General features: G+C 36.1%; 1 protein-coding gene across 1 annotated transcript; it reads left to right on the top strand.

Annotated features, from left to right (window-relative positions):
- Positions 1-2514: 2514 nt before the first annotated feature.
- LOC134535851 (uncharacterized) lies at positions 2515-20889 on the top strand. Its single transcript, XM_063375187.1, has 7 exons — positions 2515-2686; positions 6115-6286; positions 11630-11673; positions 11776-11811; positions 13257-13374; positions 18968-19038; positions 20061-20889. The coding sequence occupies exons 1-7, from the start codon at positions 2627-2629 to the stop codon at positions 20091-20093; spliced, it is 534 nt and encodes a 177-aa protein (XP_063231257.1). The 5' UTR covers positions 2515-2626; the 3' UTR covers positions 20094-20889.
- Positions 20890-72089: the final 51200 nt, after the last annotated feature.

Here is a 72089-nt window from a genome sequence, read left to right on the forward strand (position 1 = left end):
TAAATATTTATTTAATTATTTGTTATGAATGAGCTCTAAATGAAAAATAGAATAGACTAGTTTAGATTAGATTATTCTAGCATGGTCGATTCAACTTCTAATGTACCCACACTTATAAAAAATACTTTATTGCTGTCATTAAGTACGTTAAAGGGTAAAAAACTCCAAATGTGTAAACTGTAATAGCCAGTGTATGGCCGCAGTGTCTAAGTGACCAGAGCACTCGTACACTGCGGTGGTCTGTGTGTTTCATACAGCCTTTAATTCAATTTTCAGTAACTGTGACGGTGTGTTCACTCTATTCTCGACTGTTTTCTTCCTATTGAATAAATGTTTTTACTTTATACCTACGGAACGTGTAAAAAAATGAAAAAAATGTTAATTATTTAGCACAAAAATTATATACTAATATTGTTATTCAAAGTATACTTCATAACCAACGACATTAAACTAACAAATGAATACGGACAACTGGTTTGAGAGGTTATAATCCAAAATTTTCTTAAGTTTCTTTGCAATGGATGGATGAAATTGATGCCACGGGGATCCGGCAGTATGAAGAAAAGCACGAAACCAAAAAATAATAGATCGAAAGTCGTTTAGCCGAAAGGCTCTTCAGCGAAGGCACTAGATCAAAAGGCCTCAGACCGAAAACTCAATATTTATCTCACTGAGAATATGTCTAATATCTGGCGACATGCAGTTTTAAGAAATGAATTAAATCGAAAGGCAATAATCATAAAGGCACTAGACCGAAAGGCACTAGAACGAAAGGCATTAATTAGACCGAAAGGCACTAAAATGAAAGGTACTAGAACGAAAGGCATTAGACCGAAAAGTCAAGGTAATCCAATATGATCGCTGTGACGTCACAATCCAAGATGGTGGTGACTATCCTCACAATCCTCTCTTTAAACCATGGGCTCGGAGCCACTTTCATATACTAATGCCAAACCAAAACTTTAAACAATATTCCGTGAACGTATGAAAGCTTAAAATAGATTTTCGGCAAAATGTGCAATTTGAAAATGGGCTTGAACCACCCCCATATAAAACACAGACCGAATGTGAAACGTACTTAAAAACATTAAATATTTTACTTCATACTATACACAAATATTAATAAAGTTACGACCTGTAATGAGGGGAGAACTGGTTCGTAAGGGATAGCCCAATTTGGTTTAATTACAGTTTATTATAGTTTTACGCTGGTGGTCTCTAGGAACAAACAGCAGAAACAAAGTCAACGGTATCCAAGATGGCGGCCTCCAGCGAAACAGAAAAAAAATCAATATGGCGGCCGTGACGAAAATTTCATCATGAGTGTGTGGGGCGCTCGATTTAAAGATGGTGTATCCAATATGGTCGCCGGGGTCAGGGTCAAAGGTAAGGTGAAAGGTCAAGGTCATCCAAGATGGCCGCCGTGACGTCAGAGAGGTCGGTCACTGACCCGGCTCACGGCTCCAGCGCCTGGCGCCTGTCCCAGGAGCCCCCAAACTATACTACTGATTTAATCTTTTAAATCTTATACTTTAGCGGATGATATTGAATCATGGTTGATATACTTAAAATCATTTATTTATTTATAATTCTTATGATAGAAAATATGTTTATATATTTTTTAAGGGTCTTTTGAAGTATATATATATATATTTATATATATGAGGTAATGTTCTCGTATGTATAACGATGTCAGGCTGCTTGCAAGCTTACATTGACGTTGGCAGGGAGTATCTGTGGTAATTTTAGTAGTCGTCTGGCTGTTTATATGGTATTATGTTGTGAGTTTATGTTGTTGTATGCAATATTTATTCGCATGATAAATTTTAAATTTTAAATTATGGAATAAAATTAAAAATATTAGTAAATTAGAATAAAGTTTAAGCAAATTTATTGTTTTTACTGTAAAATAAAATTTAAATCAATTAAAAATAAATAAACAAATAATTTATTTGTAAACGTGTTTATATTATTAAATATTGAGTAGTTATTTAATTTTACAGTTCATTGCATTCAACTTTACTAACATATTTTTAATATGTCTAATTTCCCTTTATTATTCTATTTCTATTATTATTTGAATTAAAATTGAAGTAAGTTTTGTATTAAGCGAAGTAGGTATAACTTCTAATGCGCGCACGTAATTAGACGCATCCATAATTTCCCCTGTAAAACAACACCGGGCAATATATCTGCATTTTATAGCCCTCCAATGTATGAACCTCGGACAGGATGTTACTGCAGTCGCTAGGTCAGGTATATGACTTGTGCGTGACCACTGTCCACTGATATCAAGCGGAGATCATGCACAATGGCAGCAGATGCGAGTTGGACAACTGCGGGAGAAATAACACTGCGTTTCACACAGTCACGTAGGCGGATATGGCATTGAAGCCACGTACATTGCCTTTGTATTTTAATAACACACGTTTTCCTTTTGGGAACTCCATTATTTTTAGTTTTATATTTAAAGTTATATGAACTGAGTGTTTAAATATCCATGGTTCAGTTGCGTGTGCTACATTATAGGCTGCAAACCTTGCTTATGTTGTGTATGAAATAACTGTATAATAAATCAATAATTTTGATCAAAGTTTTATTGTGAAGCACGCATTGTGGCTTAAAAATGATTTTAGATAAGACATTTATCACCATACTTATAGTCTTTTTTTCAGTGTTTGAAGTGGTGAGTATTGTAATAGTTTTTTTTAGTAAAGTGTGAAATATATTGTTACGATTTACCGGGTTCGTAAAAGGATAGCCAAATTAATAGATTTTATTACAACACAGTTTTATTTATGGCCACTACTTATGTCACTTACAATTAATCTTCTAAAATGGCAAATAATTAATTACACTTAAAGAAATGTCTCTTCCCCAGTCACTCGTTTTCACGCACCACACACCTCGCTGGGCCGCACCTCTGGCGCAACTCTCGCCGCAGCACCCCTCGTGGATCTCCGCCTCAGGACTCCGTCGCCGCACTCCGCCACCGCCGACGCACTTGCCTTCGCCGAGGATCCGCCCGACGCCTCCCTCGGAACTTCACTCGGAACTTCGCCGCGCCCGCGAAACTATCGCCCGGATCTGAACTCTCTGCCCTGGAACCTTCGTCCAGAAACTTCGCTGCTTTATCGCCCGGAAAATCCGCCGCGGGAAAACTCCCGACTCCAATGAGCTCACTCGCTCCCTGCCCTGGAACCTTCGTCCTAGGACTTCACCACTCTGCCGCACCCGCGGCACTATCACCCCGGAAACTCCGCCGCGGGAAAGCTCCCGCCTGAACTCTCATTGACTCAGAGGCCGGCGTCCTCGTCTTATATATCAGCCCAGGCGCTTTACAGAAATCACGAGTGCGGCTGGGGCCAGTCGCGTCATTCCGCGCCGACCCGACGGCAAAAATCTCTCGAAAAACGTGTCGGCGGCTCGCGTAACTCAGCAGCTGTCAAATTAACAGTGCCGCGCGGGGAGCTCAGGATTGTAGGGAGGGGAAGCGGCGATCCAGGTGCGTGCGGAACGTCTCATGTTGCGCGGCCGCATGATGTCAGCTAGCTGTGCACCTGCACATGTCGCGGCCTTGCTCACGTTCGTTACAATATATATTTAATAATCATAGCATATTTTGTTAATTGTATTATGTGATAAAATTTTATTGTGTGTTTTGCTCAAAAATATAGTTTTTATTTTAAATCCGCTTATGGCGTGATAGGCCTAAGTAATTCGTAATGATCCCAGGGAAATTATACGATAATATACGACTAAAATGTTTCAAATTGATATTGCTAACGTTCAGGGAGATAAATTGTAAGGCAAAAGTTTACTGAAATTTCCATTCCATTCATTGTTTGAATTAAAGAAAGAAATAGCTTTCAGGCCCCAAAATGTAGTATTGTTTTGTACTGTATTCTTTTTCTTCTTTCAAATGTGTTTATTTATTTAAACTGTTCGCTCCGTGTTTGTATTTCCTTCGCGTGCAACTTTTTTCTGTGCTTATTCAGTCCCCTCCGGTTCGGTTCGTGTTAAAATGCGTATTTACTGTGGCTAAATAAGTTTTTTTCGTTATACTTCTTATACTATTTTCTCGAGTTAAACGTTTGGTTACTATGTAACGCTACGTGGAAAGGGAGTTTAGAAAGAGAGGAAGATAGCCAGTGAGAGATTTCTCGATATCGCGATACATGAATATTCCTCGATGGTGGAAGAGGGGGGAGGGAGTAACTGATGACAGCAACAGCCTATGATTTCATATACTTCCAAACTATTTTTATAATTCTTTTTATAATTCTCTTCTCATAGTTGTTTTAATATTTTTGCCCCAATTCGCAAACTCTAAACTCTCAACTCTGAGGTTTCATGCGATGTTAGCATTGATATTTCTTACAATACTCGTATGTTTGGAGATTACAATAAGGGCTATTAATCATGTTCCTCGCTATCATAAACCTATTGATTCATTTTTAATATTACATTGCAAACATGAACAGATACTTGTTAATGTTTACTTTCAACTTATTACAACGAGTTTTTCGAATATTAGAGAGCCCCAAAGTTTCATATTCCTCTAATGTGTGAAGTTACTCTTCAAACGCACGTAGCGGATCCCGCACCAATGTGGTTTATAGAAATTGAAACGAAGACAATTCTCACAAATTATTTTTTTGTAAACTTACATAAAATAAGTGTAGCCTATTTTAAGGGTGTCTAGACATGGAAGACTCTAAGTGCGTCTCAGGCCGAAGTCTACACGGGCTAATCACGCAGTGTTTTAGACGTACAGGGAAGAAGCATGCATTTTGTGCTAGGAGGACGTTGGCCAGCAATGGCAGCGATTGGAGCCATGGCTAACTCCACTCACTCTTAACTCTAGACTACTTTCAGCTAAAAAATGTACGCAGGTAAAATCTGCACAGACACAGGTAAAACCTTCGGCTCTTTCATGCTGGGTGTAAAAGTCATGCGTTTATGCAGGAAAGTCGGTTGCAGAAAAAAGGAGGATGGTTCAGGAAGAAGAGTTGGTAGGGGTAGGAATAACTACCAAGAAAGGGCGAGAACATGGACATTTCTGTCCGCATTGATTCCGAGCGCGTCTGAACTGGTCGACCAGCGGCGCATGCGACCCTGGCGGCGGGCGACAGTACTCGCCTTCATCAGGCTACCAGTCAGCACATATACTTAAAACTAAGAAAGAATTTGGTGTTGAAAGCGTGTGAGAAAAATCTTTAATTGAATTGATTACGTTGATTAATCACGATCTGTTGCCTCGGGTCTCTCTCCAGAAGGAACAGAATGGCAGGTCGCCTGTCGTCAGTGAAAGTCTGTCGGCACTTAGCGAAATTAGCCAATCTGTCATGGCGAAACTCTATCCCCAGCATCAACGCTACAGAAGCTACGAGTTAATTAATTTTATAATTCCTTTACCTCGAGTTGGTGCATCGGGACACACTCAGGACACAAATTATCATGTTGCTATGATATATTTCAAAGTACTTCAAAACTTGCTTGATACACACATAAGGGGGAACTGTAAATAATAATCGGGAGGACAACACATAACTTTGACATTGCGCCTACTAAGTCCAGATAGTCAGCGTGAAGTTACACGCCGGGTTTAACTGGCAATGATTCAAATGATTGAATTAAAATTTTCTAGATCGTATGAAATATTAAGTGCCATAAAATGGAATTTTATAACTATATGTAGTCTATGTTGATATCCCGGCCGAAAAACTCTCTGATATGAAAAAAAAATCATGTAAATCCGTTGCTCCGTTACCGTGTGAAAAAAAAAGATAAACAGCCAAACTCACGTGCGTATTTATAATACCTATTTGTAAGGACTATATTATACATATAACCACCGCACGTTCCAATTCGTTTTACCGGATTTAATGTCATTTGTATTTGGGAAAGATTTTAAGTACAAGATACTGAACAATATTAATGCTAGATAAATACAATATAAAAACAATATAGCCTATATATATTTGACGTTCGAAATATTCACAAGGACATTGTGGTCTTGTTTTTTTTTTTTTTTTTTAATGAAACTTGGCAGCACGGGAGCGATTTCCCGGTTTCTTGTGGCGGCTGCACGAGTCTGCGGACCTCTTGCAGGAGTGCCAGGGGTCGGGCCGCGACAGGAAGGAGTTCAAGAGCACGCTGAAGCAGTGCTCCAAGGAGTCCCGGCGGTCCGGCCAGAGCGAGGAGGGAGGCCGGCGACAGGACGGCGACAGGAGACGGCCCGGGCGAGACGACCGACAGATCGCCGACGACCGCAGAAGCAGAGGTCAGTTCGTCCTCCAGATGATTCGTGCAAACGGGGAATTTTTTTATTCCATACGATTTCTTGGACGTACGCCAATGCAGTTTTTTCACTGTTTTGTCAAGAATTAAAATTAAGAAATAAAAAAAAAAAGTAAACATGAACGCACAGAGAATCAGCCTAAATCAGCTGGTGTCAAACACATGAACCTAATGGCGAACCTAAATATTAATTATGGACAGCACAATGACGACAGCACAGGCAAAAAAGAAACGCAGTCAATCAGGGCAGCCCTGACCTGCCATTGGCTGCACTAGGGGGAGGAAGTCGAACATATAATATGAGAACAGTGCAAAACGACAACGGCGCACGTCCAAGAAATTGTGATGGATCAGGGGGTTAGCTGTCCCCGTCGTGGCAAAAGGTTTGGCTTCTGTCCTCCGTATGAAGCGTTCCGCGTTCAGTGAAGACGGAGTTGAACCATCCCTGTGTCTAATTCCCTCCGCCTGTGGTACTTGGAATGTTGGGGCTCTCCCGGTTGCTCCTGGTGGGAGCTGATTGGCTGGTCTCGTCGTCCACCCAGTGCCTGCCCTGCGCTTCTCCACCGATCCGTACTCATATATTTCTGGGGCTACTGTGCTTGCTTCAGTCCAGCTCGCTCCGTATGGACACGTTCCTCCGCGGTCAAAGAGGGTGTACGAGGATTGTTATTCCTAGAGACCTGCAAAATTCGCGGATTCATTGACCTCTAGGATAGACTCCACAGTCCTTTAAATACTGGCAGAAATGACACCTGTTCATTGGCTACTGACGCGTGAGACGTCTCAACTAGGCTGTCCGTAATTCGGCACTTTCTTGGTTCAGTGTTTCCCATTCGCTCACAGTTCCCCGGATAAAATGTGGGTCAATCGCAGAAGCGGCACGAAGGTACAGTTGTTTTGATGCTAGCCTATCGCGAAATGAACCCGCGAATTTGGCATGTCTCTAGTTATTCCCATGTCTTGCTTCCCGAGTATCTACAAGCCGTTTACAGACCCTGCGTGACGAACACAGGGGCGCCAAACGAAACGCACGTAATTCTTAAAATTCCTGGCGGGAACCAGTTTGCACCCGTCGGATGACACCTGCCGTGGCAGAGTTGATCTCTGTCAAACGCGACCACTCCCGCTCGGCTCGGCGGACGGCACTGCGCAGTCACGTCTCTGAGAAACGTCACGCGCGGAACTAAGTTAACCTCCAGTGGAGTCACGCGTGACGCGACAAGGGCGCCACCTGGGCTCGCGACACATGCGTGATCGAGTTAACGGCTTCTGTCCTCCACACGACGATATTAAATAAATTCACACGGGTAGTACCCCTGCAAAGATATTTGTAACAATATTGTTACATGTTGTTTTCAGAAGCGACACCTTAATAACTAAAATGAATAACGTTTCGTGCACAGTGTAAAAAAAAAAAAATGTGAGCCAGTCTTTCGTTACTCCCCAGATATGTGTAACATGCAACTAGGTAACAGAACAGTTAACGCGTTTTAATGTGGCAAATATACTATAATACGAAACTCGGGAATCGGGCTTGAAATTGAACGCAGAATTATTTTAAATAATGCCGAGCGTACAAATATACGCCAATTGTGTTTTTAGCTACATTTGTAGGCGTGAATCGTTCATAGTTTCCCCACTCGCTACTAGAATTCGCTGTTGGTGCAGCTACGTCTACTATCGAATCATTTCGTTTGCATATCGAAATTTAAAAAAAGAACTATATAATGAACGGCTCTAGCTAAAGAGAAAAGACTTGACAAAATTCTATACTCCAGCTTTGGATCTGATTTTTTTTTCAAGAAATGTTATTAAAATAGTGCTCATCTTATTAAAATTCAAAACCATTTAATACTATTAAGTTTTCCTTTGACTTTGTGAACTCTGATTCGTGCCATCCGTGATATAAGCACCGTGGTTACACATTTCTGTTTCATTCATGTAATTACTCCTGTCAAAAGCGATATGCTGAAAGCTACGATTTTAAACATCATAAAACCTCTTTCGAGCCCCTGGTTCCAGGTATGTGATATTCATTTTCTTTTATGGGATCCTGAAACGGTCTACGTGGCCTTGGAAACTCAGCTATTTCTTCCATTTCTTTGCAACGCCACTTTTTGAAATCTTTCAATAATAAATGTCCTGTTATTTAAACATGATAATACTAAACCTATTCTACATGGAAATCCTTTACATTATTTTATGTTATACTTTCTGATTGTTTATATTTAGTTTTTTATGTTTGTATAATATCTCGCTCTGTTTTACGAAATATCTTAAATATATTTTCGTTTACTATATTAATATTTCCTATGATACGTACAGGCTGAAGAACAATGTTTATCCAGTATTTTTTAAAAATTCTGTTATAGACATTTAAAAAGTCACTTTTTACGTACTTTTTTTGCTTAAAATTTACATGTTTTGTAGTGTAAAAAAATAATTTATACGATTGATACGTTAGAAGTGATAAAACTGCCATAAATAAATAAAATAAAATTAATATCCTCATACAAATTAGTTTACAGTTCCAGTAAAGTTACGAAAGCTGTTATTGTTTTAACACACGAGCATATAAAATATTGATAAATATTTATTTAGGAAGTACGTCTAAACATTTTTCTGAAAATTCTTTTGAAAATGGTAACCGTCCTTTAGATTTTAACCGTTCCCTTCCTGAGTTTGAGATGGCATATGATTTTCATCACATTTATCACAACTGGCATGTGCAGAATGCGATAGAAAATATGCCACAAATGTTTCACCAGAGGAATTAAAAAGAATTTTTGATCTATTTGCGTGTTTAAAAATATTTTTTTATCGCAGTGCACAAAAAAATATGCAATAAAAAATTATAGCATTTTTATTTGACGTTAAATTTACCATTTACATACTATGGGAATTCATCCATAACTATTCATTACAGCAGATAATATAATAAATTTTTAAAATGTTTTTGTGCCATAACTTTACTATTAAAGTAATCATAAATACCTACATACATAACATTAGAAAAAAAAAACACTTATATTTCGCATGATTTCATTGTATGTAGTGAGGTGAACTAAACAATAATATTTTATAAGATGAAAAGTTTGTTTTTGGAATTCGCATGTTCTGTGAAGTATCTTTTTAAGTATGCAACCTAAACACATATACGAGAATAATATACTCTAACAAGACATCTAGGAACTTCCAATTATATTTCAACCATACTTTATTCTTTTGAACATCGTCTAAATACAACAGCCTAGTTATTGATTGAAGATTTTAAAACAATATATGGCAAAGCCTAGACATCAATTAAAATTGTAATTGTATTTTTTACTGCCTTACCTGATAACCATAGATTTTTGAATGAACTTAGAATGGTTCTGGTATATGTTATATATGTATACAGAAATATTTATTATAATAAGCCTTTTTTGTCTAAAATATTGTTAAGATAATTTGTAAATATATATTTTAATGTCAAAACTAAAAAAATATATATAAAATTTTAAACACATGTTATTTTAAATAAAACTGTGCTAAAAAAAGGTGAAGACAAATATTTATGTCGTACGGTGTTTCACAAATATTTAGGTGGAAAAAACCATGAATAATTTAACTGGTTCTGATTTTATTATATCTCAACTTGTTCTGAACGTAAAAATTTAGAGTAGTAGTTAAGAAAAAAACTAAGTTAATTTAAATTTAAACCAACACGATTTAAAATGTCGCATTTTCAAAATATACAAATATCCTTACAATAAAAATTTATATATATTGAAAATCTTAGTGACCATGATAATTTATACGTTTTTATCATGTGGCGTAAGAAAGAAGTGTTAATGGTCTTGAGGAATGAGAGGGTAAACTGTGAGGCATGTAATTATCTAATTATAAGACACCCATGCCTATGATCCCAAGGCTTCAAGTGATATTCTGTCAATCACTGTGGTAGGGTTTAATATTTAAATTCAGTTCTCTGACCACTAGACGTAAGCATGGTTCCGCAGTACATATAAATTAATGAATACAGTTATTTACCATGTTTGAAAATACTCGATTGAGGATACAGTACCAGTCGTGTAACACGGGATTGGATTGTTCACAGCTAGAATTTAGCACAGTGTTCATGTGAAGGTATATTTTTTTTTGTTAGAAGGAGTGAATTTTAATTTAATGATTAAAGCTATCATGTCACACAGGTATTATGTCCCGTCATTTACTTACACCAAACAAATCAGCTCTATAATGTATGTAACATTTTACATTTTTCTTATGCTGCAAGATTTGCTATCGCACATAACTTCAACGGGGGAGCTGAATTGTTGCCCCTTGGATGGGCAGCCCTTCAGGATTTTTCTGGCAATGGTTTGTTTGTACAACGACTGAAAGGCAGCCCATCCAATTTCTGAAAACATGTTTCTTTAAGTGTTTAAATAATCCTGAAAACTTGCCCCTTGGAAGGGCAGCCCATCAGGATTTTTCAGACAGTGGTGTTTTTGAAAGGTTGTCTGAATTGTTGCACCTTGGATGGGCAGCCCTTCAGGATTTTTCTGAAAGTGGTTAGGTTAGGTTAGGTTAGGTTAGGTTAGGTTAGGTTAGGTAAGGTTAGGTTAGGTCACTTTACAAACTAACCACTGTCAGAAAAATCCTGAAGGGCTGCCCATCCAAGGGGCAACAATTCAGACAAGCTTTCAAAAACACCACTGTCAGAAAAATCCTGATGGGCTGCCCTTCCAAGGGGCAACAATTCAGAAAAACTTTCAAAAACACCACTGTAAGAAAAATCCTGATGGGCTGCCCTTCCAAGGGGCAACAATTCAGACAACCTTTCAAAAACACTACTGTTAGAAAAATCCTGATGAGCTGCCCATCCAAGGGGCAAGTTTTCAGGATTATTTAAACTCTTAAAGGAGCGTGTTTTCAGAAATTGGATGGGCTGCCCTTCCAGTCTCTGTACAAATAAACCACTGTCAGAAAAATCCTGAATGGCTGCCCTTCCAATGGGTAACAATTCAGTCGCCCCACTTCAACTATAACTTGTTTACGTTAAATCAGCCAATCACAAACAAGCACAGAAGATTAGTCGTTCTGAAGTACTTACAAAACCTCTTTAGTTTCATTGGGTTATTATTTGGAATATATTCAGAAATAATGTAACCAGTTGTTCAAGTAAATTAAATCTAATGAAGTGCTGTGTTAACAGTGGCCTTGAAAGCTGTAATGATTTTTATCGCTCTGTAAAACCAACAGTTTTTGTGTATGTATACGAGTGCAGGCATGTTGATACCGTCCAAATAAATTTCTAAATTGTAATTTATTTTGTATTTTACAGGAAGTAAATCGAAGAAATTCTGCACACAAAGCGAGGAGGGGCAGGTAACTTACTATAAACACTTATTGGAAAGTACATGTATAAATTTTTTAAGTTATGTCTTTATAATGTGACATGTATTAATTATTGAAAATTTTTCTTTGCAGTGCGTAACGCAGTGTGTGTTTATGGCATATAACGTGGTAAGTAATATTTCTCTATAAATACTTGAAATTGCAATTGGCTACCCGAATTCATGTTACATATTAGGTTTATATAGTTTGCTTAAAATATCCACTCATGCAATGATATTTAAAGCGAAAAAATAAATAAAATCATATAAAACTTTAACTCAAAATATTTCACTTTTTATTGGTTATTTTAAAGTAAATAAATATTTTGCTGTAATTTTGTTTTTGTTTTGCTGAAAAATTAATGGAAATAAATTCAACGTTTCATGAATTTTTCTATTATATTACGATAAACAGCATTTAATATTATTATTGTATGAACTACAAACAACACCAATTCAAATGTAACAATTATAAAACTATTTCGATTATATCTTAATTGTATTAAATGTTAAAAATGTTTGAACTTACTAAACCATTAATATTTAATGTTAATATTTTATATCGGAGAAATTTTCTTCTACGCAAATCCGTTATTTGCTACATTGTTTATTTGTTTCATGAAAATTTAAAAAGGTATATTGTAGATTATATTTTTCAAAACATTTCTTCAAAAAAATTACAAACCCATATTGAATAGTATCATTAACAGCCATATGGCATCTTCCTATTAGTAAAATTTTTATTTAATAGCTTTTTAGTAACAATTCTTATTCATCTTAAATATATATTTCAGCTTAGTATTTTTTAATTTTTATAATATATAAGCCATATTAATAAAATGGGACATTCTTGTTTTAACATAAGTTAATTTAAAATAAAAGATAATATATAAACCAAGCAAAAAATAAACTATATAATATTTTAACTAATTAAATTAATTGAATGATGTTAGAAAATTTTCGACAAAAATCAAAGAAATAATCATACCTAACATTCAGGCGAAATCCACTTCTTTTAAGTTAGGCATTTTGTTACTTATGTGACTTTTGTATATCTAAAAGATACATAGCACATCAGGGATACAAAATGTGTATAGTTTAAGTTAACTGTCACTATACTCATTCCAATACAGAGTAAAATGTTTTAATAAATCTCTGAGTTTCACATTAAATTGTATGGGTACATGGTAGAAATTAAGGTCTTTTGAGATTCTAATAAAGTGCTAGAGTTAGTTTTTTCTCCTTAATCATTTGATATTAAAATGTACCCAAGCCATAAACTAAATGTTAGTTGACAAACATACACTGAGAATATAAGAAGTAAAACTACTACAAACTAATCTGTAAAATGATTTCCCAGGGAATCGGTAACCGATACAATGTGACAGCAACAGCAACTTAAAAATGTTATGTTATTTATAAAATTTAAGTGTGTTGAATAAACAGATTCCTGGTGTTTTTTGATTCAGCTTGAAATAACTGTGGGTAAACAATTTTCTTTCCCTCAAACCAATTATACGTTAGTGTAAGAAGACAATGTACTGTCACTTTTGTAAGCTCGAACGATTCCTCCAGATGAACAGAGACGGAACACTCAACCTGCAAGGGGTATCCCGTCTCACGGCCAAACTGGCGAGGGATGAAGCCGAGAAGACCCGTTGGGACCAGGCGGTGCTGGCTTGCGGTCAGACAAGTGAGTACTCTCCGTTAAGGAATGCCTGTGAGCTTTCAGAAAGCTATAACTGCACTTTAACAATAGTCATAAAGATAGATTTTGCTGCATAATTCATAAACAAATCCTTTTGAACAAAAAAAATTAAAATTGATTCATTTTACGTAAAAGTAAAAACAAAAAAAATGCTCAAAGTAATTTATTTTGAAAAATTAAATTGTGGTGCTTAAATCGTTATAGGCTGACGTGGCCAAATCTCTGGCCAAAATACTGTTTTGCCATTGAAACTTTTTTATATATAAAGAATAATTATAAAATAAGCTTGATTACTTATTTTTCCAATATTTTTTTAAATATTTAAACCCTTTATTAAATTGTTAGTTTAGTTTTTAGTTAAAAGATATTTATCTTAGCTTTTTAATAATTTCTTGTTGCTTTTTTATTGTATCGCTGGGGAGTTGCGCGGAAGTGCAGAATCAGTTTCTTCGTGTAGTTTACGTGTCAGACAGATTGACAGACTGTCTACGGATTTTTCCCCTTTTGTTTGGTAATCCAGGTCTCTTAGTCTAAGCCCTACCGGCCTGGGCCGCCACGGGCGTGGATACGGATACGCCGTATACGTGAAACAGGAGAGGTGTAAGAGATCCAGCTATGTCCAGAGGCTGAGGCTACCCTTCTCAGATTAGGCACCACCTTCACCTCCCGTATCACTCAGCTAACCAGACAAGTGTCTGCGTCCTAAGCTCTTAGACGTTATCAGCACTGCTGGCGCCTACCCCGTTCTTCCACATCACACTGCGACCCCTCAATCACCCAGTGAGCCCGTGGTCCGGTGGAGGTTCTATACAAACCTCTCCTAGCTGTCCAGGCTAGTACCGGAGCTGTGTCGTCGCTCACCACGTCGACTCCGCATCGGGCTAGAAAATAGAGAACCCTTGGGGTCTGCTCCAGGCGATCGGAGCACCACTAACAAGTGCGAGTCTTACCCAATCAGAATCCTGGGCCTAGAGGAAACCTTAGCGGGACACCATTCACACTTTAATGTATTCTTCCCGTACTACTACCAACTTGGCGTATATAAAGAATGAGACCGTTCACCAACAGGCTGGCCGACCGCCACTCTTCAGAATCACTCCACTGGATGTCCTCGTCTCCTCGGACTACCCTCCGACCTGCCGTACCTCGGCCCGACTGGACTCATCCAGCGGCGACCGCAGGAAGCCCTGGCTAGACATGACACTACAGTCGTGCGTGGGGTTGCCTCGGTACCTCCCCCGACCACTGGACTAGGGGAACGTATCACACCTAGTCGAGCAGTTTACAGCTCTTTGTTAAGCCCGGGTGTCCCCTAACACGCCGGCGCCATTCTCGGTCCTTACCATTATCATAGGCCTGATACATTCACTATGGGACCAAGACACCGAGGCTCAGCAGTCGAACCCCCCAGAATGGTTTCAAACGCATCTGCAGTTGCCCGCAGATTCAGCCCATTCACCATTTCTGGTCCCATACATGCCATTGAGGATGCAACAGAGGCAGGTACAGTTGGCAATAGGAAGTATCTGTTGGCTGCCCTGTAATAAGACGTTGGCCGTAGTGTGTCGTGAACTAACGAGACAGTCTGAGTCAGCTGCTAGCCAAGGTGAGACCTCGTTGTAGCGCCTCGCGTGCGGGGAGTAAAATGGGCCCGCGACTGTTGGAGTCAGGCCATGTCCGGGCGCGGTGCAGAACTTTTCACGAGACTTTGAATTTGACACGTTGAGCCTCGGACACGTTTTTTCAGCTTTCGGGGACAGGCCAGGACATATTTATTTAAAGGCACGAATAAATTTTTAATGCCTTGTTTTGAGATAAGCTACGAGTGTATTTTGCTGCAGCAACGAGAGAAATTGTGAGTACAGCTGATCTGATTGTAAATGGTTTTGGTTTGGATAAAAATGAATTTATGCTTCCTTTACCTTGTGGTGGGGCAGGATCTCCGTCATCTATTTGCGTGCACGTGAGTGGGCGAACATAAACTTGGTTTGGAGGAAACTTTTAATTAAAAATGAAATAATTGTGCACTCCCCCAGATTTTTGTATAGGAATTGTTAGATGGATTTTTATAGTAAATTTAAATTGGTGTATTTTTATATAGTAATTTCTATTGATAATACCATTGAATATAAATGCAGTCATATTTTTAATATCTTCTAGCAACTGCCAGCAGTTTACGAATAATAATTTTATAAGATGTTTTTACTAATATTATTACGTAATTAACCCAATTAGTATTGATTCAGTAAAAGGCAGCTCGTCTTAACTTCACCATATAAAATAAGTCTATAAACATTTAAAAAAAATAATACCTTCCCATGAAACCTGACGTAATTATTCGTTCAAAGTATAAAACAGTTTTTTTTAACCATCCTACACTAACCAACAGTTCCATGTAATATAAATACTAAATATGGCAATGATGTATCTACAGAAAATTCACACTTATTTATTAAAAATGAAAAACAAAACTATTTTAATAAAAATTTCCACATAATTTGTTATTATAGACTACTACCGGTGTGAATTTATGGAGCTTGTATTCAGCCTTGATAAGTGAGCACTAATTCATTTAATTTATTTTTTAAAACCAAAAGGTAAATCATTAAGGTGGTAATATTTCAAACACAGCTTTGAAAGTTATGTTACACATTCACGTGAAAAATGCAGCTGGATACGATTTGTTTGAAATTTCAGTGTGCCAAACTTCAGTAATTTTCATTAATTACTTGTACAATTAACCTCAACATTAATCCATGTTGCATTTCAGTAGCAACGTAAATATTATAGACGATACGCATGTCAGATTTGTTTGACATGGCACATGCACAAAACTTACAGCTTGAATCGTTGAGAACGTCATGTTTTTTTATAATACATATAATATTATATACCTATAACAAAATATATAGCTCACAACGTTATTTTCTTTGTTAACAAGATATTGAAGTTTATGGCCTTGACTCACAAACTAACAAAAATTGGTCCGATGTTAAAAGAAGCGTGAAAAAATGTCACGAAAATTCGCTGGTTATTTATATTATAGCGTTTTGTGGTTGACAGACGTATTTTAAGCAAATATTCGTCACTATATCGTTTTATGGTTGCCGCAATGCAAAGTCTTGTGAAGTTTTTTTGCTGTGGGGTTTAAAAATAAACATTTCAGCATTTTGGAATGTTTTCAGCGTTTCCGGGCAAAAATTCGCCTGCTGTTGAAATTTAAAGTATATAGCCTATCTGAAATAGGTTAGAATTCGTAAAGATAAGTCAGTCAGCGAGTCGCACATCAGACTCTATATATATTTAGGCACGCTTTTGATCATTAGGAGCTTCGTCCCCAAACCCCGGCATGGGGTGGTATGTATCAAAGTTTGAAGACTGTAGCTGTATATTTATTAGAGAAATACACATTTTCTATTAAGATTTTTTTGGACATACGCCATTGATGGTTACACGTTTGATCTTAAGAAACCGCAATAACGGACAAAGAAGATGAACACACACAAAAAAAATTAATATACAAAAACACAGTAAACAAGCCATAATCAGCATATGTTTAAAAAAATTAAAAAATATAGCACAGAAATATTCCGTAGAAGAAATTAGTCAAAACATTATTACGACACAGACGTACGCAGTGCGCTAACAACGACGAGACAGTAGCAATAAGAACAGTAAATAAAGACAGTAAAACAGCGTGACAAAACTTACAACACAACTTTAATATTTAACGGATATTGTCTTCGACACGACAACATAGAAACGTACAGACGAACCCAGCGATGTGACAAAACAGATATTCTGGGCACTAAAACGACGACAGCGCAGAGGGACACAGCAAGCTCTCTAATACAACAGTTGTGATGTTACCTGAGTTCGAGAACAGGTGTCATTTCCAGAAACGTAGATACTCTACTTTTTAGTTTATTCTCCCTGTTTTTTCAAATTGAGAAAATTCCACATCAGCTTAGCTTTATGGACCATGAAACTCGCGATACAGCCATGAATTAACTGCCCGTACTAGTGAAAATAATTCCGGTGTTTTTAAAGTTAATCTTTAAATAAATAAATTTATTTCAAGAGTGTAGAACAACAGATTCCGTAATAAAAAAACAAATTGAGATGGAAATTAGATGGGTATGTTAATAATATAAATGTTGATATTACCAAAATAACATCATGTGAAAATAAGATACTTCGCAAGGATTAAATAAACAAAGAGTTTCGTAGGTGTGTCTTCTTAATTTTTCTATACTTGACTGCTGGGTTGTGTTTTAAGATGTAAGTAATATTCCATCTCTGAAGCTAATCGAGTGTTAAGTAACATGATGGTATAAATAAATTAACAAGCACTACTGTAATGTGAAAGTATAGAGATTAATAACTGAAGTATGCATTTCTTATTACCAATATTTTGATGAATTTAATATATAGAATTCACACCATTAGAATATAAGACTTACGGCACTACACATGATGGAGGTAAGGGAGTTGGTATATAATACAATGTTTGCCACTTTAAAACTTGAAATCAAGATTAGGAACACCCCACCACCTCTTTTCTATCTGCATAGATAATAATTTTTTTTGTTAAAGGATAATTAAGATTAGCGCTCATTTCTCGTCGATGTGTTGGTTTTATGTTCGTTTGAAAAAAAAAATTACTGCATGATTGTATCTTTGCGATTCTTTCTAGTGAGTTTTTTCAAGCTATTAAACATATTTTGATCAAATTAGCCTTTAGCAAGCTACGATTTGTTTGGCTATCCAATTGCTAACCAGTTGACTTCAACTTCAGAGTAGACACCAGCTCCTTAAAAAAAATACCTCCATATGTTTCATCCTCAAAAAATCTATGGTTTCCTTCCGGATTTACATTAAAATCCATTTACAAAGATAACTATGGGTGACAGGTCGGAATAGGCGATAGAAGTATTGCCTTTGTTTAAAATGTTGATAGAAATTTTGTTTCAATTATTTTTTGTTAACATTTAATGATAAAACAAAAACAAGTCATGTATATAATTTCGGATTACCCCTTTAAGATGATCTTACGGGGTATCAGATGTTTTCATTGCGTCCGCTATCGTGTCTGGCTGCTGGGCCAAGGACCAAGGGCCAAGGGTTAGATTCCCGAGCGGGGAGGGGATTTTCCAGACCTTCTCCTCGGGCTCACGACTGGGTGTTTATAGTGTTCCTTTCACCTCCGTCCAAGTGAGGCAACTGCAAACCATCGCGGAATCATCCTGCCTCAGCAGGCACAGAGACGTCACGGCTTGTCACCACCGCACCGTCTGCTCGCGACACCCGGTAACGGGGTTTAATGTCACATAAACATAGACATACTTATCTCATTGCATCAGAACGCTTTGTGACCAAAATAAAATCCAGTTTTGTCCAGGACAGGTATCACAGCTTGAAGAAAATATAAAATTCATCAAATTTATAAAAAAAAATTAAATGTAAGTCCAAGAAGCAGTTAAGTGTGTAGTGTAATGTTTTAATTCTATTTAAATTAATTTTTTTTTTGTATTTGAAAGTATATTACTCGCTACATATAATATGGTTTTTGTTTCAGCTGTAAGTCCGCTTTACAGTGGGGTCAATAACTGCGCTGCGGCCGGCTCCCTTTGTACTTGTGTCATGCGGGTAAGATATAAGTTGTCATCTATAAATATATGTAGGGAGTAGAATTTTAATATGATGATTTTTTATGTAATCTTGTAAATCGACTTATAACGTTTAGTATATTTTTTTATAACACTTGTAATAGTTTTGGCTGTTTCGTATAGTATGATTCAAATCTCGTGTATGAAGAGACAGAGTTTTGTCTTTTGCGCAGTCTTCTAAAAAAATCTACGAAAAAAATCCAACTAAAGCAATTGTATTATTATTTCTATGGTATTTATGTGTTATCATCCCTAATTATGTTTCTACTAATATTTCGGGTGTTTGCACATGATTTTAAAGAAATTAATGTCTTAAGCACTGTTAGGAGTGGGGAAACAGGTATTAGAATGATAGCGCAATGTATTAAATTATGTTTTATTCCTTTTTTAGTAATCACACTTTTAAGTATTGATAGTAAAATTGTCCATCCACAAATTTATCGCTCTTTCATAAGATCCATAATTTACTCCCCCACTGGAGCTCTGCTCGACAGTGTTTCACTCTGCTGATCGTCTCACACCACTCACCTCGGTCTCAACCACTGCCTCTCACTACTCACTTGTCCGCCGCGCACAACACAGTCCCGGGTGCTTCGTTCCCCGATACCAGTCGTCGCGCTCGAAGCCCGTCGCTCGTCGCCCACCATCGCTCACCAAGGGGTCACTGCCCTCTTCACTTCTCTGCCTCGGAGGCCGGCGTCAGCATTGATATACCCCTTAGCGCCCCCTCCCCTTCCCGGAATGGTCTCGCACCTCTCGCCCTATTTACATGCTATTTATTTTGAATTGCAATAAGTAGTGAGATTTACAGGATTACATAACGAAAATTAAAAAATATTAATATTACTTATAATTGGTTTTAACAGTGTGTCTAATAAAGTTCCAACTTTCTTAATCTTACATTAACATGTTAGTTAAGATTAGTTTTACATTCATGTTCAAGACATTTTAAAATTATTCTGAAAGTTGATTATTGCTCCTTTTTTTTTTTTTTTTTTTCAGAATATTCGGCAGGCAAATCTGTCTTTTCCTTGACCAAGTGGTTTTTCAAGAAACATTTCTGGATATAAGATGGTGTGGTTTTAAGATTTATACAGCTATACAAAGTCATAAGAACCCATGAAAATATTTAATTTTTAATATTATACTTTAAATAAATATTTACGTAACAGCAATTTTTACGAAATTTTTACTTTAGCGAACAAATATTTCATTTATTTAATACCAGATATTTTTAATTTATTTGTTTTAAATATACGATAAGTTTTTACTGAAATATATGAAACCTTGCAAACCTCTGTAGTGCTGTTACATACACCCTAAATTTCAATGCGAGAGACCTTGGGTTCGAGTTCTAAGTAAAGAATATTTGTCAGTAGATTCTTATTAGTCAGAACTCGGTCACAATTTCTTCCATTTTTTTAATTAAATTAATAAAATTAAGTTGACAATAATTAGTAAGTAAAGGTTAGTAACGAAAAAAAAATTCACCAAAAAGCATAACATTTAAAAATAAATGAATAAAGTAAATTTGGTCAGGATTGGTGTTTCGTTAACGTGTCGAGGGTCGCTAGCTCAAATCCAAATCCTCACTTCATTCAGTTCATGATCTTTAAGTAAATAATTAGGCGGCATGGCTCTCCACTTTGCCTTGTTACTTATTCTCTGTGCCTAGCCTCAAAAGGTAATACATTACACTCACCATTAAAAACCAACTGAAACGTATGGCCTGCCGCCAGTATATAAAATTTACCAAATACTTTAAATACTCAGACTATAAGTTTACTTTTGATATGTAAGTAAAGTAAAAAAATAAAAAATAATAAAGATTTATGTGTGACACGTTATTTAAAAATTCAGAATTCTTACATATATTTAAATAAATTATATTATTAATTTGCTGCCACATATTTTTTTAAAATTCAATTCCTGCATAAATTATGTTATTTTTTTATTACTTTCAAATTTATATATTTGTTTAGTTTTTACCAACTAATACTAATAATCATATCTTTTTGCAAGGGTTATTCGCAAAGGGTCAAAAGGCTTAAACAAAAGTATTCTTGTTTGACTTGGCTTACATACAAAAATTTTCTGACAAGTCTCAGAACAAGGTATTATACACCGAGTTTTAAAAACCTATAAAACGAACTTTGGCTTAACTTCACCACCTCACTTCCATTCATTTCAAAGTTTACCGTGTGTATTGAAGAACAATTAATTGATACTGAAAATGTCAAAATTTAGGTTAGTAACTGCGGAAAGATTAAAATATTATGTTTTGGTGCACAGTTAACAAAAAATTAAATAAATATTAGAAGCCGGCCAATATTTAGAGACTATGTCAGAAAAGTTTAAAGAATTTTACAATCATTAAAATTCGTACAGTAAAACTGTTTATCAAACTTTTATTTTTATACAATCTATATAGTTAATATAAAATTGTGTTATAAATATTGTGTTCAATATTCTGCCAGTACTGTTTGGCCATAATATTTACTGAATGCAATGAGAAATGTAATTTTACACGATTTAATTTTGGTTTGGTTGTATATTGGTAGGCAGAGTTTATACGTAAGAGTTTTATTGGCGATTAATTTGAGCATTATTATTTAACAAGTCAAAGGCTTTCAGCAACAAAATTCATTGCTGCAATAATATAATATATTTCTTATGTAATTGCAAAGTAAATATATACTTTTATTTGAATGAGGTATCAAAAAACTAAATTGTAAAACAAAATGAAAACTTATTTTAACTGTGAATAAAAATCACAAAGAGATAGAGTGTTTATTTGAAACATTCAGTGGGTATTTAAGCCCAAAATTCATATAAAATTTTTTTTTTTCAGAACAAACACTTTCGATAAAGCTTTAGCTATATTTTCTCTTAACCCAAATTTTCTACACATTAAAATACATAAATTGGACTAATGTATAATATTAAAAAAATAATCCTTAAATCGTAATTTTGCCTGCGTCTTTACATAAGGAAAATAACAAACTAAATGGCATTGATGCAGTGGTGAAAATTGTCATTGAGCCAGGTGGTCTAAAGTTAAGATACTGGACTCACATTTCACGGGACACGGGATTGAATGCCAGTCCAACCATTTTAATTTATGTTTTCCATAATTATTCCAGACCAAAGCTTTATTGGTTCCTGGCTTTATTGCATGGCTTATTCTTTCTCCGATAAGTAGTATATGAATGGGGCGCCGAGGACAGGCCTCACGCGGTGGATTGAAGATTGTCGACCGCCATCTTGGATTGTGACGTCACGGCTGCCATCTTGGATGGTTGTGACCTTGACCTTTGACCTTGACCTTGAATTTGATCCTCAAAATCCGCCAAAATTGGGCAAAATTTGCCCAAAATTCCTCAAAAATCGCCAAAATTACCATTTCTGTGGAAAAAAGTTCCGCCAAAAAATCTCAAAAAATTCCACAAATTAAAAATTTCTCATTTCGAGGGAAAAATTTCCCGTTTCGAGGGAAAAATTCCCGTTTTTAGTCCTTAAAAATCCCAGCGGCTGAAAATTCCTAAAACTGGCTTAAGCATCCTTAACTCAAGCCTCAGTTAAGCCATTTCTAGGAATAAGGATACCATGACCGCCATCTTGGATTATGTCGTCACCGTTGCAATTTTCGTTACGGTCGCCATCTTTAACTTTTTTATTATCCGATTTTAATAAAAAAAATTAAAATTTATTAAAAAAATTCAAATAATAAAATTTTTAATAAAATATTTAAAAAACAAACATTTACGACACGGAGCTCGGAGTCCTCGGTTCAAACCCGACGAGTGCAAAAAAAATAAAAATGGCGACCGATCCTTCCCTCGTGGTGGCTGCAGGCATACTGACTACCTCCACTTTTTTTTCAAAGCATATATATATCGTCAGGTAGTATGACGGCATGTCCGCCATCTTGTCTTCGATGCTGGAAGCCATCATCATTGTATCGTCGGCTAGAGTGCGCTGACGTCATGTTAGTTTAATTATTATCCGCTAGAGTGCAGTAATCATTTATTATTGCTGTGACACCCGACATCTTGTCATTTGGCCGCCATCTTGAAAATCCATATTTATTTAGCTAGAAATTCGGGAAAAATTCCAAAATTCATTAAATAAATTGACAATAAATGTACGGATCGATTAGATCGACTAAGATCCTTGGTACGATCTAGGACGATGCAAAAAAATTAACTATAACATCAATTTAACATAATAGTAACAGGTTCGAGGAATTAAACGCCACAAGTTCTTTTACAAACATAATATTTATTACATAATTTCTATTCTACTACAGGATTATTTGCGAAAGCCAGCAATCTTATAATCATTTAGTTCCGCAGCGGTGTGAAATGACTAATTCTTAGCTCCAATCGGTTTATACTAGACAGAGTCCAGCCAGAACCTTTACAGACATAGTCCACCTCTTCTTGACAGAGTTTCTGGATACCGTTTTTAACAGGTTGCTTCACATCGTTAGAACTGTAAATTACTGCAGCCGATGTCTTAAATGCACACTTCTTCACTTTGTCATCGAACGGATATGGCTTTCCATATATACAGTCCAGCCACAAGTTATATTTCAAAGGTCCGTTTGTTGCTACATCATCAGTAAGCTGATTGATTATGTCCTCTCTGATATCATCAAGAAAATTACAAATGTCTTTCGACTCACCTAACGTATTTAAATAATAGTAGTCCTTCAATGTTCCACGAAATGCAGACTGCGCCAAGTAGAAGCCATTATCGTTCACTTGTAATGCGCCGAACACAGTCTTAGGTTTATTTTCCTGTTCAGACGTCATACCAATCGGTTGCTGCACATCGGTTTTCTTGCTTGTACGCTCAAGAGCCTTCAACCTAAACCGAGGAGTCGAAATTTCTGCAGGTAGTTCAGCAGTAGGGACACGGACTTCACCTTTACAGTTTTTCGCATGTCGTCGCAAATTATTAATTCTAGTAAACCATTCATGACACTCATCACATCGAAACTTCATGCGAGAGGGATTCTTCGTGCATTTGCTCCGCTCATGTCTTCATGCATCAAAAGCAAATGCGAACGACGTATCACAGTAGCTGCAAGGATACCGTGGTGATGAAGACGAACCTTTCAGACCCGATCCAGATACTGACATTGCCGCAGTTGCACCATCTCCAGGCATACTCTTATGAACATCAATGCATCGTTGTTGCGCCGAAACCTTTACTTTCTGCCGAACAGCAGGACCTTTGCATGCCTTCATGTGCGTTTTCATATTATCTTTTCTGGCAAAACTGCTTATGACATTTCTCACAAACAAACATTTTACGATATAGGTTCTTGGCACATTCTCTATTCTCATGTCGTCGAGCATTGCTGTTGTTTGAGAAAATCTTGTCGCAGTAACAGCACCGATGTTCGTTAGTTGTTGACGATTCGCCATCCATTGAAGTCTCCATTGATGGCGAACCAGCGTTCGCCGAGTTTCCCTGTGCAGCCAGCACTAGCGGCATTAAAGTCTCTTCTGCTGGCGGTACCACGTCTGTTGAAGTCTCCTCCAGTGTTGACATCGACGTTGCCAACGGGATCTGCTCCACCATCGTCGACGCTGACGTCAAGGTTCCCGCAGTCGATGGTACAACCTCCATCGAGTTCGTCGTTAAAGTCGGTAAAGATGCCATCGAGTTCGCAAGAACAGGTAATTACGCGACTTATGCACCAGAAGAAACAAACTAGGCGATCCTTACAACACCGACGTCAGTAACAAACCGAGCGTCCTGCTGTCTAGGACTCGCTTATATACATGCACCGTATGGAATAATACGATAGTCAAATCAAGATCAATTTACTAAAATACAAGAGTCAAAACAACATTAAAAAATAGAAGCACCATCAACAAAAAAAGGAAGCACATTTGGAAGCACCTTCAAAAAAGGAAAAACAAAAGGAAGCACCGACAACAAAAAGGAAGCACCATCAACGAAAAGGAAGCACATTTGGAAGCACCGACAAAGAAACGGCAGCACCGCCAACGAAAAGGAAGCACATTTGGAAGCACCGACAAAGAAAAGGCAGCACCGGCATCGAAAAGGAAGCACATTTGGAAGCACCGACAAAGAAAAGGCAGCACCACCAACGAAAAGGAAGCACATTTAGAAGCACAGACAACGAAAAGGCAGCACCGGCATCGAAAAGGAAGCACATTTGGAAGCACCGACAACGAAAGGCAGCACATTTGGAAGCACCGACAAAGAAAAGGCAGCACCGCCAACGAAAAGGCAGCACATTTGGAAGCACCGACAACGAAAAGGCCGCACCGCCAACGAAAAGGAAGCACATTTGGAAGCACCGACAACGAAAAGGTCGCACCGCCAACGAAAAGGAAGCACATTTGGAAGCACCGACAACGAAAAGGAAGCACCATCAACGAAAAGGCCGCACCGCCAACGAAAAGGAAGCACATTTGGAAGCACCGACAACGAAAAGGCAGCACCGCCAACGAAAAGGAAGCACATTTGGAAGCACCGACAAAGAAAAGGCAGCACCGCCAACGAAAAGGAAGCACATTTGGAAGCACCGACAACGAAAAGGCAGCACCATCGACGAAAAGGAAGCACATTAATTTGTCATTGACTCCAATATTCATTGGCTCCAATATTCATTAGCTCCAATATTCATTGGCTCCAATATTCATTGACTCCAATATCCATGAGCTCCAATATCAATTGGCTCGAATTGCTCCATAAGGTTCCATCAGCCTTTTGGCTCCAACAGTTTTTTGGCTCCGATAGTCATTGGCTCCAATAGTCTTTGGCTACAATATTCATTGGCTCCAATAATCATTGACTGCAATATTCATTGGTTCCAATATTCATTGGCTCCAATATTCATTGGCTCCAATATTCAATGGCTCCAATATTCATTGACTCCAATATTCATTGGCTCCATCAGTCATTGACAACTACAGTCTTTTGGTCCCAAAAGTCTTTTGGCTCCAAATATATTAGGCTAGAATTCTTCGAGTCTAAGAGACTATGAGACCACATGGTTACCGAACTACGTGACTACGAATCTTCAAGTTTACGAGACTGCGAGGCTACAGAGCTACGAAGCCTCTAGTACACAGGTTTACGTGACTGCGAGGATACAGGACTACCAGTCTGCATGAGTACTTGACTACGAAGCTACTCGTCTACAAGGCTACAATTACAGCATCTGTTTTCGTCAGAATTTTCTCTTTTGCTCCAACTGCACCACCAGCATTATGTTATAAGATTACAAGGCCGCCTGCTTACGTAGCTTCAAGTCTACGAGGATACTTGGATACGTAGCTTCAATTCTACGAGGTCCTAAGACTTCATGACTACGCGACTTCGAGCCATGAGGTTACGAGATTACGTGACTACGAATCTTCATGTTTACGAGACTGCGAGGCTACAGAGCTACGAAGCCTCTAGAAAACAAGTTTACGTGACTGCGTGGATACAGGAATACAAGTCTGCATGAGTTCTTGACTACGAAGCTACTCGTCTGCAAGGCTCCAATTGACACATCTGTCTTCGATGGAATTTTCTCTTTTGCTACATCTACACCATCAGCATTATGATATAAGATTACAAAGCTACTTGCTTACGTAGCTTCAAGTCTACGAGGCTCCAATACATCATGACTACGAGACTACGAACAATGGGGTTACGAGACTATGCGATTGCAAGTCTTCAAGGTTACGTCATCGCGAGGCTATAGGACTACGAAGCTTCCAGAACGCATGGTTACGAGAATGCATGACTAATTGACCGCATGGCTACGAAACTTTATGTCTCTAACTGACTACAATAGCACTATTCAGTGGTGAGAGTTAAATTATTTCATGCAAAGGTACTTGCTGCAAGCAGTTCCGCTTTTCAACATCAGATGACATCATGTTTTGCTTGCAGGTAAAATAATATTTATTTATTTTATGCGGGATGCGGGTTGTTCACTATCGGTCGCATAAGAAGAATGGCATCGATAGTCTTCAAGGAGAAGGAAGTTCGTCCTTCCTGCTAGTGCTTCTCAGATTTCTCACGGTCCGCCATCTTGGATTGCGACGTCACGGCTGCCATCTTGGATGGGTGTGACTTTGACCTTTGACCGAAACCGCAGGAATGATCGCAAGCACACGGATTAACCATCATAATATTGATAAGAATAATCAGGAGCACACGGAGAAAACCATCATAATATTGGCAAGAATAATCAGGAGCACACGGAGAAAAACGACACATGTTTTCTTTGATATCATAAAATTACAGGAAAAAAATATTTAAAAATAAAAATAAATTAAAAAAAAGATTTAAAATAAAAACAAAAATACATAAACTGATTCTGCTTGCTTGTAAACTTATCATTGTTGAGCAAAGATAGAGTTCTAGTACAAGCCAGAATTTTATGTATTTTTTGTTTTTATTTTAAATTTTTTTATTAATTTATTTTTATTTTTAAATATTTTTTTCCTGTAATTTTATGATATCAAAGAAAACATGTGTCGTTTTTCTCCGTGTGCTCCTGATTATTCTTGCCAATATTATGATGGTTTTCTCCGTGTGCTCCTGATTATTCTTATCAATATTATGATGGTTAATCCGTGTGCTTGCGATCATTCCTGCGGTTTCGGTCAAAGGTCAAAGTCACACCCATCCAAGATGGCAGCCGTGACGTCGCAATCCAAGATGGCGGACCGTGAGAAATCTGAGAAGCACTAGCAGGAAGGACGAACTTCCTTCTCCTTGAAGACTATCGATGCCATTCTTCTTATGCGACCGATAGTGAACAACCCGCATCCCGCATAAAATAAATAAATATTATTTTACCTGCAAGCAAAACATGATGTCATCTGATGTTGAAAAGCGGAACTGCTTGCAGCAAGTACCTTTGCATGAAATAATTTAACTCTCACCACTGAATAGTGCTATTGTAGTCAGTTAGAGACATAAAGTTTCGTAGCCATGCGGTCAATTAGTCATGCATTCTCGTAACCATGCGTTCTGGAAGCTTCGTAGTCCTATAGCCTCGCGATGACGTAACCTTGAAGACTTGCAATCGCATAGTCTCGTAACCTCATTGTTCGTAGTCTCGTAGTCATGATGTATTGGAGCCTCGTAGACTTGAAGCTACGTAAGCAAGTAGCTTTGTAATCTTATATCATAATGCTGATGGTGTAGATGTAGCAAAAGAGAAAATTCCATCGAAGACAGATGTGTCAATTGGAGCCTTGCAGACGAGTAGCTTCGTAGTCAAGAACTCATGCAGACTTGTATTCCTGTATCCACGCAGTCACGTAAACTCGTTTTCTAGAGGCTTCGTAGCTCTGTAGCCTCGCAGTCTCGTAAACATGAAGATTCGTAGTCACGTAATCTCGTAACCTCATGGCTCGAAGTCGCGTAGTCATGAAGTCTTAGGACCTCGTAGAATTGAAGCTACGTATCCAAGTATCCTCGTAGACTTGAAGCTACGTAAGCAGGCGGCCTTGTAATCTTATAACATAATGCTGGTGGTGCAGTTGGAGCAAAAGAGAAAATTCTGACGAAAACAGATGCTGTAATTGTAGCCTTGTAGACGAGTAGCTTCGTAGTCAAGTACTCATGCAGACTGGTAGTCCTGTATCCTCGCAGTCACGTAAACCTGTGTACTAGAGGCTTCGTAGCTCTGTAGCCTCGCAGTCTCGTAAACTTGAAGATTCGTAGTCACGTAGTTCGGTAACCATGTGGTCTCATAGTCTCTTAGACTCGAAGAATTCTAGCCTAATATATTTGGAGCCAAAAGACTTTTGGGACCAAAAGACTGTAGTTGTCAATGACTGATGGAGCCAATGAATATTGGAGTCAATGAATATTGGAGCCATTGAATATTGGAGCCAATGAATATTGGAGCCAATGAATATTGGAACCAATGAATATTGCAGTCAATGATTATTGGAGCCAATGAATATTGTAGCCAAAGACTATTGGAGCCAATGACTATCGGAGCCAAAAAACTGTTGGAGCCAAAAGGCTGATGGAACCTTATGGAGCAATTCGAGCCAATTGATATTGGAGCTCATGGATATTGGAGTCAATGAATATTGGAGCCAATGAATATTGGAGCCAATGAATATTGGAGCTAATGAATATTGGAGCCAATGAATATTGGAGTCAATGACAAATTAATGTGCTTCCTTTTCGTCGATGGTGCTGCCTTTTCGTTGTCGGTGCTTCCAAATGTGCTTCCTTTTCGTTGGCGGTGCTGCCTTTTCTTTGTCGGTGCTTCCAAATGTGCTTCCTTTTCGTTGGCGGTGCTGCCTTTTCGTTGTCGGTGCTTCCAAATGTGCTTCCTTTTCGTTGGCGGTGCGGCCTTTTCGTTGATGGTGCTTCCTTTTCGTTGTCGGTGCTTCCAAATGTGCTTCCTTTTCGTTTACGGTGCGACCTTTTCGTTGTCGGTGCTTCCAAATGTGCTTCCTTTTCGTTGGCGGTGCGGCCTTTTCGTTGATGGTGCTTCCTTTTCGTTGTCGGTGCTTCCAAATGTGCTTCCTTTGCGTTGGCGGTGCGACCTTTTCGTTGTCGGTGCTTCCAAATGTGCTTCCTTTTCGTTGGCGGTGCGGCCTTTTCGTTGTCGGTGCTTCCAAATGTGCTGCCTTTTCGTTGTCGGTGCTGCCTTTTCTTTGTCGGTGCTTCCAAATGTGCTGCCTTTTCGTTGTCGGTGCTGCCTTTTTGTTGTCGGTGCTTCCAAATGTGCTGCCTTTTCATTGTCGGTGCTGCCTTTTCGTTGTCGGTGCTTCCAAATGTGCTGCCTTTTCGTTGTCGGTGCTGCCTTTTCGTTGTCGGTGCTTCCAAATGTGCTGCCTTTTCGTTGTCGGTGCTGCCTTTTCGTTGTCGGTGCTGCCTTTTCGTTGTCGGTGCTTCCAAATGTTTTGCCTTTACGTTGTCGGTGCTTCCAAATGTGCTGTCTTTTCGTTGTCGGTGCTTCCAAATGTGCTGCCTTTTCGTTGTCGGTGCTTCCAAATGTGCTTCCTTTTCGTTGTCGTTGCTGCCTTTTCGTTGTCGGTGCTGCCTTTTCGTTGTCGGTGCTTCCAAATGTGCTTCCTTTTCGATGCCGGTGCTGCCTTTTCGTTGTCGGTGCTTCCAAATGTGCTGCCTTTTCGTTGTCGGTGCTTCCAAATGTGTTGCCTTTCGTTGTCGGTGCTTCCAAATGTGCTTCCTTTTCGATGCCGGTGCTGCCTTTTCGTTGTCGGTGCTTCCAAATGTGCTTCCTTTTTGTTGGTGGTGCTGCCTTTTCTTTGTCGGTGCTTCCGAATGTGCTTCCTTTTCGTTGGCGGTGCTGCCTTTTCTTTGTCGGTGCTTCCAAATGTGCTGCCTTTCGTTGTCGGTGCTTCCAAATGTGCTTCCTTTTCGATGCCGGTGCTGCCTTTTCGTTGTCTGTGCTTCTAAATGTGCTTCCTTTTCGTTGGTGGTGCTGCCTTTTCTTTGTCGGTGCTTCCAAATGTGCTTCCTTTTCGATGCCGGTGCTGCCTTTTCTTTGTCGGTGCTTCCAAATGTGCTTCCTTTTCGTTGGCGGTGCTGCCGTTTCTTTGTCGGTGCTTCCAAATGTGCTTCCTTTTCGTTGATGGTGCTTCCTTTTTGTTGTCGGTGCTTCCTTTTGTTTTTCCTTTTTTGAAGGTGCTTCCAAATGTGCTTCCTTTTTTTGTTGATGGTGCTTCTATTTTTTAATGTTGTTTTGACTCTAGTATTTTAGTAAATTGATCTTGATTTGACTATCGTATTATTCCATACGGTGCATGTATATAAGCGAGTCCTAGACAGCAGGACGCTCGGTTTGTTACTGACGTCGGTGTTGTAAGGATCGCCTAGTTTGTTTCTTCTGGTGCATAAGTCGCGTAATTACCTGTTCTTGCGAACTCGATGGCATCTTTACCGACTTTAACGACGAACTCGATGGAGGTTGTACCATCGACTGCGGGAACCTTGACGTCAGCGTCGACGATGGTGGAGCAGATCCCGTTGGCAACGTCGATGTCAACACTGGAGGAGACTTCAACAGACGTGGTACCGCCAGCAGAAGAGACTTTAATGCCGCTAGTGCTGGCTGCACAGGGAAACTCGGCGAACGCTGGTTCGCCATCAATGGAGACTTCAATGGATGGCGAATCGTCAACAACTAACGAACATCGGTGCGGTTACTGCGACAAGATTTTCTCAAACAACAGCAATGCTCGACGACATGAGAATAGAGAATGTGCCAAGAACCTATATCGTAAAATGTTTGTTTGTGAGAAATGTCATAAGCAGTTTTGCCAGAAAAGATAATATGAAAACGCACATGAAGGCATGCAAAGGTCCTGCTGTTCGGCAGAAAGTAAAGGTTTCGGCGCAACAACGATGCATTGATGTTCATAAGAGTATGCCTGGAGATGGTGCAACTGCGGCAATGTCAGTATCTGGATCGGGTCTGAAAGGTTCGTCTTCATCACCACGGTATCCTTGCAGCTACTGTGATACGTCGTTCGCATTTGCTCATGATGCATGAAGACATGAGCGGAGCAAATGCACGAAGAATCCCTCTCGCATGAAGTTTCGATGTGATGAGTGTCATGAATGGTTTACTAGAATTAATAATTTGCGACGACATGCGAAAAACTGTAAAGGTGAAGTCCGTGTCCCTACTGCTGAACTACCTGCAGAAATTTCGACTCCTCGGTTTAGGTTGAAGGCTCTTGAGCGTACAAGCAAGAAAACCGATGTGCAGCAACCGATTGGTATGACGTCTGAACAGGAAAATAAACCTAAGACTGTGTTCGGCGCATTACAAGTGAACGATAATGGCTTCTACTTGGCGCAGTCTGCATTTCGTGGAACATTGAAGGACTACTATTATTTAAATACGTTAGGTGAGTCGAAAGACATTTGTAATTTTCTTGATGATATCAGAGAGGACATAATCAATCAGCTTACTGATGATGTAGCAACAAACGGACCTTTGAAATATAACTTGTGGCTGGACTGTATATATGGAAAGCCATATCCGTTCGATGACAAAGTGAAGAAGTGTGCATTTAAGACATCGGCTGCAGTAATTTACAGTTCTAACGATGTGAAGCAACCTGTTAAAAACGGTATCCAGAAACTCTGTCAAGAAGAGGTGGACTATGTCTGTAAAGGTTCTGGCTGGACTCTGTCTAGTATAAACCGATTGGAGCTAAGAATTAGTCATTTCACACCGCTGCGGAACTAAATGATTATAAGATTGCTGGCTTTCGCAAATAATCCTGTAGTAGAATAGAAATTATGTAATAAATATTATGTTTGTAAAAGAACTTGTGGCGTTTAATTCCTCGAACCTGTTACTATTATGTTAAATTGATGTTATATTTAATTTTTTTGCATCGCCCTAGATCGTACCAAGGATCTTAGTCGATCTAATCGATCCGTACATTTATTGTCAATTTATTTAATGAATTTTGGAATTTTTCCCGAATTTCTAGCTAAATAAATATGGATTTTCAAGATGGCGGCCAAATGACAAGATGTCGGGTGTCACAGCAATAATAAATGATTACTGCACTCTAGCGGATAATAATTAAACTAACATGACGTCAGCGCACTCTAGCCGACGATACAATGATGATGGCTTCCAGCATCGAAGACAAGATGGCGGACATGCCGTCATACTACCTGACGATATATATATGCTTTGAAAAAAAAGTGGAGGGAGTCAGTATGCCTGCAGCCACCACGAGGGAAGGATCGGTCGCCATTTTTATTTTTTTTGCACTCGTCGGGTTTGAACCGAGGACTTCGAGCTCCGTGTCGTAAATGTTTGTTTTTTAAATATTTTATTAAAAATTTTATTATTTGAATTTTTTTAATAAATTTTAATTTTTTTTATTAAAATCGGATAATAAAAAAGTTAAAGATGGCGACCGTAACGAAAATTGCAACGGTGACGACATAATCCAAGATGGCGGTCATGGTATCCTTATTCCTAGAAATGGCTTAACTGAGGCTTGAGTTAAGGATGCTTAAGCCAGTTTTAGGAATTTTCAGCCGCTGGGATTTTTAAGGACTAAAAACGGGAATTTTTCCCTCGAAACGGGAAATTTTTCCCTCGAAATGAGAAATTTTTAATTTGTGGAATTTTTTGAGATTTTTTGGCGGAACTTTTTTCCACAGAAATGGTAATTTTGGCGATTTTTGAGGAATTTTGGGCAAATTTTGCCCAATTTTGGCGGATTTTGAGGATCAAATTCAAGGTCAAGGTCAAAGGTCAAGGTCACAACCATCCAAGATGGCAGCCGTGACGTCACAATCCAAGATGGCGGTCGACAATCTTCAATCCACCGCCTGAGGCCTGTCCTCGGCGCCCCATTCATATACTACTCCGATACCTTGTCCCGTAAAGTTAAGTGCGGTTTCTTCTAATTACCTCGCTGCAGAATAGACGTTAGTAACAAGTACAAAGTTTTACCTACAAAACTTCTTATTTTATTATAATTGAATAATGTGGATCGCTAGATTTTACACCCAATATTTTAAGTTGCTTCTTCTCGGTTGTAGCCACGTCTAAAGTGAAGATTTCACCAACGTTTCGGTCGACCTTGCAGTCGCTATCTTCTGGGTTGCTAGAACCCAGAAGCCAAAAAAACTTATCTTGATAATGTGCAGCAAGGTTTATTCGTGGATTTTATATTTGAAAATATTTAAAAAAAAAGATGGTTTGGTGAAAATACAAACACGCCCTTACACAACAAAAAAGCCTCAGGCAATAACACAATTAGCTTCCCATGGCAAAACTTTACCAACTTCCAATAACTGTGATCATTTTCCGTTTTTGAGCACTCTTGAAAGGTATCTAAGACATCGCCTCCGTGGCGAACGCATTTGCAACAAAAGCTATTATTTTAAATGCAGATTATAACAAAGGCAGAAAACTGCCGCAAATACAAATATGTAATGTCACTGTCGAAACTGTTAACTAATATAGCATAAAAGTATATATTGTTTGGTAGGGGAATTATAAATTAAATCTGAAATATTTAAAACTAAACATAAAACTCTAACTGCTTCGAGAAAATAATTGCGTTGAGAGTTTTTAAACTGATCCTTTTAAGACAATAATGGTTTGGATGTAAACACTGGATAAGCTATAGGTACATGTGTGCTGAACCGATTTCTGATATCAACAAAAGTCTATAAAGTAAAAACGGAGAGAATTATCCAGTCTCTCTGTTACAGTGAGTTTCGATGCTTTGCGAACGTCAGTAATTATTTCTGCACGCGGTTGAACTTAAATGACGATTGGAGAATTTTTCGGTCTTGATCTCGTTTCCTACACTTCTCATACGAGCGTCAAGGTACGATATTAAAATCCCAACTCACTTCATGATTTGAAATAAGTTTGCTTTGACGTTCTTACAGACAAAAGCAGGTATTATTAAAATACAATTTTCAACCTTCAACCCTTACAAACTTCTGACTTGGGGATAAATTAGCTGTTTTGTTTGTATGATTTAACTGTTCCTGCAACTAATGCACTGGTTTATAACTGTGGTATACGGATTATTTTGTAGCCGATACTAAAGTTTAGTACGCGTATCCCTGTTAACGTATAACAGTGCTATAGTAGGGTTATTTCTCTGCTCATATTTGTCAGGGTGATGTTCTAGTGTGTTGGTTAAGGGGAAAAACCTTATGTGGTATACTACAAAAATAGACATACAGTTGCAAATTGTCGGACATAAACTTAATGGGTTGCAGGGAATGCCGAAACAAGCAATGTTTTTTTTTAAATTATAAATGTCTGAAAACATAAACCTATAAAATAACAGGCGTAAAACGTGGCAAGCGAATTTAAAATTGGTGGGTTTCAGGGGACTAGTCCAACGGCTTAGATGACGTGATCGTAGCGCAGTTGCGTACGAAACTCCCAGCTTTAAGCAGTAGGTACTTGGTTAAGCCTTAAGAAAGTCTTCCTATTCCGTACACGTTTGTTGTGATAGCAGTTTGTGTAAGTGGGCTTTGCTCTAGATGCATTTTGTTTCGCCAACTTGTATCAAACAATTAAGACTGGCAAAGATAAATATTGTACACTATTTCCGCTGATGTATGCTTGAGAGATATAATACCCATTTATTAGCAAGGAACAATTGCATGTTTTAAACTTACTATGCAAACCGTTTAAGGAGTTTATTTTAATAGCTTACCAATATAATGCCGGTTGATTTTTTTAAAGTAAGATTTTTAGAAGCACAAAAATTTTGTGAAGAATAATTGATGGGAATTAATTAAACACGGTAGATTTTGTGGGCCGTTAGAAACATGTCAAAGTGACAGCTCACATTTTTATTTTATTTTATCGCTGTCATCGTTTACGGCCTTGTCACAAAAGTGACGGCTGTAAAGGACGACTCGCTGTGACGGCGAGTTTAACGCGCTCGCAATTTCCGCCATTGTGCGAGACCTTTTACTTTTTTTTATCGAATAATAACGATTCCGTTGAACGACATGGGACAAGCGAGGCGGAGTGTTTTTGAGCGCTCGGCTCCGACACAACAAAGGCAAAGTAGACAGGAGTTTTTTTTTTTTTTCTCTCTCTCGGCGAGTGTTCAGTTGGTTGTTTCCACGATGTGCTTCTGTTGCCTCTGGCGTCTCCACGAAGCGATGATCGCATTCGCCACGAACGTGAGGTATACAACTGCAGCGCACGCAACAACTCTGCATACTCGTTCCATACATGGTGTACCCTAAATAACTTCTAAACTAAGTGTACATGCACTGTAGGAAAAATTCAGTAATATTCTACGAAATTTCTTCGGGAGAAAAAACTTCATCGATACAACTGTATTTTAACGTCTTTGTCCAATTAAAACATGAAAATATTCAGTACAAAACACAATCAATATGATTTAGTAAATTTGCCACAGCTGTTTTATGTAAATAAATAAATGCATTTAACAAGTAAGTTTGCAAACAATGCTTGTTAATTTTATAACAATATTTAATAAAATTACAAATTAAATGTTTAAAAATTAACTTGTTTCGTAAATGATTTATTGGTATTAAATTTTAAGCCTTCTAATACACGTCGAGCTCTGTGTATCATTAATAATAAATAACGCTTTTTATAAGCTAAGTGAACTTACAAAACTTCAATGCAGGATTAATTAAATTTATTTAGAAGGTGATGTCATGTTCAAAATTTTTTACTTGATAAGTTTTATTCATTTTATATTTTTTTAATGTTGTTTAATACTTCACATTTTTGTGTTTTTTGTGTTTTTATTTAGTTTTTTCTTAGAGTCTTGGTATTTACATTTAGCCCAAAGACATTTTTATAGATGTAATAAGACATTCTTAAATGAGTAGTGTATAAATGTTTTGACACATTTATGTGAAATTAACCTTATTATAGAAAGTATTTAAAATTGTTCTTTAAACTAAACTATAAAGGGTTTTATTATAATGAAAAGTAGTTAACCTTTTAAAATGCAATACATTATACTAGTAGGCATAGTAATAAACCAAAATTATAAAATAAAAGTTGGAAACTATATTATTTTTAAAACTAACAACTTGATATAATATAAAAAAATATGTTAGAACCTACGAATAAATATTAAAACTGTTATTTTAAATTCCTTCAATAGATTTTGTTTTTTGAATAGCGATTTTTCATAGTAAGACTTTAGAGGTATACAGCTCCCAAATAACTTAAAAAAACTAATTGGATTATGTTTTTGTGTCATATTATGCATTTTATAAACAAATTTACTTTTTTGAATAGATACATTTTTCAAAGGAGACTTTAAAAAAAGATTACTAAATATTTTAAGTTAAGTTAAAAACTATAAGGTTGGCACAAATGCTCAACATAACTCATTTAATTTAAGTACTATATCTAAAATTGGCGGAATTAAGTTTTATATATTAAAATTGTATTATTATTTTTAATAATTTTAAAATTTTTCCCGATTTTATAGCCAAAACATTACGCATTATCAAGATGGCGGCCGTAACGAAAATTCCGGCATTAGGAAGTGGGTCATTCGCTTCCAAGATATTGTTAAAACGCAATGGTGACATTCAAAATGGCGTTATTCGTAATGGCAGGATTCAAAATAATTGAAATCAAAATGGGCAGGATTCGAAATGTCGGAATTAAAAAGAGTATAATTAAAAATGGCAGAATTAAACATGGCTAAATACAAGATGGCCGCCGTGACGTCATGAGGGTTGGTCATTGATACGCACTTCGCACCTCAGCCTTCAGCCTGTCCCCGTCTTTCCTATTCCCTACTACTGTGCAAATATGTATTTATATTATTTATTTAATATAATATTAAAGTAATTTATTTGATGTACATTTATATTAATAAAAAAAGTATCAGAAACGAAAATAAAAATTTAAAAATTTGAATCCATCTGCACCAAGCCAACATTATGAAGTTGAAATATTACCAAAATAATGTTTTAAAAATTACCATAGTCAATAAGTTATCTTTACCTTAAAAATAGGTTTAAAAGAGTTTACCACTGTTGGTTTAGTTTTGAAGTGAAATTTCTTTGGGCACAATGGGAGTGAAATTTCAAGGCCAAGTTTAAAATGCAACGTTTTCTTGAAACATTGTTTTGAAAACGTTCACGATGCCGAAGAGATACGAAGTCGAGGTCTGTATTTCCGAAGAAGTTTTCGCTTCCATTAACCTTTACTGCGTTGCGTTGGCTCTTTAATTTTTTTATAATTTATCTTACGCGACTTGCCTGATGGCAGATTGCAGACGGGGTCGAGAGGTCGCTAGATCCACGACGCCGACAATTAGCGCTGCAGGTTCAGCGGCTCACCCAAGTTCTAATGGCTTGGCAAACAAAAGCTTTCGGTGGTGGAAGAGGTTGGAGGAGTGGGGGAAGGGCGTCTCGACACATAAGCCAGCTTCCCCCCTCCTCTTCTCTGCAAACCCCCTCGGCAACTACCAAACCAGACATGGTCTCATCAAACTTGCCCGGGTGCCCGTTTCTCCCGACCTGAGGCGAGGGCAGGTTTGGTTCGCCAGAGCACAATGGGATCTGCGCCGGAGATATTGCCCCGCGCGCGGAGGTCTCCCTAATAATTTACACCAAGACGGGGCCGTTTCATCACAGTCGTTCGTAAGTGCTGCCTTGGGACGAACCGGTTATTTGCTCGGATGATGAATGCACACTGTACCTATATACCGCAAATAAAAGCTTCGACGTTCTACCTTCCGTTCATCGATTTAGAGAAAATTTTCACATCGCTGTGAAATTTAAGTGTTCAAAAATCTGCACCCACAAAAAAATGAACCGGAAAATGACAGACGAAAGAACCGCTGTGTGATTTATGTTCACAAGTAAAGGGAACAAAAACTTCAGGGACATTCGGATATGCACGGAAAGCTGTTGAAGACGTAGATTTATTAACAGCTCCTATTTTTTTTTGTTAAAAACAATTATATGCTTTCAACGTTCCGTTTAATAAAAGCCTATATTTTACAAGCTATATTGATTGTAAGTATACTTTCTACTCACGTACGCTTTTGTTGGCTTTATGATATTCCAAGAGTTTTCAAAGCTTAAACATTATTAATAAGTGTAAGCGGTTCGACACATTGTTATAGTTGTTAGACAGTCTAAACCACCAACATTAAACCATTAAGTTCATCATAGAATTGTATACTAAGATACTTGAGTTATCCTGGGTATTCTCGTCAGCAGAAGTGATAAAACTAAAACAAAACGTGCACTGGAAACCCAAAACAACAACAACAACAACAACAAAAAACACAAACCGGCTAGCTTAACGAAAGCTCCATCCGTAAACAAAATGAGTTTTTTTTGTATTTAAAGTGAGTACGTTAAATATATCTGCAACGGATTCAGTAAAACCCAGGAACTTTAAAATGTCAAAAAAAAACACATTAATTTAGTAGCCTATGGTTACACAGAACAGAGATACATAGAGTTATGAATTATAAACAATTAAAGAGCAACACTGACCATCAAAATAACATTTTTCATCACTACCTGACAGCAAAGGAAACTACCAAAAATAATACACAATACATAACATGCTCAATGCATAGAAGCCAGACAATAAACTGAAGGTATATTTTTAATCAAGTGAGAAACAAATGTCTAGGCACGCTACAAGTTATTATAGAGTGTCATTCTTCAGTTACAAGATCTATGTAAGACAAACTGGCTTACGAGTTTCCATTTATTTAAACAGCATTTAAGAAATATTTAAAACCACATATCAGCTAGAACATAAAACTGCATTGAAACAGGTCATAAAATCCACTTTGGCAAATATCCTAAAAATGTCAAACTGCAGTTAGAGAATTAAGGATCCAAGGAAAAAAATCTCATCTAAATTCATTCTTGAATTTTATAAAAACTTAGGAAATTTACTGTAAAACTAAATATACAAACTACCCTAAACGTTTTCCAAAAATTCAAAATAATCAATATAAATTTTTGTGCATTTAAAGCAGCAAAAATATTTCTACTAAATGCAATCAGTATTGTCGTATGATTTCTCGAATACGCTTGATAAGAATGACATGGCTATGAGCTTTAAACTTTCTTTGGCACAGATAGGTGTTTTTTTATTGTCAGATACTAGCGAAAACTCCCATGAGGAATTTACCGAACAAATTTATTCGGAATTGTGCTAAGAGTTACAGTTATAAGAAAAGAGAAAAAATATTGATGACATTTAGAAGATTTATAAAAATATTAACCGTGTTTGATATTGTGACAAATAATTAGATAATACATTTATATTTATACTATACTCCATGTTGGTCACTACTAACATTAAAATTTCGTCTTTTAAAAATTTATTTTAAGCAAAATATTTTAAATTTTTATTTTTTTTTGCTAACAAAATTTAACTGAATATGATTTTGACCATAACAAGGGAGTTATATTATTTTATCCCTAAATCAATACTTTGTTTCACTCATTGATATCATAATGATTGTTATGAAAACAAAATAATTTTAAGTTTAGATATTACTCTAGGGATGTACATTAACTTAAAATAGTGCAGTATTCTTCGGTCTTTAGAAGTTTAAAGGCTATTAAATTTTTATAAAAACCCTGCCCTATGTTTACCTTTTGGTCCGATTTAACAATTAAGGAACTCGGTCGATGTATTTAACTTTTTGATTTATGTGTATGTATCGTGTCCATGAAAGTAATACAATACAGACACATTTTAGTAAATGGATTTGAGGTAAAGCAATCTATATATAAAAAACTGTAAAAATTACTTAAAATACGCTATTAGGTAGTTTTTCTTCGAAATTTAACTAAAACACTCTTATTACATCAACAGAAAAAAATAGGTTCATCCAATTTCTTAATATTTATAATTCTTTGTTTCTCCGTGAAAATAAACGGTTGCCATCCAAGAACTAGCCAAAGCAAATGTTGCTGCATTTACTACGTATATATATCCGGATTGGTCCAACACTTCTCCATTTATGGCAAGCAACGGGCATTTTCACAACTCGCTGTGAGCTCGCTTTAAGAACACTGTGGCAAAAAAATACCAGGAATTCGGTTGTTAACAGCTTTTGAAGATGGCTGCAACATGACATGTTAAAACATAGGGTACACCATAATTTTCATGAACGTGGTTTCAACCAATTGTAAGAAGTTTGCCTCAAACCAGAAACGAAGATGGAGTTGTTAACTATAAATTTAGTTCGTAAATGAATATGATTAATTATACGCATTTCAAAATAAATTGGTAAATTTTATTTTATAAACAAAAATTTAAATTTTTAAATGGTAAATGAGCAAAAAAGAAACACACTGTACGACAAAAATCACCATTTACTAAGAAAAAGTACACGAAATGTTTAATTCAAATATATATTTATTTATGTTATGTATGCTTATATGTATATTAAAATATCTGAATTCAAGTTATAACAATATATTATATATATATATATATATATATATATATATATATATATATATATATATATACACCAAGCTGAAACAAAAAAGTCATTATTATAATAACGATTCAAAAATATCTGGTTTCAATGATGTAATTATTTGCGTTTGTTTTTTGTCGATGTGTTTACTAATTAGCTAAAAATAACGTTTAGAGATGCATGGAAATATTTTTTTTACTAAACACTACTAACGTTTGTATTTTTTTAATGTTAATTAAATGTGCCTGGCGTGTCAATTAAAACTCATAACACTTTTTCGTTTCGTATTGAAAACGGTATGTGAGAATATTACCTGAATTCATCATACTTTTCTGTCTACGAATAAATTATTTTTTAAAGATGACGTTTCCTTTCATCCTATAGTTTGGCAATATTTGTTATTAATACATGTAAGCAGCAAGCGTTTTAAATAGTTAAATGTTATAAAACAAATTAAGAAAACAAGAAATACTGACATGCGAAAAAAAATATTAAATTTTATGAAAGGTAAACTTCATTAGCTCAAGTATCCATATGTTATGGTGTGCTATGTAACCTAAGGAAAAAATATTCCATTGTAATTACTTAACTTAAGTATTTAAATACTCTATTTAAAGAAAATGTTTAGCAGTTAAAAATCTTGCCAGAAATTGAATGCTTTGTTGTAAAAAAATAAGTTTTAAAAATATTGTACTTTTATATTTTTATGAGATAATAGTTTATAATGTCTTATAAAATTTATCATTCAGAGCCTAAGATATTACCAGTTTTTGCAAACCAATTTTGACCGAATATGTAAACATAAAATCTGGAAATTTAAAAACGCCTTAATACAAAATTTTGTCAAAAGGTGACTCATACATATTCATAATCATATATACACATTTACATTCACAGGAAAATGTTTTCATGATTTTTTTTATTTCAAAATATGAAAAACCAATGCATTTGAATATTAATAATTTATTTTTTTTTTGATACAAAATTAATTTATCAAATAGTTTTAATCTTTTTTCCAACGATATCTTTAAATGTAAATAATATTTAATTTAAGTATGTTCGTCTCTCTGAGCTATACGAGCTTACTTATTAATGTTAATTATTGGGTAAAATTTTTAAAAATTGTGTAAATACTTATTTATTGACTAATAATTTTGTTTGATAAACTATAATATTGTTACGCAGTTAATAAGTTTAAAAATATTTGGTTAATAATACCTACATAACACTACGCTGGAATTTTTATAAAAAAAATTTAATTTCAGAAATACAAAAGTAGCTTACATAATTGCTCAGAAGTAAACAAAACGTTTTGTTAATAAAATTTTATATATTTTGCAGTTTCATAAACTTTTTGATGTAATAAGGGTTTTTTATTGTTAAATTTTTCTGACATTTAACTAATGTAAGAAAATAAAAATCCCAAGCATGTACCTAAAAATTTGTTAGTTAAAAATATAACATTTATAAATTTACTTCAAAGCAACTTGCACAGTTAGTCATGTAAGAGTAACTTAAAAGTCGTCGCTAAACATTCTCCCGTACTCGTGTTTGGCTCCAATTGCAAGATGAGGAAAGTTACTTAACATGGAGAGGAGGAGGATGTTATTTTCTTGTTTTTTTTAAGCATAGTTGTTTTGTATTTCTCACTCGTCTGCACAACAAACACAATCTTTCTTCCCTCTTCGTAACCCACTGAGTAAAGAACTTTTTTTTACAATGGCTTTTTCTTGTACATATCGCCTTTAGCTTTCCCCGCTCAAAACCATCCAGGGACTCGCCAGAAAAAAAAAATGATCTCACCACACACGCACATAAACAAACCCCTTTCTCCAGGGAAAGGCTTGTGTTGTTTTCAAATAACAATCTCCAGCCGTAACTACAGAAAACACTCTTCGCAGCGAAGCAAGCCTTCCCTCTTTATTCCCTCAATCTCGGCAAAAACTTCTTGCAGGCATTGTAAATTTTCTGAAGGAAACTAGAACGTGGAAAGTAGCACCCTGAAACACAATATTCTTTCCTTGTTTTCTCTTTTTTTTTTGTGTGTGTGTTGCTTGTTATTCCGTGTATTTCCTTCCCTTCCCCCGGCCACCGACATTAACTTAGGATTCACCAGGCCCGCGAAGCTACTCCCGCCAGCAGGGAATCAGAGATAGCGGCATCCGCAGCGTACTCTGTTAACCCGGCACAATAATTGCTGCAGGAAATTTTCTCCCGCACAGAAAAAAAAAATAAATTAGAGGTAAAATAAAACAGGTTTTTGCGCGATTTGTTCTTCTCAGCTTTTCCCAACGGGAAGATTAAAACCATGGCAAAAATAAGCAGTGCTAACAGCTATTTTCGGCTCCTTGCAGAAAGTAAAATAAGAAAATAAAAAATTAAAAATGTTTTGTGTCAAATATAATATAAATACAATTATCATTGAAATACACATCATATTCAATATTATTTAGAACAACACTGACTTCAGTTACAGAGAGTAAAACTTCTGTTATTTTCAGTATTGACTATTGAGCAACCCTTAATTGAATTAAAACTTTTCTTGAATTATTTTTTTGAGTGTTATGTTGAATTTTTCTACAGCATGTGGCTTGTGATTGACGATCGAAAATTTAGTTTATTCCACTCACCCTTCATCAATCTTAACTTCTTCTGCATATTGAGCGTATAAGATCTATTGGTCAATTGTAGACGTGTGATCCTTCTAACGCGGAATAACTAATTATAGATTATGTATAAGCGATCATTTGAAAAGAAAACTTAATGAGCACTCTGTTTTAGTGTAGATAATAATGTAAAAATTATTGTTAGAAAAAAAAACTACCACGAAAATGCGGGAAATATATTTTCTTAAATAAAGAAAAACCAAGTTTCGAATAAAGATACGATGGGTTAAGTGTCGAAACAGTTTCATGTTTTTATGCCAGATGTAAGGCTAATGTCAGAAGCGTCTTTAAAGTTTTACTTACGTAGGCACGTTAAAGAAAAATTATAAGAGGATATTTTTACGATGTGCGCGCAATATAAACGAAATTTTCACAGGAAGATGGCGAACTCGCATGTATGAAAATAAACCCAAGTAGTCACCTTGATAAAAATTATGGGACATACAAAACGTATTGATGCGCAAAATCAAAATTTTTGATAAAGCAACTACTCGGATATATTTATTAAACAAAAATTATTACAGTAAAAATGAATTTCTATTTGTAAAAACCTAAGGATACTGATATACGAATTAGAATAAATATTCTCCTTTCAAAAGCTTCTGTTAGGCTTATGTCAGGTTTGGTAACACTGTGGTTATAGTACGAGTAACATTAGTCAAAGGAAAGTGGTTCATAACTCTGCAGTGGAAATATTTTTTTTTACTTTTGTCAAATTACTGATTACTGGATTATACGAATTGTACTTTATGAAAATACATATATTTATAAATATTTTTGTTTTATTGTATTGCTATAATATTAATAAATAATTTGCTCAGTAAGATTGGTTGTTGCATATTAGGTAGACCTATATCGTCTATTTTTACTTTAAGTAATTTGAAATTAATTGCGTTGGTTAGGAAATGAATTTCTATGAACTCCCATTGATATTAAAAAAATGTAATAATACATAAGTTATTAAATACGTTTTAACTTATAGTTATCTAACGCATGCGGAAACTATATATACTATTAAGATTTTAATGAATTTTATAAATGTGGGCAGTATTTTAATAAAATTCCTTGTAAAATATCAGTTCCAAGTCGGAATTTAGTATCTTTTGAAGGTTTTTGTTTTGTTTTTATCGGAGACGTTTCATCATATAGTTTAACCTCTCGTTCTGCAAATCGAATGATTCGATAGTTGACGTAGCAGCTCCAGTAGCGTCGGTGTGGAACTACATGTTAATCACATTCAGAAATTTTGTGACTGATATTAAGTATTGGTCCATAAACTACATAACATTTATTTATTGTGAATGTTAGTTATATAAATAGTGTTTATAAATTTTTCAATTGTATTTATATAAGTGAGGTTATAAATTTACTTATGCATAATTTATATTTATTATATATTGTAAATTATTACAGGGATATTTAATTAATAAATAAAATTAACATGTAATAAACTTCAGCATATTGATTGATTTTAATTTTTGATTAAATTTTATTTAATTATTTTTAAAAATTAAATAATTGTATAGACATGATTATATTATTATTTAATACTGAGTATTAAATTAGTTAATTAGTTTTTGTTACAGTAAATTTCAAAATAGTTCACTTTCTTAAATCAAAATTATGTTTAACTCTAACACGCGTACATGAGTACACACACAATTTTTTTTCCAAATGTGTGATTTTAAACGCATAGTTACTTTAGTAAATTCTTTAAAAAAGTTTTCTAGCGTCAAAATATTGTCAGGTAAGGGCTTTATTTCAAGCGTTTCATGATAAATATATTTTCTTCGTATTATTCCTTGGTGTTTGGAAATTTTCTTAAAAATTTAATAGAATGTCTTTTACCATTTTTAATTTTATTTAATTTTAAACCTCACACTATGTGTGGCATTTTTCAAGATGAACTTCTTTACAGCTGGTAGGGTATCACAGTGACTCGTAAGAGCGTAACAAGAAACCATAAGTGCAACGCTCATGGATACGTTGTTCGATGTAAATGAAGGGGAGTGGAATGCGAATAACGAATAAAGCAGAGAGTCAGAAAACCCTTTGCAGGTTTCCCGTTGCCATGGTTTTAACAGTCGTGAACCTGCAGTGTGGAACTTCTGTAGTGTGTTTTATCGAAGGCAAATCAGTGAATCACATTGCAGTTTTTAACTATCTAAATAAAACGCTGATTGCAACAGCAGTGCAAAAATAAATAAAGCACATGATAGCACACTTTCATACCTGCGCACTACGTACTTGCGATCTCGCATACTTGCTCGAACAGATACTAGTGTACTTGCATACTTCCACCCTCGGATACTTGCACAAATTCTTATACACTCGTACGTTAGCTTGTATACTTGCATTTATGTACTTACGTTTTAAATTTATCGAATTATTTACCTATCAAATTTTAATCCCTTCAACTACTTAGTTTCAGTTTTAATACGCGTGGTAGCCAAGCAATATTTATTGTAAACTTAAAAAAAGTTACTTTTTAATATTTAAAACTTTTATAGGCTTTTGTGACAATTTTTAATTGAGTAGAATCCATGTTAAAATTTTTCATTTAATAATTCATTCTTAGGTGTATATCGTTCACAATGTATATTTTTATCTTCACAATTGGTGTTAAAAACTCTACAAAGAACTTAACAGCCAGACGCATTCACACAAATATATTGTCACGTGCACCTAGCCGGTGCCACCGCCATTTCTGTCACGATCCACCTTCAGAGGGGGGGGGGGGGGGGGGCGAGAATCGTAGCTCTTTACATAGAAACAACTCGCTTGGCATCAACTAGTCTTAACTTCATAAAATACTTTACTGTACCTAGGATCATAGGTTCGTCATCCCGTACAGGATGTCTGGTGAGAGCTGAACTAAGGAGATTTTGCAAAATAACATAATACTTAATTAAAATTATTTTATTCTTAAAGTCAAATACTCAACATCATTTTAAAGAACATTTAAATAGCGGGATTACAATTTAAAACAATAATCTCTTTACTTCCTTAACGATTGAACGACCTTACAAGAGAGAGAATGAGAGAACTTCACTAAACACTTCCCTAGTCCTTCCGAATACCTCAAATCATAATTAATACTTAAAATTAAAACAAAGATAAGTCCATACTCACATTTTCCGAAAAGCCTTTCTTGATCGATTACTTTAAAAAAATAACGTAGGGGCCTCTCCTGCCCTTGAAATCCCGAACGAACATTACATTTTAAAAACTATGACGCGTGACCCCTGACGAGGGCCATAGCCTCCGCCCGAAAGCTTGACGACTACATTATGACCTAACTTAAATTAAACGACTCGTGGCCTCTGGCGTCGACCATAGCTTCCGCCCGAAAGCTTGAATTCCTAAATCACGAACGAACTAACAACTCGTGACCACAGGTGAGACGCATAGCCTCCGCCTGAGTGAGCCTGAATTCCTACATCACGAACGAACTAACAACTCGTGACCACAGGTGAGACGCATAGCCTCCGCCTGAGTGAGCCCCGAGTCACCACTCACTTGCGCTTAAATTCGCGCGCCCTGCCGCGCCTACCATAACAAAAGCTCGTTATTGAAGTCAAATTTACTAAACAACTAACTAGAACATCTGGGAAGGCTACCCCCCTCTACCCCGATGTGCAGGCCACACCGCGCGGCTTGTTACGACAGCGCGCCCCAGTAACTGCGGCCCGTGGCTGCGCCAGCGCGCGGCCAAACAAACAAACAAAATTCTGCAAGCCCGCAGCGCGCCGCGCCGGCCCCGTGCCCCAATTACATGGTCACGCCACTTGCGCTGACGAGTGAACAGAGCAGCCAGCCCAGAGTCCCGTCAGTAAAGTCCCTAAATTTGATTTCAACAACCCTGCAAAATTTCAACCCGCGACATAACCCTCCCCTCACAGAGCTCGAGCCCCATCGAGCTACCTCAAAATTACAAATTGTCTTTTTCCATTAAACCATAACTATAAATTCCTCATTTCACAAAAATAATAATTTTCTTAGTTCCTTGCTGTCTGAACATACATCTAGATTCTGCATAAGATTTATTTTAAAACAACAAGTATTCATAAAATTAAATGTAAAACTTTTATCTGGTTTGTTCTCACAGGAACCTTCAGAGGCTCGAGTTCTCAATTCTAAAAAAATTGTTCTGTTAGTGAAGCTCTCTTTACAAATTAAATTACTGTTCTTAGTTTCTCAGTATTCGTTAAACAATGTGCAAATTCTTGATAATTATTATTATTTTTTTTTTTCAGTTTCCGTTTATTACCATACTTCTTTCGTTCTTCAAAAAAAATTAAGTGTCCTTACAGTGTTTCAATTAATTAAACTCTTATCTCGTGAAGGTTGGTGCAACTCCTCGAAGTCAGTGTTGTCGAGAAGAGTAGCTCCCTGGGCTGGCCATCAGCAAACACCACTCAACTCCAACAGCTACTGGACTGGCTTCCAGGGCAGCTCACAACTTCTCCCCACATCTGCTTCGGAGTTGTGCCATCCTCATCACGAACAGATTACAATTCTGAAACATCATCAACAGGCATTACCATCACGCCTGACAAATACAAAACTAACTACTAAACTGCAATCGATGGGCAAGGATGCAAACACACAAAAAAATAAAATTAATTAATTCAACTGCTAACATAAAGTATCCCACCCTTAGCATAATCTAATCAGGCAAATAATTTGATAGGAAAAACTTAAGGAAGGGAAACATGACCTCCAATGATTTTCCCTAACTCTTGAGTCTTGATCTTCTCTATACAGCAAATAGTCCCCACGAAGTAACTGGGTTGAAGGTCAGTTCACATGACCCACCCATAACCTCTTCTACTCTTCTTTTCTTCTGGGGGCAACCACAATGCCCCCCAATCTCTCTCCATGGTGCCGAACCAGCTATCCCATGAGAGTAAACAACGTAGTCAATAGAAGCGCAGAGGGGAAACACCAATCTCTGGCTTGTCGAGTCATAAAACTGCTTTATCTTCTTCTTCTTCTTCTTCTGAGTAAAACATCTGATTAATCTTGCTACTATTCTTCCCAACAATAAAAAAAAAGTTCATCAGGTATCTTCATGAAAGAAACATTCTAACTAATAATTCTTCATTTTTCTTCTTCTTTATTTCTGTTAGTTGTAATAGAAGGCCATGTTAGGGAGGTTATAGGGAAAAAGAGTGGCCAATTCCCACCCCATCACCCACCTAGATCATGACTAATTAACTTTTAAACTTTCTATTTCAAACAAATTAAAAAAAACCATTTTTTTTTATTCAAACTTTTAAACTATAATTACTTTTACTTCATAACCTCAAAAGCTAATCAATAATTCTAAATGAAATTGTGATTTACTGCATCCTTGTTCCATCCGATCTGTTTGTTTATAACCTTTTTTTGTAAAGTATAAAATTTTCAAACATTACTAATTCAAAAAAAAATTAAATTCTGGTGTCCTTTGAGTTACAATTAAATTTACTATTTCTTAGCTTGAAATAATTTAAGTTTTCAGAACTATTTCATTGTCTAATTCACAACACTTAAAAATCAACTCAAAACAACAAATCATCAAAATCAATAAGATCATCTGACCTACCTATCAGTACTGTGAACTTGAACTGTTCGTACACATTTATAATAAGCTATTGTATTTAAATTCCAACCTAAATAAGGTTTAAAAAAACTACTAATCCCTCTGTAAATTAAGAAAATTAACTTTAAAAATTAAACTTAAGGTATTAGTTCTTTTTGACAGCTACCACAACTCACTAGTTCCATTACATTACTATAACCTAAAAAGTTCTGTAAATAATGTTTATAACAAAAAAAAACTCCAGTTACTGTCTTCCATAAAAAAAAATAAAACTTTACATGACCTTATTAATCTCCACTTGTAAGTCCATGGCTGCCAGCTTTCTCTTCTCTTGAATCTTCAGTCTTGGCTCTTGTTTCAGTGATCTTGTATCTTGTCTCTCGAACTCTTGTCATCTTGTAAACTGGACTGCTGCTCAGCTCATCTTAAGGAATCTGTAACAGTTTCAAAAATACATGTTAATTTAAATTACATAATTCCTGTTCTTTGGTCCTAAAAAAAAATTGTATTATTAGTACACATTACCCTGAAACAACATTATTATTCATTGTTTATTACTTTAAAAAAATGCTTTACCATAAAATCCTTTTTTGTTCTTTTCATTAGGCCTATTTATTTTCCTTCTTCTTAATTAAATTCTGCTTCAAATGTTAATCCTAACTTAAGACCTACCATCTATTTATTATTCATTACCTACATTATTTATGTTACCCTAAAATTCCCATAAGTTTCTAATACTTCCTATCAAAGACATTCTCTCTAAAAAAAAATTTACTTGTGACTCTTAACTTAACAAACTTAAAAAAAACTTTTACACTAGACTTAACTTATTATTCATTCTTAGTTACTAAATTTCTATATGTAAACTTTAGTACTTACAAACAAAAACTGCCTATTTCTCTCTACCTCTTAATCTCTTTCAATTATTACAATAATAATGTTACCTTGCATCTTTAAACTTTCTTCTTTTCAATTAAATTAGACATCTCATAACAATAAAAATTCTGCCTATACTCTTCTTATGGGTGTACAACCCAACAACAAAATTTCAAATTCTCAAGTTTCCTTATATTTAAATTATGCAATGCACATAACCTCTGTGGTGCCTGTACCCTTTTAGGCCTACCACCTTCTCCTCTCACAGCATGACTCTTATTCCTCGGGGTCTGTATTCACTGTTACAAATCAAATATCTCAAAAAAATTAAAAACAAATTTATTATTTTAAGAAAACAAAAATTTACATTGAATTTACTATGGAGCCTGGAAATCTTAATGTCCCACAGCAGCTAACATGACTAAATCCCATGGAACCCCAGGTTTACATAACCTGTGCCCAAAAATTTAAGCATACCAGGCTTTCTCTGCACTGGTTTTACAGCATCACACACTATTTAGGGCCCCTGATCTGCCATCAGTCCCAAGGAGTTTTCCCACAACCCCTCTCTACACAAGCGCCTACCGCATTCCTCTCAATTGGCTATCGGTTTTACGGCATTCTTTTGGGATCCGACCATCAAGTTAGGGCTAATCGAACATTAAACCTCCATACTTCCAAACTAATGTAAATCAATTAAATTTTCTCTGTAATTTCTTAAAATCCAAATAAAAATTATTCAAACATGCCCAAGAAACTTTCAAAAAAAAAATTCATAATCTTATCTTCAAACCCTTAAAATAAAAATAAATAGATTACTCTGTTTTCTCCTTAATAACTGTAAACTGTCAACAAATATTATGTCGTAAATTTTAACTATGCTTACTGACTCTTAATCATAAAATCTCATTCGTCCTAATTAATAAACAACCAATTTCCTTGAAATCTCACTGTATCTCTCATACTCAAACTCCACTGGCTGAATATCTCAATAAATTCAAAAACAATTATCTAAACTCTTAAAGAAATTCCTCCCCAATTATTCAAACTTCTTCACATTATTTTATTTCATTACTTAAAACACCTTACTCAAAAAAAAATTAATTAATTATCTAGCTATCTTCCATTATTATTTATTTACCGAACAAAACTTTCTTATAAATTAATTTAGTAAAATTCAATTTCACATTAGGCAAGTACACTAACTCTCTACAGCAATGTTTCTCATTTCCCTCCTTCCTAACTGAATCCAATCTTACTTAACCTCCAGGGAATTTACCTCACAAAATAACCAAAAATTTCACTGTAGTGCCTATCTGCTATAGGCCCACTACACAGGGGGCTCTAACCCCACCAACAAACTTCATTGAAATGGTACCCTATCCCATACAGGATAGCCACTTCGGTACTACCATGGGGAACTCCTGCCCCAATTACTCACAACTCTCAGGATTCTCCTGACCCTTAATTCCGTAGTCAGCCCATCTCCTATGGTCTGCGCTACAATTCCCTTTCTTCCCAGGGACACAACGCCTCACCTTAGGGTCCCTCGCCCTAATGAAAACATTAATTTTGTCTCTCTGTTCTTTTGGAGTAAATTCCCTCTACACACAAAATCTAGCCTTCCCAGTTTTCTCAATGCTTATCGATTTTATAGTGTACCTCCTTAATAATGTTTACAAATCCCAAAAAAATATTTTTAAAACCGAGGTAGAATTTAACTAACAAAAACATAAACAACTTACAACGAAACACTTCTAGCCTATACATCATACACTTCTTAAATTAAATTACTTACATACTGAAAGTTCCTCTTCTCCTAAAACACACTTAAATTTAAATTTATTTAACCAATAGTCTATTTTCTTATCGCTAAGTTACCGTACAGCTGATCAAAACAAGGTCACGGCCGTCCACGTCTCCTTATGAGCCCGTGACGTCACCGAATTCCATCAGGTGCGCCAACCCTCGCTTGCGGTTCCTCCGTTCTCCGCTAGGTCTCAGCACCTCCCCGTCACGTGTTCATTCTGCCACGTCCACTGACGTGTCGTTCTGAAACAACTCTCAACATTTTTCTAATTAAAACAAAACATCACTATAAATTCTATAACTCTCTTTTAAATAAACTCTTGTTTTCTCTTTAATTCCTTTCTAACGTTTATCCTTCCCTCGACTGATTTAATTCGTACGTCTCGTCTCCTACGCGCACGACAACAAAACAAACTTCACTTGAAAATAATTCCTATTTACGACAAAAAATTTTTATTTTAAATTATAATTCTCTTAACCTACAATCTTAAATTAACTTTAATAAAACTAAACCACTTGCATTATCTTTATTAAGTATTTAAATTATAACGTATTCTCCTCACGTAAAAATCCCCGATAAACTCAACGACTTAAAACAACTTATCACTATAAACTTTATCCTTACAAGTATACTCAAATAATCATCTGTTACGTCAAAAAAAAAATCTCAAAGACTTCCTCCACTATAGACTAAAATTCCGTAATCCTCTCCTCAAGTAAACTCTTAATAACCTGCTATCAGAAGCTGAAACTAACTTAATAATAAACATAAAAATCTACCTCTCTCTCTCTCCAGAAATAGAACCTATCCGGCGAACTCTACCATTTCTGTCACGTGCACCTAGCCGGTGCCACCGCCATTTCTGTCACGATCCACCTTCAGAGGGGGGGGGGGGGGGCGAGAATCGTAGCTCTTTACATAGAAACAACTCGCTTGGCATCAACTAGTCTTAACTTCATAAAATACTTTACTGTACCTAGGATCATAGGTTCGTCATCCCGTACAGGATGTCTGGTGAGAGCTGAACTAAGGAGATTTTGCAAAATAACATAATACTTAATTAAAATTATTTTATTCTTAAAGTCAAATACTCAACATCATTTTAAAGAACATTTAAATAGCGGGATTACAATTTAAAACAATAATCTCTTTACTTCCTTAACGATTGAACGACCTTACAAGAGAGAGAATGAGAGAACTTCACTAAACACTTCCCTAGTCCTTCCGAATACCTCAAATCATAATTAATACTTAAAATTAAAACAAAGATAAGTCCATACTCACATTTTCCGAAAAGCCTTTCTTGATCGATTACTTTAAAAAAATAACGTAGGGGCCTCTCCTGCCCTTGAAATCCCGAACGAACATTACATTTTAAAAACTATGACGCGTGACCCCTGACGAGGGCCATAGCCTCCGCCCGAAAGCTTGACGACTACATTATGACCTAACTTAAATTAAACGACTCGTGGCCTCTGGCGTCGACCATAGCTTCCGCCCGAAAGCTTGAATTCCTAAATCACGAACGAACTAACAACTCGTGACCACAGGTGAGACGCATAGCCTCCGCCTGAGTGAGCCTGAATTCCTACATCACGAACGAACTAACAACTCGTGACCACAGGTGAGACGCATAGCCTCCGCCTGAGTGAGCCCCGAGTCACCACTCACTTGCGCTTAAATTCGCGCGCCCTGCCGCGCCTACCATAACAAAAGCTCGTTATTGAAGTCAAATTTACTAAACAACTAACTAGAACATCTGGGAAGGCTACCCCCCTCTACCCCGATGTGCAGGCCACACCGCGCGGCTTGTTACGACAGCGCGCCCCAGTAACTGCGGCCCGTGGCTGCGCCAGCGCGCGGCCAAACAAACAAACAAAATTCTGCAAGCCCGCAGCGCGCCGCGCCGGCCCCGTGCCCCAATTACATGGTCACGCCACTTGCGCTGACGAGTGAACAGAGCAGCCAGCCCAGAGTCCCGTCAGTAAAGTCCGTAAATTTGATTTCAACAACCCTGCAAAATTTCAACCCGCGACAATATGATTAATCCACAAAATTAGATCATGTCAGGAAAATTAATTTTTCAATACGTTAAGTGTCATCACCTTGAATAATTTCATTACTAATTTATGAATTCTTCGCATTATACAATTTTTCAGGATTAAAAAAATTCCTTTTTATTGCTTGCCGGCCGGGACCTGGTTTTCAAATAATGCGTTCACGTGTTCATTAGTTCTCTTTGAAGAGCATCATACAAAAGGATTGTATATGTGGTGCAATGTAATTTCTTCGCACATTTTGCTTGATTAACTATTTTTATGACTTTTTCAATTTAATGTGCTTTTACATGACTCGCCGGGGTTCTGCGTGTGTTTTGTGAGCCTTTCAGAGGATATATGCTGGCTGCATGGCATTCGCTGATTTAAATGTGGACTGCCTGTTTTATTTGAATTTTTATTACCCTGATATTAAACGCGTGAGCACAATACTTGGCATTTGTGTTGTTTGTCGAACTGTTATTCACGTCACTTGCATCCAGTATTAATAAAAATAGCTTTATTAGAATGTAATGAAGTTAGACAGTTTAGATGGTTCACGGTATGGCGTTTTCTAAAGTTCTTTTCAACTTTGCAATTTGTGCAATTAATTTTTAGTTTTGGATTTATATCACTGATATTTAACGATAAATAATGTTATTAAAATATTAAATGTAACATTAATTTGTTATTTAAATACGTTGTTTAACTTGTTTCACTTTATGTAACATTGATTGTAACCAAAAGGGTTAAATAAGGAAAAGATAAGTTTTAATGTTTCAATGCGTTTGCCACCATGGCCAGAAAAATTGATGTGTTGGTGACATAGTTATAATATAAAATTAATCAATAAAGTTATTCACAAAGAAAGAAAAAATTAAGGAACTATTTTGTAATTCATATATTGTTATAGTTAGTTGGAAAAATTAAATGTGTGAATGCGTGCTTTAATTTTCTTTAAATATTTGTTTGATAAATAATTTAAAAACAGCCTTTTTAAAAAGCATTTTTACAGTGTCAAAGTACTACCAGCTCTGACTTTACTCAGTGTGAAGAGATTTCTTTAGTTTAGAGTAATTCGAATACAAAAATCTAATGTATTATCTCAGAAATGAGGGTACGAGTAATAATTTTCTTCCCAAATCATACATAGACAGTTGTTTTTTTTCGTATTTTGTGCTTAATTTTATAAAATACCTACAAAAATTGAGCATTAAAGGTTGGGAAAGAGGAATGCCTAACTAATGTAAAATAACCCAAATTACGAACTAAACTATCTAATAAAGGTTATATAAAATTAGTTTAACAAAAAATTAGTTATTTTATAATATTCTAAATATTATTGTTTAAAAGTTATAAAAAATTCTTTTAAAAATGTTGTTCTCTTAGGTAATTTGAACGTGTACAACTTTGTAAATAGACACATTTACCCAATTAGCTATATAAAAAAAGCACATAAATTTAGGAGAATATTGGGTTATAAATGTTTCATCCCAGTATTATGATTTTTTTAAGCTGCAATTATTTATTTTTATTGCTTTTAAATTGCATTAAATGGATTTCAAGATAGTTTCGCTAACACAAACATTTATTTGGCACACTTGTTCACTTGGTACGTCCCCCGGTGTTCACGTAAGTGCCTATATACAGGTTGCTGCCACCACACGCAGTTGTATGTTCTGGGCGACTTCGGCTCTTTGGGTGTAGCAGAAGCGCAAATGCGCATATGCATGAGAATTCGACTAGAAAATGCATGGGTACACATTTCTTACGATACACTTTAACGTATTACTAGATCAACATGGCTACCACGCATCCACACAGCGACGTTGACAGTTTGCTAAAGGAAAATAACTAACCTGATCAACTAGTCGCATGCGCATTATCCTTCATAATAATAAACTTCCGTTTACGATGCGCGCGCTTTTCCGTTGCTTCCCTAAATTTCACTCTTAAATAGCATACTTTAGAAAGAATTTTTATTCCAAGCACAAAACTATAGTGAGATATTCATGGCCAGACTATTACAATTATATCATAATTTAAACTTGGTTCCCCGTTTCTTGTCTCTCTTTACCGAGAAATATCCTTGTTGGAATTGTTTAGCCTTTAGTGTCGGCTCTGGGCTATAAGTTTTGTAAGCTTGTTTAATTTTTTAATCCCAGCCATTTCCTAGGTAAATTTTTATTATCTTATTATAATATTTTACTAAATATTCTATAGACGCAAAGGCCATAACACTATCCTACCAAGTAGAATTTATGTACAAATGTGTGTTCAATATGTTAAATGAGCTTCCCTTTTTAAATGCTTAATTTTTTGAATGTGCTTCCAAATGTGCTTTTATTAAGAATGTGCTTCGTTTTTTTAATAATTCCAAAGTTCTGCCTTTTTGTAGAAAATACTTACAAATGTGCTTCCTTTTCGTTGATTATGCTTCCAATTGTCCTTCATTTTCGTTGATTGTGCTTCCGATTGTGCTTACTTTTTTGCTGATTAAGATTCCAATTGTTTCATTTCGTTGAATACGTTTCTTTATTTTTTGTGCTTCCGATTGTGCTTGCATTTCTTTGATTGTGCTTACGATTGTTCCTTCTTTTTCGTTGATTGTGTTTCCTTATGTGCTTCCTTTTTATTTGACTTCTGATTTCCTTACCGAAAAATTCTAAACATATATTATCTTCTAATCCACGTTAAATTTCTTGTTTTCAAATATGAAAAATTCTTTTTAAAAACCCTAAATTATTAATAAGTTTATAATTTTTTAAAACTATAAAACTAAAGCGTTCAGTTAAGCCCAATCTTCACGTTTGCTGTGCGTCTGACTGGTAGAAAACCTATGATTTCACGTTTTTATTTTACTATCAGTAAATACTTAAAGCAAAACTATGTTTCTTTCCGTGTGTGTGATGGAGCATTGACCATTTAAAACTCCCTTAGTACATACACAAACATCGTAAAAAATGTTATATTTTAATTTTCCGAATCGTCCGTGTCTACTTGAGCAGCAAATCAATTGTCTAGAAAATAATAAACCAATGACGAATAACAAGGTTTTTGATAATATAAGATGATGTGAAGGGTAGCCTGTTTGTAAAATTTAACAATTGTTTGAGTCTACATTTTCGTTTCATCCGGTGAGTTGGTCGCGTTTCTTGTCTCTTCGACGTTCCTTTAGTGATGAACATTTTTTTTTTTTTTTTTTTTTTTTTAGCAAAATATAATTTTTTTTAATTTATACATTTAATTCAAACTATTTTTTTAATATGAATGATTTTACTCGCCCAACAAAGAGGTTTCCTTTAATGTATATTATTTTGCTTGTACGAGACTAATTTCCTTTTCATTAAAAATATTTTGTTTCATTGTATATAAATGTGTTTTGGCAAATGCAAAAAAAAACTTTAGACACAACCTACAGACGTAGGTAGATTTAGAAGTACTTTTTTTCTTCTGTAAATGTTTTGGATACTTCTATAAAATCCTGGAACATCTTGAAAATTAATGTAAATAACATCCTATATGTTTCCCAATATTCCAAAAAGATCGATCAAACATTTTTTTTCATATTATACGCAACGAATATATTAAGAAGTTATTAACTCAATGCATCCAGCATTGAATAACTTAACAAATTTCATATTATGCCTACTAAGGTAACTAAGCAATTTTTTTGATCTTCAAAAACTAATTTTTATCTCTTGCACTAATACCTACGTGGCCATATATAAAAAAATTTGACCAAGGTTTAATTTAATATAAAGATGTTTAAAAATAAATTTGAATTTAATACTAAGGAAGATTAAATTCTTTTATATTTCAACCCCTGTTTTTACGGCAATAGTTCATTTCATTAAGAATTTTTTTTTTCAAAGACCATTAAAAATCATAATGACTGTTTTATCTTCCTACGCTTGTTATTTCCAAACCTTGCAGTAATGGTTTGTTATATAAAATTTACTTTCGACAAAAGTTTTCAACAAACTTTTAAAAAGTTAGACAAAAATAAACATTTATTCTATACAGTATCTGGTAGGAAAGTTTTATTTATTTTCGTATTTCAACGCCAGGTTATTTCAACCCCAGGGTTCTTCAACCCCTTTCAATACCTGGCTCGTCTTCTCTGAAACGAGTTTTAGATAAAAATTATAATATTTACTAACAATTCTAACGGATTCTATGGGTGCTAACTAAGGTAGTTGTGAAATTATTTTTACTATTTTAACCCCTCGTTATTTACCAATTGCAGCAAATGTTCGTTGTATAAAAAATGTTTTCGAAAAAAACATTTTAGACAATATTTATAAGGCTTATAAACAATTTGAACGGAATTAATGGTGTGCCTATGAAGGTAGTTATGAAATTTAGTCCTCCAACCCTTGTTTATTCCACCCCTTGCCGTTATTGTTGGTTGAAACAAAAACTTATTCAGATAAAGGTTTATTGTTTTACTCCTTAAAATTATAATACGTCCAAACAAATGTGGTATTTGTCATGTTATGGGATTTATAGCAATTTTTATGTTTTTAAAATAATCATCTCATTTCTCCCCCTTTGGTAGCTTTTTTCCCATTAAAAAACTTAACTAAGATTTTTCATGATTAAATTTTATTTTTCATTTTGGAAGTGATTTGTGAAAAACTGCAGCAGTTATCGAGTACATAAAAATTTTATAACTTTTGAGTTGACGATCGTTTTGGAGTCTATGGACCAGGTAAGGAAAAACTATAAAAAGGTTTTCTGGAAGTAGCACCATGGTAACGGCTTCAATAAGTAGAATTGCTTTGAAATCTACCCAACAGTAAAAACATTTTATTCCAGAGTAGCACACTTGATACCTCAAAAGTTAAAATTACGGTGCAGGTTCGGAATTCACACCAGGAGGCAAGCGGGTTTACCGTGCGATCTAGAACACCCTGTAGAGCAATAAGCGTGAGTGTAGTAGCGCCTGGGGGTCCGGTGGATGGTGGCGGCTGTATATTCGGGCGTACCAACTCCGCCGGCGGAAGTTGCGCGGAGGGTTGAAAATGTGGTTTTCCTGGCAAGGGGAAGGAGGGACCCTTTTTTGTGGGGTAATGAGGGGGGGGGGAACGGTGTTTCGACGGTGACGAAGACAGTCGCGTCCGAGTCTCTCCTGAACCCCCCCCCCCCCCCCCTTGACGGGTCGAATTGAACCGGCGCGCCGGCGAGTTGTCACAGCCCGGTCCCTCCTTGCCCCTTGGAATTAGACTGTCAGCCGCACGCGGATGCCGCGCGGGCTTGCGCGCAATCTCGGCGGACTGATGGGGCTTATTGTGCCGCTGGAAGGGGCGAAGGCGGAACTACCGCGGGGGAACGCTCTCGTGGAAAATGAACAAACAGACAGAGAGGAGCAGGAGTTGTAAGGAAAAAAATATATATATTCCTTGCTGGGAATGTGCATGTCGGGGTCCTGCGTTCTCTGCACGTGTAGGAATGTGTTTATTTATTTTTTTTCCTGAGGACATCTGATGCTCGCGGATTAACTGAGCAGGAAGATATTTAACACTCGTTTTCATAAGTCGCAGCCAGTTTTGATTGACAAAAATACGCTAATAGTTTAACACAAAACGGGAATAACTGTTTGCAATTAGCATAGAGAAAAATAACTTTTAATTAGTGTTGGGCAACCAAATGGATTTATTTATCAATGTACAAAACAATATAAATAATAAAAATTAAAATTCATTTTATTTAAAAATTTATTGCAGTACAGATAAAGTGCAAAATAACTACTTAAAAAAATATTTCGAAACTCTGTTGCTTTAAAATATTCCTAATTACACTCAATATAAAACAAAAGTGTTATTATTTGTCGTTATTATATTAAATACCACACAATAGTTTTAAATGCCTTAACAAAATTATTCATATAGTAAGGCTGCATCAGCAGTGCCATTTATTTATGTCTATGACGAGTGTAAAGGTGTAAATAATTGACCGAATTTATAACTTATACGCGTTTACAACAATGTACTTTACTTTTCCCGGTTGTGTATAGACACTCATCGCAGAACCATCTGAGACTCTGCCTAGTTTGCGTAAGCGCTTTCTCCCAATAAAAGCTTGGCAAACAGAATAAAGGTGATTTTGTTACGTTAATGTACATTTTTACCGATGGTGAAGCATAATACGATTCTTACTGTACATTGTATGGCAATAGAAAGTGAGAAATGTTTTTTTTTAATTTATTACCAGTGTTTCCTAATGAGGAAAAATTTTATTTTTACGCATTTCTAAGTTTTATTGTATACCGTAAAAACCATCACGCATTAATAATTATTGTATGAACAAAATAGGAAACATATTTTTATTGGAAACACAAATTTATTTCTTTTTTATATATATTATCCGTTGAATCAGAAACGAGTTAGACACGATAGCTTTCACGTGATGGGTTGGCTCGTACACTACTGCATCACTCATTTGACTGGCATGTGACGTGTGCTATAGTGTGCCATAACCTCCCGGATTTCGAAGTAAGCTCCAAACCGTTCCGTCCCGAACGTATCATGCCGGGGGTTGGTATCATATCCGCGATCCTCGCCACCTGTAGCAATCGTAGTTCTAAATATAGCATAAGTCATTAAGTGTTTATTATTTCACACGCGCTAGTCGTATTGATATTAATATTTTAAAAACTAGTACCCATATAAACTTTAAATATTCTTTACGTGTTTTTATAGACTTTGAGACAAATTTCGCAGCGTCTAATATTTTTGTAGGGATTGTGAAAACTAATTATATTCTAAAACATATATGGTGCAAGGAAAGCTTAAAAAAACGCAACATTAAACGTATATACCCTCAACGTTTAGATCATTATTTCTACGGTACAAAATATTGTTAATAAATAACGAATTTTAATCACTCAACGTTTAAATCATTATTTCTACGGTACAAAATATTGTTAATAAATAACGAATTTTAATCAATCTCCTAAAGTTGTTATTTTATTATTTATTCTAAAATTATGAAATTAAGAAAGTTTGCAGATTTAATTATGCCAATGTTTCAAACCAGATGAAATGTTCTATAATTAACTACAAATCATTTTGTTAAAAATAAAAAATTCAGAATGGTTGCATAAGCTCTGCGCTGGTAATGCAAAACGTTTGTTAAATACTTCAGTGAAATATCAGTTTAAATGATAACTATACGTTTATACTGATGAGCTACTCCAACCTCCGTTGATCTCGTATGTCCAGATAGTATATAAAACCCAGACAGGAGAAATATGATTTCAAATCACGGACAAACCGTTTCCATCTGAAAGAATAAAAGGGGGAGGATGGTAGGTAAGGAACCACCTACAAGTCCCTAGACGTACGCCCATTGGCGATGTCAAAGATAACGCTTCTGTAGCCAAACTCCCTCTCGGAGGGCCGGGAAACTTGGGCGGAGGGAACAGTAATCCCCTCGAGAAGCAGAATGTAGCCCCCCGCGGGGAGGAGGGGAGTTTCCCAGGCGCAGCTCTGCAGGGAGTGCCACATCTTCCCGGCCGTGCTTTCCTTGCACCCCCTTTCCGACCCCTTTCCAACCCTTCCCAACCCTTTCAGCTCTTTCCCGCGGCAGCATCCGCCGGACCTAGCCTCGGGTCACCGAAAGCCTCCCCCCCACCCACCCTAGCGAAGATCGGATCCGCACCGCGGTGGGACTCCAGGGGCGTGTAAACCCCACACAAACCTTCCCCCCCTTCCTGTTGACACCCGACCACATCTCTGGAGATGCGTACGGCGCCCAACGCCTGGGCTTTCTCGTGATCACTCAAACAACAGCTTACTCTGTCCATCAGTACTCTTAGTTATTCCGTGTCGAAAGACCGCAATAATGAATGAAAATATTTGGCAATGCCAATAATACAAAAATTATCTGCAGTGGTAATTTAAATATTTTATATGATTTGAAAACGTTTTTAAAGTAATATTTTAGCAACCATTCAAAAGTAATAATAACTTAGATAACACCAAGTATATAAATTCGTAACTGACGATAAATTGTAGTGATACTTAAGATTCTAATTCTACTATATCTTATGACATTCCACTTCGTGTCGAAACCAACTAAACCGAGACCAACCGTTGTGTATCAGAGCAAATTATCGGGGGGAAAAATTGTTTACATTTTATTACTTTACCTTTCACGTCGATAACGATGTTAGAAAAATGTAAACACTAATATCGCATATATCTTTGCGCGTGCCTAGACGTAGCTTTTGCCAAGCAAGCCGGATCTAAATGAAGCTTCGTAGAGGACGTTCACAGAGGCGTAGCTGTGCAATAATTTCATGTATCCTAACGAGAGTGGTCGCCTTTGACAGAGCTAACTCTGCCACGGCAGGTGTCATCCGTCGGGATGACAATCCAAATTCTCAACAGGAGTTTTAAGACTTGCATGTGTTTGGTTTTGTTAAGTAAATTTAATGGTTGCTCTGCTATGGTGCCCCTGTGTTCGCCACGCAGGACATGCAAACGGCTTGTAGAGACTCGGGCAGCAAGACAGAGGGATGACAATCCTCGTCCACCCTCTTTGACCGCGGAGGAACGTATCCATGGGGAGTGCGCTGGACTGAGTCAAGCATAGGCCTGCGAACTAACGGTGATAGCAGTTGCTGAGCCCATTACTTAAATGGCAATAAATTAGAGTTTTCCACATTACTGGGCATATTTGTAAAACTCTGTTTACCTCAAAACGTTGGTTACAGTTATGGAATGTTTAGTTTATTTCTTTAATATATTTCAGAGATTGTCAGTTAAAAGTTGGAATGTTGAAAAATGTGGGTCACAAATAAACCGGGATCTCCCATATGAAAGCATGTTGTAAATGTTTATTGCGAATTTAAATTAATGATATTCGTTCGCTACACATTTGAAACTCCACTCTTTCAAATGTGATTTTCGGAGTGTGGCGTCATCAGGGTCATCGACTCGACACGCGAAACTGCCAGAAGAATGCCGCTTCACGCAGGCTCGAGCCGAACCCTCCAGAGCCACAGAAGGTTCTCCGGTCTCAATGAGAAAGCGCGGAGGAAGCGGTACGAGTGAAGGAGGGGGCTAGTGAGGCGCCGCTGTTAATCGGATTAGGGTTGTAGCGATAATCGACCGCACCCCATCCGCGGGCAAGCGCATGGGCTGGTTGCTGAGCTTCTCGCTAGAGTCTCGTAACTCTAATTATGTCCGAGGTGGAATTTAAAAAAAACCTAAAGATAACTTTTTTAATGTTGTGTATATATATGAGTTCTGTTTTTTTTTATATAATTGCAGATATATGGATAATACTTAATTTATATAATGGAATATCTATACGTTTTAAACCTAGCAGTAAGGGTATACAAATACAATTCTAGCTAGTAAGTATGAAAGAAAGTTTGTGTACAAGACACATGGTACAGTTTAAGGTGCGAGGCACTTTAAGGCACAACTTTTTAAAAATATAATAGCAATACTACATCTATCCTATAAGTAGTTAAAACTAATAAACGTGTTTTATGAGCTTTTATCACATAATTCAATTTTTATAATTTTTGTATTTTAAATTGGAACTATCTGACCATCTTTGCGTTTGTACAAGAGAGATTTTAAGTAATTTAATGTAAGTCACTGGCACACTCCATTTCAAGCTCATAGCGACAAATCTAGGCATAGAAAAAGGTGTACTTTCTTCTGTATAAGGCTTTAGAAAAATTGACAGATTTCCGAGACCTCTTCCATACGTATGCCGTTCATGAGTCGATGTATTAAGACAATTTCAGCCATATTACTTATAAAAATGATATCTCAATCGAAGAAATACTATTAAAACTGTGTTAAATTTTTTGAAAGAAATTATCTATTATTCCTATTTTAACAGAAACAATATAATTTCTGTTCAATAAAATGTTTTTGATTTTCAACTTTTGTACCGATTATATATATTTTTTCCGTTATCTTACGTATATATTCTTAAAATTAATTCACATAAAATGTAAAAAATAAAATAAAAAAATGAACTATAAAAATTAAAATGAAACCATAAACTGATTTAAATTACCTTATTGGCATTCAGTTCCTTGAATGTTCTTGACAAACAACAAATCTGCTCATATTCTTTCATACAAAACAAAAAGAATAAAATACATTTTAAGTATTAGAAGACTGTTAAATGAATTAATAAAAATGTTTAAAAAAATAAAAATTATTCATAATAATTATAACTTAAAACCTTCTAAGAACCATAAACTCAAGTGGTTTATTTGTTTGTTCGAAGGCCTCCCGGTTATAATTGAATATTTTTTTGGGAATAATAACAACTCTTGCCTTAAGAATTTGGAAATATTTTATATTCCTTAAAACCAACAGAACGGAACATGATCTTTTTACTAATTGCTGGATAGGATTTAGTTTTAAGGTAAGCCTAACAATGAAGTCTATAAAAAGAAGAAATTTTAGTTATCAAATTTTACTGCCTATTTTCAAAGGAAAAAAAATACTTGTTTACGTTATTAAACTACAAATATTATTTTATTTTGTTTAAGTTTCAATTCACATCTAGACACAATTTAGAACTAATTTTTTTGCGACCTTTTTATCTTCCACGGTCGAGGAAGCAACAGTATTTTCCGACGAAGGTATAACTCCAGTTAAATTTCTCTTGCCTTCCATTGGTTGTAACTGTCCAAGGGAGCTCGTTAATATCCCCGAAGCGCAGTGTCGCAAACTTGACCGCAGTGTAAGGTCCGGGCGGGTTCGCTGACCAGTCCCTTAGGGGTCAGAGGTAAGGGAACCGCTCAAGTGTAACTGGATAGCCATTGTACCTGCAGGGTGATTGTGGCGTCTCGCAAGTTCAGCGAACAGCTGGGGCCGACGTCCAAGGTCGTGGGGGTGACGTTGAGGAAGACTTCATTATCTCTGTTTGCACTGCATTACGTTTAGCCTATGTTAAACTAAAGCTATTGTTAATATAAAGATAAAGCTAACAAATATCTATAAAAATAATTAAGAGTATTTTTCATTTAGTTTATTTAAGTTTTGGGAAATTTTATTCAAATTAAAAAAAATAATTCTTAGTTTTGATCCCGAAATGTATTTTTCTTTATTAAAAATTATAGAAAAACATTTTATATGTTTAATAGAATAAAGTTAAGAGGCTAAACGTGTTCCTGGCCACACCAATCAATACTTTGCCACACTACCAGTGTAAAGGAAACAAAAATGATTTTTTTATGAGTTCATTAAATGTATTGTGGTAAAAACTCTAACTCTGGTGAAGATTTTACCTACATAGAAAAATAAGTTTTTTTTTTTAAAACCAAACTTACGCCGCTTATACTCATTATAAGGGAATTTCACAAAATTGTAAAAATAAGTTCATTTATTAGTTATTCGCTTTTTTTTCCTTTATTAGCATTCGAAACATAAATAAATATTGTTCTAATACTTAAACTTTTAACTTAAATTTGCAAAAAATTATTTTATACATTAAATAGTAGGCCCCCTATTAAATATAGCCAAATACATTTTGACAGAAGGAGATTAATAAAAGTAGTTTTCGAGTGATGCCAAAACAAACAGAAAAACCAAAAAACAATAAGACAAACAGACAGAACTCTTAAAAAACATGCATTTCAGTAATAATTAAAGTAAATTACAGTTTTCTATAAATTGTTAAATTGTATTTACCCCACAAACGTTACATAATTAGTACAGTAGTATAGGATAGTATGTTCTGAAACAGGCTGCAGGCTGTGGTGCTTGGTGCCGAGCCACATCTCTGACGTCACGTCTATCTGTGACGTCACGGCGGCCATTTTTGACTCAAAATTCCTCAAAATTCCTCAAAATTGACTCAAAATGACTCAAAATTTCCCGTTTTCGAGGGAAAATTTCCCGTTTTCGAGGGAAAAATTCCCGTTTCGAGGGAAAATTAGGATTTCGAAAAACCACAAAAGTCGTTTTGCATTAAAAACCACGACATTCCTAAAACTGGCTTAAGCATCCTTAACTCAAGCCAGCGTTAAGCCATTTATAGGATTATGACGTCACCGTTGATATTTTCGTTACGCCCGCCATCTTGAAAATCCGCAATTTTTATGTTAGAAAATCGGGAAAAATTTTAAAAATCATTAAAAAAATTATTTGATCGAATTAAAAAAAATTAAAAACCACTTTTGCAGTTATCGTTACGGTCGCCATCTAGGATTATATAAATGTTACATATTTCGTTACACCCGCCATCTTGGTTGAGTAACATGTCATTCTTACACTTTTAGTTACGACCACCATATTGGATCCTATTAATGTTGCAATTATCGTTATGGTCGCCATCTTGAAATTTAGTCACCATCTTGAAATTTAGACGCCATCTTGGAAATCCGTAATTTTTATGTTAGAAAATCGTGAAAAATTCCAAAATTCATCAAAAAATTAATTTAATAGAATTCTGATTGATTATATCGATGTACGTCCTTGGTTCGAAACCGGTGAGGGCAAAAAATAAAAAAAAAATCAGATCCTTCCTCCACAGAAGCCACCTACAGACTGACCTACCACCACCAATAACTAGGTATTTACCATCAGCTGGTATGACGTCATGTCCGCCATCTTGTCTTTGTCCGCTGGAGGCAACCATCTTGTTAACGTCTGCTAGAGTGTGCTGGAGACATGTTAGTATAATGTTCTGTTCACCATAACTTTGACCTTGACCTTGAACTTTGACCTTGACCTTGAAATTTGACCTTGACCTTGAACTTTGACTTTGACCTTAAACTTTGACCTTGACCTTGAAATTTGACTTTGACCTTAAACTTTGACCTTGACCTTGAACTTTGACCTTGACCTTAAACTTTGACCTTGACCTTGAAAATTGACCTTGGCTTTTGACGTTACGCCCGCCATCTTGAAAATCCGCAATTTTTATGTTAGAAAATCGGGATTTTTTTAAAAATCATTAAAAAAATTATTTACTCGAATAAATAATAAAAATCTTAAAAACCACTGTTGCAGTTATCGTTACGGTCGCCATCTTGGATTATATAAATGTTGCATATTTCGTTACACCTGCCATCTTGGTTAAGCACTATACCATCGTTACACTTTATGTTACGACCACCATATTGGATCCTATTAATGTTGCAATCATCGTTATGGTCGCCATCTTAAAATTTAGACGCCATCTTGAAAATCCGTAATTTTAATGCTAGAGATTCGGGAAAAAATTTAAAAATCATTCAAAAAAATAACTAATCGAATTAAATAATAAAAAATCCTTAAAACCACCGTTACACTTTTCCGTGACGGCCACCATCTTGAAATCACCCACTGGAGGTCACCATCCTGTATTCGTCCGCTAGAGTGTGCTGATACCATGTTGGTATATTTATCTGGTCACCATACCTTTGTCATCAACTGTTGACATTGAACTTTGACCTTGACCTTGAACTTTGATATTGACCTTGAAATTTTACCTTGACCTTGAAATTTGACCTTGACCTTGAAATTTGACCTTGACCTTGAAATTTGACCGTGACATTGAAATTTGACTTTGTCCTTGAAATTTGACTTTGTCCTTGTCGACCATCATGGATCCGACATTTTATGTTCAGTACATGATACCATGAGCTACCACCTGCCGGAGTACTCCATCTTGTGTGTGTACTTGTATTATGGAGTACATTTCCATCTGGATAATTTTATTCTAACCCACTACAGTGCAATAATCATTTATTACCGAGGTGCCCCCGCCATCTTGAAGTTCGACCGCCATCTTGAAATCATGTAATAATGTAGCTAGAAAAGCAGGAAAAAATCCAAAATTCATTAAATAAATCACTCATTAACTTACTAATTGATTCGATTCGCTCCAGTCCTTGGTTCGATCCCTGAATGATGCAAAACATTTAATTTTATATAAAAAATAATAATTTCAATAAACCATGTTCAAAATTCTTAAAGAGACTTTAAATCCTCTACTACCATCATCCTATCAGACATCAAGACCACCATATTGGAAATTCATAATTGTAATGCTAGAGATTCGTGAAAAAGTTCAAAATTCATTAAATAAATTTGTAATCTATATACTGATTGATTAAATCGACTAAGGTCCTTGGTTCGATCCCTGGCCGATAAAAATCAACTTTAATTTTAAAAAAGTACCAGAAAAGTGTAAGGTTCGAGAAATAAAACACCTCAAAGTCTTTTACAGACATAATATTTATTACACAATTTCTATCCAACTACAGAATCACTTGCGAAAGCCAGCAATCTTATAAACATTTAGCCCTGCATAGACGTGCATCGACTACTTCTTAGCTCCAAATGGCTCCAAATGCTCCAAACGGCCTTCAAATGGCTCCAACAGCTCCAACAACCTACAAATAATTGACAGCTCCAAATGGCTCCAAATGCGTCAAAAGGCTCCAAATGCTCCAACAGCTCCAAAAAAAAGGCCCAAATGCTCCAATAACCACCAAATGCTTAACACAGCTCCAAATGGCTCCAAATGCTCCAATCGGCCTCCAAATGCTTGACAGCCTCCAAATGCTTGACAGCTCCAAATGGCTCCAAATGCTCCAAATGGCTCCAAATGCTCCTAATGTCTCCAAATGGCTCCAAATGCTCCAAACGGCTCCAAATGCTCCAAATGTCTCCAAATGGCTCCAAATGCTCCAAACGGCTCCAAATGCTCCAAATGTCTCCAAAAGGCTCCAAATGCTTCAAAAGGCTCCAAAATGCTCCAAATGGCTCCAAATGCTTCAAAAGGCTCCAATTGTTCCAAGAGCTCCATCTTCAATTGATTCCAACTGATTCCAATTACTTTTCTTATCGAACTTGGCATGGTTACTAACATGTCTTTATTAGTATACATTTTGACTGGCAGTGGTAACGTATTTTGCACCTTTAAGTTATAAGTTTTAATTAGAAATCAGATTTCGATAAATGGTAGATACCATTTGGAAAGAAAATATATTAATTTATCTTCAAGTTTATACACATACATTTAATTTAAGCCATTATTGTATGTAGCCAGCTTCCCTCAGTTCTTTGAGTATGAAGGATATTTCTTTAATGTTCGAATAGTTTCCTGCACAAAGCGATCCATGTAGTAGTCGTAGCCTGTCAACCAATAAGTTAGGATCTTCCCATGAGGTATAATCAAACTCTTCTGCTGCGTTCATCATCCTTGCATGTTTATAATAAATATTATTATCTCTGGTGTCTATCGTTTTAACACCAACCTCAAGGTCACTTTCGTCATCGTGCCAGTGATTATCACAAGCTTGATCAGGATAATTTATTTTATTACGACGTTTCCATCGTTTTGGTCTCAAACCACCATCACAGTCTTCGCTCTTGCATGCTTTTGGTGCTTCAGCACAGTATTCAATCATGTCAGCCTTAGATGTGTCAGCACAGTCTTCGTACACGCTAGCTTCTGATGTGTCACCACAGTCTTCAATCATGTCAGCACCACAAACTTGATCAGGATAATTTATTTTATTACGTCGTTTCCATCGTTTTGGTCTCAGACCGCCATCACAGTCTTCGATCTTGCCTGCTTTAGGTGCTTCAGTACAGTACTCAATCATGTCAGCCTTAGATGTGTCAGCACAGTCTTCGTTCACGCCAGCTTCTGATGTGTCACCACAGTCTTCAATCATGTCAGCACCACAAACTTGATCAGGATAATTTATTTTATTACGTCGTTTCCATCGTTTTGGTCTCAGACCGCCATCACAGTCTTCGATCTTGCCTGCTTTAGGTGCTTCAGTACAGTACTCAATCATGTCAGCCTCAGATGTGTCACCACAATCTTCAATCATGCACGCTTCAGATGATTCATCAAAGTCTTCGACCTTGTAAGCTTCAGATGGTTCTCCATCTTTCTCATTTTCATGGAGACGACTAGATATTGGAGTAAATATATTTTCATTTCTAATGTGGTTACAACTTCCTTCGTTTGTTTTAAATTTTAAATTATTATCTTGATCTAGATCAGTAATTTTAGCATTAGCTTTTTCGCCTTCGTTCCTCTTCCGCGATGTTGTAGCCCAGTCTTCGTTATCTTTATTCATCTTAATTGTACAGGTCTTGTAATGTCTATCCAAGTAATATCTTCTACCAAAAGATTTCTGACACTGACTCCAATGAAATGGTTTTTGAAAAGGACCCAAATTACACTCGCTTCTCTCATGTCGTTTAGCATTCTTTCTCAAGGTAAACACCTTGCTACAGTATCTACAGTGATGACGTTTCGATACAGCGTCAGATCCTAAATCGGAATTCATATTAGTTACCGAGACTAATGCCAGATGCAAACTAAGAGATTTAAATTAGATATATTACTTAAATAGAATTTTTTTAATTATTTCATCAGCGAGAATTAATTTATCTCATTCAAAGGTACTTTTTGCAAGTAGTTCTGCTTTTCAACAACAGATGTCGCCACATGTTACTTGCAGGTAAATAATATTTAGTTCTTTTATGCGGGATGCGGGATGCTCACTAACGATCGAAATAGAGTGATAGCTTCGCTAGACTCCAAGGAGAAGGAAGTTCGTCCATCCTGTTAGTGCTTCTTAGATTTCTCAGAAATTATTTGACTGAGTAATGATATTTTTTTTAATTTCCGCCTGATAAAAATATTACAAGTAATGATTGAGTAGCAGAAGTTCACTAATTATATGCAACCTTGAATAAAAAATGACATGCTTCATTAAGTAAAAAAATCCTTCATGCAGAGATAAATTCCTCATCAGTAACCAGAAGCACTCGGAGAAAACCATCAGATGTCTAGTCAGGAATAAACAGAAGCACCCAGTGAAAACCATCAAAATATTGTCAAGAATAATCAGGAGCACACGGAGAAAACCGCCATAATATTGACAATATTTTCATGGATTTCTCCGTGTGCTCCTGATTATTCTTGACAATATTTTGATGGTTTTCACTGGGTGCTTCTGATTATTCCTGACTAGACATCTGATGGTTTTCTCCGAGTGCTTCTGGTTACTGATGAGGAATTTATCTCTGCATGAAGGATTTTTTTACTTAATGAAGCATGTCATTTTTTATTCAAGGTTGCATATAATTAGTGAACTTCTGCTACTCAATCATTACTTGTAATATTTTTATCAGGCGGAAATTAAAAAAAATATCATTACTCAGTCAAATAATTTCTGAGAAATCTAAGAAGCACTAACAGGATGGACGAACTTCCTTCTCCTTGGAGTCTAGCGAAGCCATCGTTCTATTTCGATCGTTAGTGAGCATCCCGCATCCCGCATAAAAGAACTAAATATTATTTACCTGCAAGTAACATGTGGCGACATCTGTTGTTGAAAAGCAGAACTACTTGCAAAAAGTACCTTTGAATGAGATAAATTAATTCTCGCTGATGAAATAATTAAAAAATTCTATTTAAGTAATATATCTAATTTAAATCTCTTAGTTTGCATCTGGCATTAGTCTCGGTAACTAATATGAATTCCGATTTAGGATCTGACGCTGTATCGAAACGTCATCACTGTAGATACTGTAGCAAGGTGTTAACCTTGAGAAAGAATGCTAAACGACATGAGAGAAGCGAGTGTAATTTGGGTCCTTGTCAAAAACCATTTCATTGCAGTCAGTGTCAGAAATCCTTTGGTAGAAGATATTACTTGGATAGACATTACAAGACCTGTACAATTAAGATGAATAAAGATAACGAAGACTGGGCTACAACATCGCGGAAGAGGAACGAAGGCGATAAAGCTAATGCTAAAATTACTGATCTAGATCAAGATAATAATTTAAAATTTAAAACAAACGAAGGAAGTTGTAACCACATTAGAAATGAAAATATATTTACTCCAATATCTAGTCGTCTCCATGAAAATGAGAAAGATGGAGAACCATCTGAAGCTTACAAGGTCGAAGACTTTGATGAATCATCTGAAGCGTGCATGATTGAAGATTGTGGTGACACATCTGAGGCTGACATGATTGAGTACTGTACTGAAGCACCTAAAGCAGGCAAGATCGAAGACTGTTATGGCGGTCTGAGACCAAAACGATGGAAACGATGTAATAAAATAAATTATCCTGAT

Source organism: Bacillus rossius, chromosome 10 (genome assembly GCF_032445375.1).
Source record: "Bacillus rossius redtenbacheri isolate Brsri chromosome 10, Brsri_v3, whole genome shotgun sequence".
In the NCBI taxonomy this organism is placed as follows: Eukaryota; Metazoa; Arthropoda; class Insecta; order Phasmatodea; family Bacillidae; genus Bacillus; species Bacillus rossius.

Excerpts from the sequence above, each read along its gene's own strand:
- LOC134535851 (XM_063375187.1), top strand. The coding sequence starts at position 2,627 with ATGATTTTAGATAAGACATTTATCACCATACTTATAGTCTTTTTTTCA. Across the intron at positions 2,687-6,114 it reads TTTTTTCAGTGTTTGAAGTG|GAGTGCCAGGGGTCGGGCCG; the intron begins GTGAGTATTGTA and ends GACCTCTTGCAG. Across the intron at positions 13,375-18,967 it reads GCTGGCTTGCGGTCAGACAA|CTGTAAGTCCGCTTTACAGT; the intron begins GTGAGTACTCTC and ends TTTTTGTTTCAG.